Source organism: Nipponia nippon, unplaced genomic scaffold (assembly GCF_047370975.1).
Source record: "Nipponia nippon isolate SJK-2023a ecotype South Korea unplaced genomic scaffold, ASM4737097v1 scaffold_11, whole genome shotgun sequence".
Taxonomy (NCBI): domain Eukaryota; kingdom Metazoa; phylum Chordata; class Aves; order Pelecaniformes; family Threskiornithidae; genus Nipponia; species Nipponia nippon.
In genome coordinates this window covers 14,897,605-14,969,130 of record NW_028262302.1, presented here as the reverse complement: position 1 = coordinate 14,969,130, position 71,526 = coordinate 14,897,605, and the positions used below count along the sequence as shown (strand labels likewise).

Genomic DNA, 71,526 nt, shown 5'->3' with positions numbered 1-71,526 from the left:
AACTTTTCAGATGAGTTAATGTGAAAAGTAAACATTCATTTAGAAAAATTGATTAAATGAAATACCTTAGAGTGTTTGGGGCGGGGGGGGGGGAACTGGATTCAAGTGACAGCTTTACAAGTGGTGCTTGCCAATTCCTGACAGCTCTCATTAGTTAGTGATCTAATACTATTAATATAGCCAGAACTGCCAGGTGCAGACCGGGCTCCTGTGTGCTGGTTGCTTAACAAGGATTGAGCAAAAGATTGCCCAAGTCCCATAAGCCTGAGCCCATTTGGATGTCAAATCATTTGTCATTTTAAAACTGAGAGTTCAGCAGGCTGCGCTGTGTCTGGGGGATAGACAGGCATCCTTCCCACTTAAAACATTAAAAGATTCTGGCTTTATCTGGTGAATGGTGAATATCAGGCATTGTATTTGTGTGCCCCTTGCACAAAAATTCCATGAACATTCAAAACTTTTCTCAGGTTCTGGAAGGAAACCTTCAAATTCAAAAGGCTGCTGCTGTTGTGAGAAGTAAAAAGGTTTTCTCTCTGCTTTAGTCATTGGTTATCCACCCTGGCAAATCTGATAGTACATTTTTCCCTAGCCAGCACTGAATTTTAAGTAAATAAATTCACTTTGTTGTTGGATTATAAAGTGCACGGCACGTTACAGCTGTGGATACATTGAGGGATAAGCTGGTACAGTGATAACCTCCAGTATTAGTTTCACGCAGAGGCCTCTTATGGAGACACTGTTTTGTCCCATGTACAAAACTTAACCAGAGCGATGCTGCTGCACGAGCAGTGGTTATTCTCCTTGTGGAATCCTACCTGCTCCTTGCGAGAGGGAAATAAAATACGGTAAGATGAAAGGAAGAGCCTTGCTTTCCTCTCAATTCTGCTTCAGCATCTTACACCTCAAAGTCGCTCACCACTGGCTGTAGTTACCACCCCACCTTTCTGCCCCGCTTCTCTAGGCATTATTACCATAACAGAGCATGAGTTGTTACTCTGTCTCTCGTTGGTTCTTACCATGGCTGAATAGAAATCCCTATCAATCCCTCTCTTCTTTTTACATTTGCAGTTTTCCCCATATTTATTTGTTCAGCTATTGCACCCAAACCAACTCTTGCCAGGTGTAGTTGCATTGCAGTGATCGAGAAGACAAGGAGAGCTCCTAAAAGATGATAAATACTTGCAGTAACTACATTCCTGATAATTCATGTTGTGAATAACGGAACAAACATCTAAGTTGTTAAAATGTCTCTTGTTAATATGATTTATTTAAAAAGATTCACAATAGGACAGTGCTGTTTGAATTTAAGCCACTAAAGCTAGGGGATTCCTAGTCCGGGTGATGCATTTCCCTTCAGTGTCTTCCTCTTCCAAGTAAAATCCTCTGTATCTGCCTGTCAGCTCGTCTCTGGAAAGAGCCTCTTCAATGGTCCGTTTCCCAAGCACACAGGAGCACGTTAAGGGGAGCTAAGAGAAGCCCTAAGCTTAGCCTTTCTTCCTGTTAATCCGGCGTTAACGCAATAGCTGTTTATATTGATGAAACCTGCCACATTTCCTCCCCTGTAGAGCTAGCATACCTTGCTGCTGAGTGGAGCAAGATGCCGACGGCTGCTCCCGTCACCCTCCCGCTGGCAATAGCTGTGTGTCTGAGCTGGCCTCCGCACTGGTGGCTGCTGGCCTCTGCCGGCACCCACCTCCACCTCACCTGCGGGGAAGAGGGTCAGAACTGGGGGAAGACTTGGGACAGATCAAAACATTAACAGAAGAAGAGAGAGGAGGGGCTTTTCTGGGACAGTTGGGTTTGTTTCAGCTCCGTATCGTGCTCCACTGGTCACAGTTGTAGTATAAGCAGGAAAGTTTCCCGGAGTCTTGCTGATTTCTGCCCCTAAACCAGCTGCAGCATCACCTGGAGGCGCATCAGGCAGAGGGCTCGTCTTCAGCACCTCTGCTGCATGCTACTCACTGCCTCAAAGACACATTCAGCTGCTCTGTCCCTAAACACAGCAGCCTGGCTGTACTGTCTGGTGGCTTTTTCAGCCATACTAAAAGTATCATGCGGCATTAAAGATGTTTCAGGCTGTTGCATGTAGCGGCTTTGACATGCTTTTTAGGTTCCCATCAAAATGTCAGTGCTGTTTCCAGGAGTTTTACTTAGCAAGTGACTCTTCTCTTCTGCATACGCTAGGCATAGCTCAAGGGCAGCTTGTCTGGCCAGATCAAAGGCCTGCCTAGGTCAGTACCCTGTCTCCTGCAGGAGACAGCAGGCCCTGTATTTGAGAGTGTATTGATCTTCTGCAAACATATGTCATCCTTAAGCCTTTTTGTGTCTTCTGAAGCAGTACAGATCCAATCTCAGATAAAATACGATTATTGCCATTGGCTTGGAAAAAAATTTCAAGAATCTGGTGTCTTTCTTAAACACGGTAAAATTCAGGCTAGCCGTAATTGGTGGGTTTGGGGGGTTATTTGGTTTTTGGGGGGTTTTTTTGCCTTCCTCTGTGTTGTGGAGTACGGTGACTTTCTAGATGAAAACATCTAGATGACCCTTACAAAATTCTCTGCTACAGCAGGAACCACCAACACCAAAGATGCCTTTTTTCCTTCGCTCTCTTCTGGTCATGTGTAGTTTTGGTGTCTCATACTGAAGATCTTAAATTTGCTGCAAATATGAGAGTATGGGGTTTGTGGTCTCTGATAAGCAGAGACCATCTTGCTCTTGCAGCCCTGTCTGAATAGAGGCTTACAAAAGCTGTGATTAAGTAGGGGCATATTAATTAGAGAGACAGCAAACACAATATTAAGGCATTTTATGCTTGATTTACCTCTGGAATAACAACTCCGTTTTAATGCATCTTTGTGTTTTCTCTCCAGAGGGAAATATCCAAATGCTTTGAAGCACTTAAAAAGACATTGAGGGAGTTTTGAACGCCTTCTGAGTTGAATTTCATTGAGTAGTTCCCAGAGGGCAAAACTGCAGCACTTTCTTCTTCACAAGTACCAGGAAAAGAGATGGGCAGAATAATTTACCTGTGTTCATCTCTCCTTGGTGTTTAATGACTCAATGATTGTCTGCCTATGGATGCAACAGAGTTTGTGTGTCTTCCGTCTCAGGTATATCTTTACCCACCTGAAGACTCTCAGGGTCTAGAGCACAAGTCTTATGAGGAGCGGCTGAGGGAACTGGGGTTGTTTAGCCTGGAGAAGAGGAGGCTGAGGGGAGACCTTATCACTCTCTACAACTACCTGAAAGGAGGCTGTAGCGAGGTGGGGGTCGGTCTCTTCTCCCAAGTAACAAGTGATAGAACGAGAGGAAACGGCCTCAAGCTGTGCCAGGGGAGGTTTAGGTTGGATATTAGGAAAAACTTCTTCACCGAGAGGGTGGTCAAGCATTGGAACAGGCTGCCCAGGGAGGTGGTTGAGTCTCCATCCCTGGAGGTATTTAAAGAACGGATACATACAGTGCTCGAGGACATGGTTTAGTGGTGGACTTGGCAGTGATAGGCTGACGGTTGGACTCGATGATCTTAAGGGTCTTTTCCAACCTTGACGATTCTATGATTCTATGATTCTAAGTTATTAGCAATTAGCCAACTAATTACTTTCCGGAATGTCTTTATCACAGCAGAGGGCTGCTCCAAGTAGGACATTTTGGTAGTGAGGCAGAAGAGACGCTAGATGGCACAGATGCACTCGCAAAGGAGGAGGAAGGCCGGGCTGGGCTGGGCTGGGCTGGGCTGAGCTGGGCTGAGCTGAGCCTCGGGCATCCTCCCCTCGCCCGCGGGCCAAACCTGGGCCTCTGCAGCGAAAGCACCTGGGTGGGAAACATAAGGGACTGTGACGAGAGTTAATTATGAACCGTCTGTGCAATACACTCTGCTTCATGAGCCTGGGCATGAGGTGTCACTGGCCGAGTTTATATATCTGTAAACGTTCCTCTTTGTGGCTTGTGAGTGAAATTATGAGAATTGGATATTTCTATTGCCCCTTTTATTTGCCCAAACTTACTTTTTTTTGGTAACTCATTTATATCTCAGCAACAGAGAACATGAAGCAGACTAGACTTTAGCCTCACTTAAATCCTCAGCATTTTGCATCCATTTTGTTCTTGTGCACTCACATTGATCTGTGCATGTTTAGTCCCGGAGATGAAGGTGATCACAGTTGTCCTTTAAGTCTACCCTAGCAAGGCAGGGCAAAGGAAGCTGGAAAACTTCTAGACAAAATGGTAGTGTGAAGCAAGTGGATGGATGTGGGTCTTGACAGCGAGGACCGGCATTTGTAATCAGATGAACAAACCCCTGTTACTGTTCCACAGCTGTCCGGACACAGCAGTTCAGGATTGTTTTCTCCATGTGCCTCCTGCCTGAAACAAGGATATTTTAACTCTCCACACTTTTGTTGGTAAATGGCCTCAGCAGACATCTCTTGTGGGTTTCTCTTTAGGGGAAATCTTGCTCAGATGCTTCACTCATTGGTACTTTCACTCTATAGACACCTAAGTGCGGTGGTCACACAGGCTGAGGCCAGGTCTTCATTTATGCTGGTTAGCTGCCTGCAGATCTTGCATGGGGCAGCAGTAGGGCCATGTGAGTTTGGGTGCATGCAATGGGGCTGTTTGCCAAGCACATCTTGGGGGTGGACATCCACAGGCACAACCCAGAGCTGACATTGCTACCCTCTGTTAGGCTTGCCTCAAGAAGCTGAAGCAGCTGGATCCCAGTTTGCTCAAGTTCTGTTGGTGCCTGCAAAAGTACAAACCCAGGGAAAAGCCATAGGGATGGGATCTCCAGCCATGTCCCCATGTCCCTCTGGGGCATTGGGCACAGCCATAAAAGACAGCAGGGGATGCTGCCCACAGCACCTGCCCTCTCCTGGCTTTAGTTTATTGCCCTAAACACCAATGGTAAAAGAAACCCAATCCAGAAGCCAGACTATAAAAAGCATGAAACAAATGGAGCAAGTACAGCGTCTGCTTGCACCTGGCAAATCCTCCCATTTTTCAGCAAACAATGATTTAGGGATTCCCACTTCTTCACTTAGTCTCACAGTGCAATCCTGGAAAGCCTGTTCAAGAGTTGCAAAAATCCTTTTGTGGGATGACTGAGCCAAAGCAAGGTTGCAGAAATATGGGAGTCTACTAGATTCAAATCATGACTGTTACAAATATGGGGGATATTAAATTTAAGAGGAATCTACCAGGCACTTGGTCTTAATTTTTACTTTTGAGCTTCATAGGTTTTTATACAGTCAGTGTTCATACTCAGTTTTATGTACTTCTGTTGCCTGAGAGTAAGTCAGTCAGTACTTTTTTGCTGTCAGTATTCAATGTTCTCAGTAATTTTCCCAGTACTTAGGGCAGAAGCCCTACTTAAAGTTTACAATTCCTCCTCAGGTTCCTATGAAGGAGGGAGAGTATGAAGCAAAAGTAGGCTGGATTTAATTCAATCCATAACATCAAACACTATCCAGATTTAATTCTCTCTAACACTGAGAGCAAGACATTAACTGACTGACAGTCAAGTAACACAAAGATGCTTCTTCAACTAGGAAACCAAACTGAACTACGATTGTGCATGTTTAATCCTATAATGTTGATGGGCCAAGTATCTTGTTTTAATGAGATACGCATGGACCAATTCTGTAGCTGCTGAGGGCATGCAGACGTTTGGCAATAGGCTGATTTGTGAAATGTAGGGATTGCCTTTGTGGATTGCAGCAGCAGACCAGCTTCCATCTCTGACAGCAGTCAGAAGCAGCTGTTGAGAAGGAATATTGAAAAAAACCCAACAACTGGCGGCAGGCAGATGTGGGTTAATCAGTCCTCCATAGAGGTCTCATACTGATCCCAGAAATTAGAGATTGGAGTAATCTTTGAAACACAACATTCTTAGCATCTGGTGTACTTCATGAGAGAGTGATTTTTATCCTATTCTCTTCCCATTCTTTTCCTTCTCTTTCCCTTTTCCCTGGAGAATATGTTTTGGGTGGACGGGATATGGCTGTTCTACACAGAACATGGTACGTGATGGGAAAAATCTCTCTTGAGTATGACGATCTTGCTTCATGAATACAACCTTTTTGTTTTAAAGCAGTTAGGTTTGGAGATAGGTACAGCTTCATCAGATTGCTATCGCACCAGTTGATGCCTTTTTATTAGTGTAAAAATAAAACACAGTCTTCTTGCTGCCTTTTCCATTAAATAGTTAAATTGATAGACACTATTCAAAATTTCGTTTAGGATTTTAATATTCTTGATGGCTTCTTATATTCATATAACAAAATCAGTCTTGCTTAAAAAGTATAAAACTTCAGGTGTTTGACCCCATTGCTCTGAGTGAGCTTCAGATAAAGTTTCAACAGTATAAAACAAGATTTGAATTGCTTAGTTTGAGGCAAATCTGTATTTGTCCCTGTCTTGGATCTTGGGCTTGGTATTCTGTATATTATTGTATGCCTTTGACCTCTCTCCAGGGTAGGGTCCCTGCATGAAGCATGATGCGTGCAGGTAGTAAGCAGAACCAACCAAAAAGTGAGAGATCGTGGGAAATTTTTGGATTTTTTTTAAAAAGCTGGTTTTGATCCAAATGGGGTGGAAACCAACATTTTTCCGAATTTCCAGCAAACCAAAACCTCCGCAGTCCGTGGCATGGCTGTCTGGAACTGATACACTTGTAGTTCCACTGCTAACAGCATCTGTCAGTGCCCCAAGCAGCTGCAGGAGGCTCCCCACGCTGGGGCAGATCCGCTGGCACATCGGGGTCCATCAGCCCCAGAGTGGGTGTCAGGAGCACCTGTGCTGCGGCCGCGACCTGTCAAACTGCCTCAGCTTCAGGAAAAATTTATCGATTAGAACATTGCCTCTATTGCCAGTAAACACATTATTTTGTTCTGCCTTAATCTGGCTGATCTGAGGTTAGCTGATGTTCCTATCCAGGCTTTCTAGTCCTCTAGGAATACAGTCCTTAGAACCATGGTATTTGCTGTTCTCATCGTCTCGCTGCTATTCTCCGGGATATCCAAAAGGCACACCACCTGGCTATTCTGGGCACCTTGGAAGCTGGCGATGCCATCACCTGTATGGAGGAGTCCTCTTCCTGAGACCAGTTTTACTAAGGCAGGCGGGCTTTCGAGGCAGTGGTGTGAACTTACCGTTACTAGCAGTCCGGTTACTGCAAGCGTCTTAACTGCGAAGCTTCTGCAGTTTTTCAGAAAGGTGGATTAGCCTTAGTACCAGTAATATTCTTTTACACTTTTTTCTTTTGTGCTGTTGCTATGACCACTTAATGTCTTTGAACATATAAGATTTTTTTTAACTTGTAGTTGTTATTCAGTTTGTGCAACAGAGTTTAAATATGACCAGAGTCGATTAGCTCTCTAAATCAGCAGCTTTAGGTCAGCACAATTACTTCCACTGTATTAGGCAATAAGTACATTCTGTTGAAATATGGATACCTATGTGATTTAAGAAGTACTTTGTAAGTAACATGCCTGCTTTGTGTTTCTGTATAATGCATTTTTATCCCAATGTATTCCAAGCCACCGATATGTCCTAAACTGAACCATGCAAGCTATTGTTCTTAAGGAAGGGAAGACCACATCTTTTGTCATGGCAATCATCTTGACTTTTGGGGGAAAGAGACAGTTCAAAGCATCCATCCAGCTGTAACCCATCTGGAATGGTATTGATGCCCAATTAAATCCCCATTTCACTGAACTGGTAAAGCTAGCATTCAAATAGTGGTTTCTTAATAGCGTCGTTAAACACTTCTCCGATTCAGAAGTGTATTGATTCCTGTGTATCAACTTGGAACGTAGCTACTGTTCATTGTAAAACATGGTTAATTCTGGAAATAGGCTCAGTAGCAGTGGCATGGAAGGGAACCTACACAACATTAGAGCACCTGAAGAGCAGCACAAAGGAATTCCAGCCACTCCAGCCAGTCAGCTTCATCAGGGGCCCAACTTAAATGCCTTATGGAAACGCACGTAGCACGGGGAATAAACAAGAGGAATTAGAGATGTGTGCATGCCTGCAGGGCTATGATCTTATTGGCATCATGGAGACACGGTGGGATGGCTCCTATGACTGGAGTGTTGGAATGGAAGGGTACAGGCTCTTTAGGAAGGACAGGCAGTGGAGATGAGGAGGGGGTGTCGCCCTCTATGTCAATGACCAGCTGGAGTGCATGGAGCTCTGCCTGGGGATGGATGAAAAGATGACAGAGAGCTTATGGGTCAGGATTAAAGGGAGGGCAGGGACAGGTGACATTATAGTGAGGGTCTGCTACAAGCTACCCAACCAAGAAGACTGAGCGGATGAGACCCTTTATAGACAGATAGGAGCAGCCTTACATTCACAAGCCCTGGTCCTCATGGGGGACTTCAACCACACTGATATCTGTTGGAGGGACAACACAGCAAGAGCATAAGCAATCCAGGAGATTCCTGGAATGCGTTGATGATAATTTCCTTCCCCAAGTGACAGAGGAGCCAACAAGGAGAGGTGCTATGCTGGACCTTTTTCTCACCAACAAGGAGGAACTGGTGGGGAATGTGAAGCTCAAGGGCAGTCTTGGCTGCAGTGACCATGAAAGCAAGCTCACTACCCTAGACTTCAGGAGAGCAGACCTTGGCCTCTTCAGGGATCTGCTTGGTAGAATACCATCGGATAAAGCCCTGGAGGGAAGAGGGGCCCAAGAAAGCTGGTTAATATTCAAGGATCACCTCCTCCAAGCTCAGGAGCAATGCATCCCAACAAAGAGGAAGCCAGGCAAAAATGCCAGGAGGCCTGCATGGATGAACAAGGAGCTCCTCACCAAAGTCAAACACAAAAAGGAAGCCTACAGAGGGTAGAAGCAAGGACAGGTAGCCTGGGAGGAATACAGAGAAATTGTCTGAGCAGCCAGGGATCACCTTAGGAAAGCTAAAGCCCTGATAGAATTAAACCTGGCCAGGGACATCAAAGGCAGCAAGAAAAGCTTCTATAGGTATATTGGTGATAAAAGGAAGACTAGGGAAAATGTGGGCCCTCTCTGGAAGGAAACGGGAGACCTGGTTACCCAGGATGTGGAGAAGGCTGAGGTACTCAATGACTTTTTTGCCTCAGTCTTCAGCAGCAAGTGCTCAAGCCACACCACCCAAGTTGCAGAAGGCAAAGACAGGGACTGGGAGAATGAAGAACCTCCCACTGTAGGAGAAGATCAGGTTTGAGACCATCTAAGGAACCTGAAGGTGCACAAGTCCATGGGACCTGATGAGATCCATCCACAGGTCCTGAGGGAACTGGCGGGTGAAGTTGCTAAGCTACCACCCATCATATTTGAGAAGTTGTGGCAATCTGGTGAAGTTTCCACTGACTGGAAAAGGGGAAACATAACCCATATTTTAAAAAAGGAAAAAAAGGAAGACCTGGGGAACTACAGGCCAGTCAGTCTCATCTCTGTGCCCAGAAAGATCATGGAGCAGATCCTCCTGGAAACTCTGCTAAGGCACATGGAAAATAAGAAGGTGATTGGTGACAGCCAAGGTGGCTTCACTAAGGGCAAATCATGCCTGACAGATTTTCTGGCCTCCTACAATGGGGATACTGCATTGGTGGATAAAGGAAGAGCAACAGATGTCATCTACGTGGACTTGTGCAAAGCATTTCACACTGTCCCGCACAACATCCTTGTCTCTAAATTGGGAGAGACATGGACCACTCAGTGGATAAGGAATTGGCTGGATGGTTGCACGCAAAGAGTTGCAGTCAATGACTTGATGTCCAAGTGGAGACCAGTGACAAGTGGCATTCCTCAGGGGTCAGTATTGGGACTGGCAGCTGTTTAACATCTTTGTTGATGACATGGACAGTGGGACTGAGTGCATCCTCAACAAGTTTGCCAACGATGCCAAGCTGTGTGGTGCAGTCAACATGCTGGAGGGTAGGGATGCCATCCAGAGGGATCTTGACAGGCTGAAGAGGTGGGCCTGTGTGAGCCTCATGAAGTTCAACAAGGCTAAGTGCAAGGTCCTGCACATGGGTTGGGGCAATTCCAAGCACAAATACAGGTTGGGCAGAGAATGGATTGAAAGCAGCCCTGAGGAGAAGGACTTGGGGGTGTTGGTTGATGAGAAGCTCAACATGACCTGGCAATGTGCACTTGCAGCCCAGAAAGCCAATCGTATCCTGGGCTGCATCAAAAGAAGCATGACCAGCAGGTCGAGGGAGGTGATTCTCCCCCTCTACTCTGCTCTTGTGAGATCCTACTTGGAGAGTGTCCAGCTCTCGGGCCCCCAATATAAGAAGGACATGGACCTGTTGGAGCAAGTCCAGAGGAGGGCCACAAAGACGATCAGGGGCCTGGACCACCTCTCCTATGAGAACAGGCTGAAAGAGTTTGGGTTGTTCAGCCTGGAGAAGAGAAGGCTCCAGGGAGACCTTATAGCAGTCTTCTAGTACCTGAAGGGGGCCTACAAGAAAGCTGCAGAGGGACTTTTTACAAGGGCTTGCAGTGATAGGACAAGGCATAATGGGTTTAAAATGAAAGAGAGTAGATTTAGATTAGATACAAGGAAGAAATCCTTCACTATGAGGGTGGTGAGGCACTGGAACAGGTTGCCCAGAGAAGCTGTAGATGCCCCCCTCCCTGGAAGTGTTCAAGGCCAGGCTGGATGGGCCTTTGAGCAACCTGGTCTAGTGGAAGGTGCCCCTGCCCATGGCAGGGGGGGTGGAACCAGATGGTCTTTAAGGTCCCTTCTAACCCAAACCATTCTATGATTCTATGACTAACACAAGCTTTCTACAAATAACCTTGCCATCTTCCTGAGGCCCACACTGAAAACAAACAGCTTTGCCAGAGCACGGAAAAGTCTGATTCTTCTTTTAACTTGTGTGTTTTCACATCATAAAGCAGTCTGGAGATTTCAGGCCTACCAGCTTCTGCTAATAATCCATTAAAGGAGAAACAGCCCCTTCGTGTAGAAAGCAGAAAATGAGCTGTTGCTTGCACAATGTTGTTTCGGGGAATGAAGATCAAAATGTGGCATAATCAGTCAGATAAAACTGAGCTGCCCAAGCTTTGGTTACTGCTTTCTTCCATTGCCTGAGATGTGAAATTTTGATACTGAGAAAGGTCTTTTCTGAGTTCCCAGCAAAGCTGTTCGTTCCCTGTAGAGAGGCCAGTCATAAGTTCAGGATCCAGATGGTCCTGCTCTCCCCATCCCTCTCTCATCTTTCCTCCTTTTTTCTTATCAAGTCAACAACCAAAAGCCTCAGTAGGGTCACCTTTACTTTCTCTCTACAGATTCCGGCTGGCTGCTGGAGAAAAACTATGGCTCTAAAGTGACTGTAACCAATGATAAATCAAGTAGTGTGTCTTCTTTTCAGTTGTGCTGAATGTCCTTTGAATTACTCCAGTGGCAAATGCACCTGCTGTATGTCCTTTCTGAGAGGGGTTTTCCATGATGGGTATAGCTGCAGAACCACCTCTCCCGCTGTGGGATGCCTGGTGGGGAAGGGGAGCAGAGGGCTGGGAGTCTGGTCATCCCTCTTCAGTACAGATGAGCTGGGCTAGGATCCATGGCATGTCCATGCAGCGGGCAACGATGAGCAGCTGAAGGCAGAAGACTCCATGGGAGCTGGAAGAAGATGGTGGGGAACTGCAAGTAAGGAATAGCAGTGCTTGGTTGCTGTTGGCCTGCACACAGAGCTGCTTGGGACTAGTGCAATTTGGTTGCATTTTACACTCTGAACAGGTCAAACAAAGGTGCAAAGAGGAGGAATGAGGCATTTCCAAGTTTTGTCCATATAATTGTCAGGACTTTTGATTTATGCCAGAGGAACCAAGTCCAGCCTGGGCACCATTCTGCCCTCATAGCCCTGTCACGGAAACAAAGACCACAGTAACTCCAAACATTTGCTTTTCTTATAGAAAAGGGACTTAGGGTGGCCTAAAGAAAATAATAAGGAAACAAAAATGATACGCAGCAGTTTAGAGTTTTGGTTGAAATCCTTTGAAGCATTTTGGTAGGAGAGGGGAAGCGAGAGAAATTGTTGCTGCAATGGAAATGTTTCATTTAGTGGAAAATTCTGACTTAATTTCCAAAAACATAAAAGACTGCAGTCAAAGCAGGAGCTGTAATGCCTCTTAAAAGTTGCATTTTACATTTGCAGCTGTCATTCTCATCTCAAGGCTGGGATTCCAAGATGACCCCTCAGCCTTCTCGCCCTGGGAGACCCTGGCCTCACTCCCTGGGGGGAGAGGGAGTGATCCTGGCCTCTACGAAACGTGAAGGATAGAGGGAGCAAAGTGCAACTCTAGTCTAAAGACCCCATGACTTTCATTTTTCAGATATTTACATATCTGTTGTAGTATCTCAAAGGGCAGTTACATTTTCTATCAAAAACCATGTTTTTGAAAAGTCTTGTTTTCATTCAGAAGCAGTTTCAGCATTAGCAGTGCCTATTGGCAGTGGTTCTGTTAACGAGATTCACTCCAGGACTGGTGCACGACAGCCTTCTCTGTGTGACAGGTGCTTTGTCCTTTCATCTGCACGAAGCTGGCTTTGTCCACAGTGATAAACATGGGAGGCGAGACCCATGCAGCAGTCTTGGGCAAGGACACTCGGAGAAAAGAGAGGGCACCAGGAGATGGGCAGAGGCAGCCAGAATGAGTAGGATGTATCCAGTCACCTCTAAATCCTAGTTTTCAAGTCCCAGTGAAGCTGATCACATAAGATACCCATGATACTACCCACGGTAAGTTAAACCTTGTGGAGCTCTGCAGTGCTGGCTGTTCCTTCCGTCGGCAGAGCATGCTGCCCTCAGCTGACTGACCTGGACAGAGTTACTGGGATCATGTTTTCACACACATAAACTGTTCTTCAATCATTTCTCTTAACACATCAGCAACAAAAACACTTGCCTTCCTCAGGCCTTTAAACACATTCTTATTTTCTTCTTTATCTTACTTACAACTTAGTTTGCTGTCGGTTGTTGTTCTGACTTTGTCCTGGGTTGGTTGTACAGTAGTTCGTTGAAAAGGGGATGTCTTTTAAAGGTTTCCAAGCTGTGAACTGAGCTTTGATAATTCCTGTTTATCAAACAGTATCAGCTTCCAAATACTATTGAATTGAGCCTTCAACACCAGAGGAAAATCCATGTCCTTCTCCAAATGTGAACACAGGTGGGGTGGTTTTGGTGGTTTTGGTTTGGGTTTTTTAAATATCTGTACAGCCCACAGGGGTACTGGTTCATTCTGGGTCTTTAACTATACAGCAGCACTATCAGTAGCAACTATAGTATCAGAAAATCATTAGAAAATCTGAAATGTGGAACTTAGCAGAATCTGGGGTGACTGAGTCAGTGAACTGTTACATCACACTTTTCTGAAAGAAGAAGCAATTGCTATTTGTTTTCCAATGGACTGACTGGACATGGGACTGTGGTACCAGCTGGAGAAAAGGTCTTTCTGTCATCCTCTGTGTGATCAGAAGGCAATTTTCATACATAACATCAGTGAGCTGCCCAGTCCTATCCGGCCCACTGTCCCGTGCTTTTGGTGAAGAGCTATCACTACCTAACCCTCACTGGAGAGCATGGGGCGACCAGAGACAAGCCTCTCACCAGCAAGTGCCTACCCAGGTACTTGGCACCATGGGGCCCCATATCCATGTGACTTTCAGGGACAGTCACATTGATATGAAGGTGGGATTATGATGTTTTGGGCAATGGTATTGCGTTGCTCCCTGCTAGCGGCTTTTCAGGTTTAGACGGGTTTTCAAATGCATGTGATGATACAGTGCCTTCTGTGAGAGGAACTGAGAAATGCAGGTTCAAGTCCCCGATGTCCCAAGTCAGCTATTTAGCATTATTTAGCCAAAAAAAAAAAGGCCTGTGAAGTGGGACACAATCCCAGAGCTGGATATTGACTTCCCTTTGCTCAAAAACCCCACACTCACCGTAAGGCATTACCTAAAGATTGCTGCTAGGGGCATTATAGAAAGAGTTCTCTTACCTTCCTGTAGCTTTGGCAGCTGATTTGGGATTCAAGGGATGTGGTGTTTCCACCAAGGAGCCAGGGCCACCAGTGCCCAGCCCTGCATGCAGCCTGCCCCAGAACAGAGCAGCAGCACTGATTTTTTTAAAGCACTGCAGCACAGGGACACAGTGTTCATCTCTTATCAATGGCACCGTGATTAGAAATGAATTTGAGGTTCTTTCCCTGTCCTCAGTTTGAGACATCCAAATTACATCTCATGGCAGTGCCTGTGCAAGAGTGAGGTGGAGGGAGTACCAAGCCCTGCTTCGGCAGCTGCCCAGGGTGCAGCTTGGGATTCACAAGACGAGAAAGGAGCAGGATCTGCAGCACAGTGGTGAGACGTTTTGGAGACCCTGTGTGAATCTGCTCTCCTGAGCTCTGGGCCCAGCTCCACACCTGCCAGACGAGGCACCAGTGCTAGCTCTCACCACTGCTTGCCTACCTGTCCTAAAGGTTAGCATCCTTGGCACCAGGACCACTCCTTGCTGAGTTTGGCAATAAGCACAGGCATGAACAGTACTCAGCTGCTGTCCCACAGGGCTTTTACTAGCTGGATAATTCTTGGTGACTCAAGGAGGGCTGGTCTTGAGGAGTGGTTTGATGCCAGAGCTATTAAAACTGATGCTACCTTTGGACTAAGACAAAAGACAAGGAGTTTCAGGCTAGATCTGAAAGAACTTGATGCTGCCTGCAGTGAGTGCCTCTGGCTTCATCAGCTGGTGAATCACTTAGGAGTGTCTAATTCAGTGACTCTTGGGAAACAAAACTTCAGCAACCAGCTCTCCTATTTAGACCGGTGTGAGGGAGAAGTCAAGGGCTTGGTTCACTGCAGCCTGGTGCAAAGCAGTGTCAGATGCTTCCTTTCCAATTTGGTAGTGTTTTCCAGCAAGCTTGCTCTAGTATAGAGATTTGGCAGACTGCAGGAAAGCTGTGAATGGAACATGCTGTTATAACATTGGAAAACTTAGGCAAGACGTTCACCAGGCATAAGTCAGTAGAGTCCCTGTGTTTTATAGGTAATGAATCACCTCTCGTACAGAGTGACGGACGCTGTGATAACACAGTGCAGCATGTGTGTTACTGACCAGTACCAAAGTACTGCTATGGTATCATGGGATCTGCGATGCTGGGTTCACATCCTGCCCTTTCTTGCTCCTCCATTCCTGCTCACATCCTCTGGCCCTGGAGAGCCTCTGCTCCTGATGCCCTGATGCCTTCTCTTTCTCTTCCACCCCAGAGCTGAAGAGCCCCCCAGGGCTGGATTGCCACTGGGGAGGGAGTGTAGGAAGGAGAATGAGTGAAAGAGAATTGCACCTCACTCTCCTCTTTTGGCTGCTGGTGCTCTCGGAGCTGCCGGGTGGTCTCAGCCCTTGAATAATGGACTGGGGAGGGGGCTGTGTGCACTGAGGGGAGGGGCTGAGGGCCGGACTCAGCGCAGCCTTGTTCGACTCCAGGTTCAGGGGGAATTTCGAGGGACTAGTGTAAACCCCATGGGCAAAGTGAGCTGGATAGAGCGAGGAGCTAGCGTGAGGAGAGCAAGAGGCCAAATGCCTCTGATCCCCACTGGCCTCACACTGAAAAGGCTCTGAAGTATCATGATATGGTTTTGGCACTGTGAGTGATTCCAGTAGCATCACTCATCACTGTTCCCACGGTGATCTGGTATGTAATACTTGGTCCATTTTGTAACGCCTTCTTTCTCCCGGAGAAGGAAATAAAATGAGGGGTTCTGCACTAATTTCAAAATGGATGCCCTGAACCAGGGTGCACCAAAATATACATTGATCCCACTCATTCCCAGCATGACAAATGTAATGTCAATGTTTTTTATTACCAGTGTGTTTCCATTATGCAGCAGTTACACCTATTTTTACCAAGCTTGGATATGTAGGGAAAAGAAATAAAAAAGAGCATTAGAAGAAGAATTAGTTAAGGAAAACCAGCTAGCCTGATGCTGAGTTTTGCAATTTTAATCTGTTGAAGCAGCAGTGCATTAATCTAAAATAGTGCCATGTGGATGCTTTCCACTTTTTCTCACCACATTGTATTATTCCACCACTGCCCACCAGTAGCTTGTTTTGTGTCTTCTTCATAGCGTCTTGCACTGAGTCTGGTCTCCAAAACCAGATTGCAACTTTCCAGATTCATTAGGCTGTGTTGCCAAGTGTATGATAAGAATTTTTTCAGAAGTGAATCCTGGTGATGAAAAGGAGAGGATTCCTCTGCAGGAAACCATTAATTGCCTCAATTTGGCAATGACAGGATTTGACTCTACAGCTCTGCTCTCCTCAGCCTGTGCCCTCACTGTAGTCTCGTCGTGGGGCTGTGTTGCCCCTTGCAGGCATACGCTATAGCCAGGAATGCAGGCACAGTGGATCAGAAAAAGCGAAGAAAGGAGTCTGTTTCTGTACCCCATTAACTAGTCTTGGACAGTACTGGGATTATTTACTGTTATTAACATATCCTACCCTCAGGATTTCCTGCCCTCACTATAAAATGCATATAAATGCAGTCTAGGTCCACGATCTGGGTTTTGAGACCATAAGCTGAACTATTTCCTCCTTCCTCTTTATTTTTGCAAGGTAAAATAATTTGTCTTGTCTCAATAGGGCCCGGATTTCTACTGAAGATTGAGAGAGCTGAGGCAAGGTTCAGAGTTAGACCCAAAGCTGTAACAGCTTGGGAACTGTATTTGGATGCTATTCTTGGTCCTTTCCCTGGCTCCTCCTCTGATCAAGCACTTCTCTGTGTCTCTGTTATCTCTCTGTTAAGACAGGATTATTCTGCTAAACCACTTTAATACAGGGCTTTGGGAGAGGCTGGAGAAAGCCCTTGAAATATTGATGGAAAAAATATTTCATTTCTAGAAATGTCCATATATAGCTAAACTTAGGCAGTCTCCAAGTGGATTTATTTATCCTAGCAGACTGCATGCTCTGTGGCTTTCTCCAACGATACTCTGCTCCTCAGGTTTACATTCCCAGGGGCTGAATCCTGAAAAGATGATCTTTGAAGAACATGTTGTGACATATCTTGGCCAAGAAGTACAAGTCTCCCTGTCCTGGCTTTATATCCTCTCTGTTGTCAGATCGCCTAAAAGGAGCCTAATCCACCGCTGTTAGTGTTACAGACTGGCAGCAAGATGAGACTAGCAATGCTTTTTGCAATGTGCATACCACACATGCATAGGTGCATGTGCTGCTGCTGATATATAGCCCTTTTTAGCACCTTTCCCCCCAGTATTTCACTTGTTCAATGTATCTATTAACTTTCAGAGAAAAAGTGAGAGTTGAAGAAATATTGTTCTTTGTGGGGAAACTGAAGCATGGTGTTATGTGACTTTTTTCCAGTCTCTTCGTAACTCACTGGTAGAGCTGAGGGACAGTTTGGATCTCCTTGTTCCTGGCTGTTTGTGCAAGACACTGCCCGCTGCTGCGATAGTCCTGATCTCGTCGGTAATGCTGCTAGTCTGGGCGGTACTGTGTTTACCAGAGTGCTTTGGTGAGCACTGACCGTGGTTTAGCTGACCATGGGGGTGTGCGTGCTCCCCATGGTGGAGTGCCAGACACATGCCATGCTCAAAATGTGTTTGTCACTTACCTGCCTCGTGCCCAGGCCTGATAGTAATCCCACCTCCTGCTAGGGCCACATACGATGGGGTGGCTGACAGCAGCCTGCCTTGCTCCTGGCTCTGCCCTGGCACAAAAGCCCTGCATGAATTTCTGCCCCTGCAGCGAGTCTAGGATTGCCAAGTTCCCAGAAAAGGCCATTCCTCCCACAGTGACAGAGGAGGGCTCCAGCCCAGCACAAATCCCTCTGGAAGATCCTCTTTTTCTTTTGGGAGCTTCCCAATGACGCTGCTGCTTTTGTCCCTGTCCCTGTTTCCTCCCTGTGACTCTGCCTAGCCCCTGTGCAACCCGCTCACCTGCTGTCTGAAGTGGCCTTTCTCCTGGGTGATGTGTAGCTCCAGCTCTTTGTTTTTTTCCATGAGCTGATGCCCATCGTCTGAAACGGGAAAAGCTCACTCATCAGCATCTGGAAGAAGAAAGCACAAAGCTCACACGCTGTTGTGCTTCTCACTTGCAGAGAGGTGGCCAGCTGTGATGGCTTCCAGTTACCAAATGGCTTTCCAAGTGACTATAAGTGTCTGTCTTTGCAAATTTACCAAGCCTGCTTCTGGGGCTGGGCTGGGGCAAGTGTAGGCTAGGCTGGTCCACAAGCACCAAGGCTCTGCAAGGGGCTGTGCAGCTCTGCCTTTGCTGGCAGGATCACCTTCTTCTCTTACCACCAACGCCAAGGTAAACCTCGAGCAGCTCCGGCATCAGCACTCAGCCGTTGCCGAGCAGAAAGGTCGGCACCAGGATAAGTGCCGCCCGGGCACAGCCCAAGCCCAGCGGGCACCACTTGAGCCTCCTTGGGACCTGGCCTGGAGTATCAGATCCAGGGCGACGATCTGAGGGGACAGGCTTTTGTAGGACTGCTTTCTTTTCTCATTAACGCCATGGTTTCTCAATTAATCCCAATTAAAACAACAAATAAGGATGATATTGATTTAACCAAAAATATCAGGAGTAATCTTTTAACGATAGAAATCAGCTTCAATAGCAACATTTTGTAAACATGGCTCAAAATTAGCCTTCAGTCACCACGTCTGTGTATCGCCGTGGCCTGGATTGCACTTGGCCCCCCTCCAGGAACCCACTTGATATCCATGAGAGACTTCCAACAGGGAGGGAATCCAGGCTGTGCAGTGGTCACTGACACCACTCACTTGACAACAGCGATTTTTTTTCTACCCTGTTCAAATGAGGGGGATATATTTTATATTTATGGTCAGCAATAACTGGAGAAACGTTCCCCTCTTCAGCTGTTATATGTGAGTCTGCGCCCTAAGGATTTCTTGCAAGAAGATGGCATTCAGCACCATGAAGAATTTGATTTTTAGGTGGTGTAACTCTGTTGACCTAAATACCGCCCTATAAACCATAAATAACATGCTTAATAACAGTATGATTTTTGTGGTATCATGTTCCCATAGCAAGGCTTCAAGGTCATGCTGGCTTTTTTTGTAGTCATCTGACAGGATGACTAAATTCTTTATCAAGTTCTGGTTTGTAGCTGAGAGAGTCTCGTGCTTCCTGATGATAGCTCTCACCACAGGGTCCCCACCGTGTTCCAAATAATCGGTAGAAGGGCACAAGGGAAATGGACCACAAGGCAGATATAGGTGCCACCTGCCTTCTGTCACATATACCTTATTGTCCTTTCTTTGCATGGTAGGGGCCAAATCCTGCTAATGTACAGATTTCTTCCTGCAGGATATGTTATTCTGGCTGCTCATGGACCTCTGAGGAAGTGCCTGCACCTTACAAAATCCATGAAGGACCAGGACCTCTGCATAACAGCCTAGTCTCACTGCTGGGGAGTGTGTCTAGCAGCGGGAATCGATTCAAGGTGACTAGTTAGGAGCACTCGTATCTCAGCACTCAGCTTGCTCCCCTCTGCTGCATCTGAAGGTCATCTCAACAATCATGGATTCCAAAAATAGAAATTGGGAGTTCTTTGTGCTTGCCAGTTTTTAAATGTGGGAGGTTTTTTCCCTGCAACTTTGAAGCGACTTGAAACAGACTCCTTAGGAAAAACACACACCATGCCTCCTTCCCCACCCCTGCCTGAACAGTGGAGACTGCTGCTTAATCTTCTGAGTCCAAAGCATCAATAGTCTGAAGTGTGAGAAAATTATGTAAAGTGCCTCTGCTGGTGGATGTCTGACAAAAGGAAACAACCCTGTTTTACTCAGAGAATGTGGAAAGGTAAGAAAACAAGGCAGCTGAAGTGATTTCATGTCGAGGTTTTGTCAGGGAAATGTATTGGACTTCATACCTCTACTACTGAGGGCTTTAAGCTTCTAATCCCAGGGAATGTAATTTCTGGAAAACATGATGATAAGGATGGAAAGGAGGAAAACTCTTCACCAAGTAAGGTGTTGCTCCATGAATAGAGAATGAACACAACCAAAGCCTGTAGTGACTCAACAAGGAAATTAATCCAGTGTGAGGCTTCACACCAATGAGTGAAATGGGTTTTTAAGAGAGCCTGTTTGGTTTGGGGTTTGGATTGTTTTTTGTGAGTTTTTTTTTGTTTTGTTTTGGTGGTTTGTTTGTTTGTTTTTTTAAAGTCTGCATGGGGACTTCTGTGTCCTTTAAACAAGCTATTCCTTCAAACAGACTTGACCTCATAGTGAAAGCAAGCCAGTGACTTTTCATGGCTCAAGGTCTAAATGTTGCCAAGAGATAAACTATTTATAGGCTTAACACCTGACTAGGTGTCAAATAGCTCTTGCTGATAAACCCTTTGGTGCAGAATTATCACTTCAGACTGAGACTGGACTGAAAACCCAAAGACCTGGAATGCTTGAAAGGATTCACGTAGGATTTAAGATGCATTTAAGAAAGTGCGTTTAATGCATCTTCTGTAAGGTATGTGTAACTCACCAGGATTAGAGACTTTGGTAATGACAGACAGGTCCTTTACCTGTATGTAAGCAACACATCAGTGAATTTACTTAAAACAAAATCACCTAAGTGTTTAAATACAGCATTAAAACACAAATGGGTTTATCTACACCAAATGAGCCTTCTGCAAGGTGGGTCTATGTTTAACAGCCTCCACTGGGTGGTGGCCCCCCCTCATAACACAAATATTCCCTTGACCCTAGTATATTTGTTATAAAAGCAAGAGAAAAAAGTATCAAAGCTTGTTGGACTGACTTGCTTGTTTGGAGAAGCTGACAGAGCATAGTTGACCTTAGACATGTGGGGGGGGTCAGGGAGCAGGACTGTATTAACTTTATAGTGTAATAAATGTTTCAACACATCGCAGCCCTCTTGGTTGCCTTGCATGGGGCTACAGGGGTCACAACCAATTTTCTGAAAAACATTGAGCTATAAAACAGTCTGGATCCTCTTCTACTGGAACTCTAATCCTCTAATAAATAAGTGGAGAAAACAGACTGTATCAATCACTCACAAAAGGGTGGAAGTAGAAGTTCAGAGCTGTCTCCCATCCACACTGCTGCCATGCAAACATGTTCTCTGGAGCCATTTTAGGGCAAGGTCCACAGTCACCTGGAGGGAGACAATCCAACCCAGGTCAAAACCTAGGTCCTGGGGGCCAAGGATGTGCCTTTGTGGTCTGAGAAAAGAGCTAAGCAAGGCCAATAGGCTGCAATTTGTCCAGGCAGGTTTCTTCAGGTTGGCTGTACCCAAGTGTTGTATGGTTGTATGGAGCCAGGAGCACAAGAGAGCTAACAGCCAACACTGGAAATGGGAAGCAAGGGGGTCAGGAGGCTCAGGGTGCTTATAGCCACTTTCAGTCCAGTCTGTGCTTGCAGTGATAGTGTGGTGGAGCCATCCAGGCATCACTGCCCTCTTCCTCAGGCACAGCAGCCCTGCTGTCTGCGGTACATGGTTGGAGTCTGCAGGTCTAAGAGCTCCCTGTGCAAGAGGCACACTTTAGACCCCACCTTCAATAGCAAACAAGCTCAGCAAGGCAGAAATGAAACACATACTTTGTGAATCCTTTCAGCAACTTCATGTCATCTTGGCCTAACCCAGTTCCCGAGTGGACAACATCATCAATGAATTGCTGTGATGCTGCTAAGCTGCACTATGCAGTCCTGACTTACTTTCTTCCCAAGCACATTGTATTGGTAAGTTGAAGAAGATTTCTGTCCCTTGTGCTGGTATCATCTGTAGAAGTGTGTGCTCCTAGTTCCCAGCCATAAGGCTGTGCAGATCCCACAGTCAAACTGGGATGCAGCTATTATAGAAGGGATCTGGCTCCCTTGTCCTCTACCTACAGCTTGACAGTGCTGACTGGGCACACAGGCTCAGCCCCAGGAAAGTGGGTCTGACTCGCTCCCTGCTGTTCCTGCCATCAGCTGCCAGCTCCACCACCAGCACCCCTCTCTGCACAGCTGATTGCTGGTGACTGCATTTACCGGACCACAGCTCAGGAGCAAAGGGAGACAGTGACAGTTGCTGTTATTACAGTAAAAGAGCCAGCAGGTGCCTTAGAGTAACACTTACTGTCAGGAAATTTGTCATGGGTTTTCACTAGGAAATCTTCATATACTTTGTATTTAGCAGCTTTCCTCTCTAGCTTTTGCTGCCTGCAAAGAAAATGAAGAAATACACAAGACTATTTTAGAAGGGTTAGTTCAAACAGCGAGAATGAAATATGTTGTTAAAGGGATCCTTTGGTATCAAAGGAGCTTTTCATTGTGCTATGCCACACAAAGAGGATTTCCATGACGTTGGAAGACTATCTAAAAACAACTATCCTTTGAATATGGGAAATCTGGCAGTTCTGACAGTTCAGCCTCCAAATGGCCTCCTGAAATAACAGGAATGCTAATAATCATAATACTTAATAATAGCAAGTATTAACATCATGTAGTACTAGGCATTAATAAGATCTACTCCAAAATACTGTATGCAGTGTCCACAAAAGGCAGACTCGGACCAGACAGGTGCAGGCAGGGAGAGCTGAGCAGAGCAGGGGAACCGAGAGCCTGTCTGGGACACAGGGAACTTGGCTGACTTAATGCTAGTGAGAAAGTATCCCAGAGTGGAAATCAGTGCTTTCTATAAATAGAGCAAGGGCATAACACCAGGGAGAATGAAGAGCCAGTTAAGCTAAAGGACAGAGTTGGCAGCAAAAGAAATAAAGGGCCATGAATCAATTAGAAGAAAATTTGTAATCAAAGGAGAGAGGTCTTAAACAATATATCACTGGGTGTAATGGGAGCTGGGGCTAGAGCCATGTTGGACACCATCTCTTTGCATACTGTTATTGCAAGCTACAGCCTCTTGAAAGCCCTCTGATGCTGGAGGGGCCTAAATCGCTTAGCGCTCTCCCATAGGCATTGAGAGTCTCCTGGGAGCTGCAAGTTCTGTGTCCCCATGCACCTGGCACTGCTCAGGCTGAGCAGCTCCATGCTTTTGCTGAGCCCCGTCAGAAGTGGCTGATCAGCAGCTGATGTCCTGGGGGTTAAACCTGGAGGGCTCCTCACTGTGGGGCTGCAGCAGGCTGTCAGGTCCAAGCCCCTAGCCATATTCATCAAGAGCCACTGTATTTTAAACATGACTAGAGGAGGGGGAGGCAGTGCTCCACTACCCACATTTTTACACAGCTTCTCTATTGACAGCCAGGCTAAATAACAGGGACTAATCCTCCCTGACTGCAGAAGGAACCTGAGCTCCCAAACCTCGAGTGCCCTTTGGCTATAAATCAGGATTTGCATTGCCCAGCTCAGCAGTTCGTGCAGCCCCTTACTGTGTCTAGCCCAGATTTCCTTGCTCATTTTTGATCGGTCTCGTTATATGCTGAATGAAGATTGTACATAATGTTTACTAAAAACAGCAGGGGACAAGACTTAAAGATGCAATGGGTCCCTTTTAGTACCTTGCTCCTATTACCAATACTGTACTATCGTACTAATTTGTTTTATTAAGTGAATAATTGGAACAATGGAGATACATGAAGTTGGATGAGACCACATGCAGACAGAGGCAGCCCTGTGTTACACAGTCTGATACTGTGGCAGGGGGAGCTTAGCCCTTACCTGACTCTTAATTTTTCAAGTTCTGCTACCAGTTTATTTTTCTCTCCCTCTGTCATTTCATTCAACTCTACTTCTGCTTGGTAGTTTGATTGCTCATTTCCTCTTCACACTGTTAGCCTTAAAAAACCATATCAAACTTAAGAGCTTGATTCCTGTTCTGGAACAAAAGAAATGAAATGGTGCATTTAACAGGTGGGTGAGGCACCCCATTCAGGGACTTGGTAAACTACCGGATTATCCAATATCCTGGATAGATTTATTAGCTTCCAGCCGATCAAGTCCCAAACTATTGAAGTGTCCGCACGGGGAATGGAGCATGGGGGAAGACACTCATGTAAGAACTGGTCCCAGTGTCATTGCTGAACCTAACCCAAAGGATTTTACAGCACAAGCAAAGACCTAGGCTTCAGTCTATGCAGGGTGCAGCACTGACTCACGGGTCGTGGTAAAACAGGAAAGTCACTCCTGCCACTGCATGTGGGATGTGCACTGGTGAGAAGGGGAGAGAGACAGCGAGCACACTACTGTCCCTTGGAGAAAGCCTGTCATTTGCAGCTCTTCCCTTGCTCCAATGGACTATGCCTGCTGCTTAAATTTCTTACTGATTGCAACACGTGTGAATGTGCAAACACTCCCCATGAACAGCCAGAAGAGGGTCACCGAGGGATAAAGGAGGACTAAACCCTGACACCAGGGCTCTCTCTCCTAGCACAGAGTGAGAAGGATGCTTACATCTTGTTGCGCTTGGCAGCCAGCTCTGCTCTCTGCTGGGACACAGCTTCCATCCTCACTTTAATTTCTTGCCTCTTGGCAACGAGCTCTGCTGTGACACGATTGATTTCAACCTCTCTCTTTAGAAACAGAGTCTTCTGGAGCATGTTTGCACTGCTTTCCAGCATCTTGCTGGGGGCCTACAAACAGAACTGGCTTTGCAAGTCAGTAAAGGCACACAGCAAATCCCTTTGCGCTTGCGTAAAGCCAAGTCAGAGTACAATAACCCTTTGTCCTAAAGCTGGCCAAACTCTGGAGTTCCACTCCTTCACCCTCGCAGTACAGGCATACACTTTACATGGTGACCCCAAACCAGAACAGGAGTGTGACAGTTTTAAGAAGTTCCCATTTTGTCAAAATAAACCATGAGACTTCCTCAGGCCATGCTAGGAGCCATCATGACCCAGGGTCCCATCCTGCCACAGCCCCCAAGAAGCATAAAGTGGGAAGAGACCCTTCAATCCAGGGCGCAGCTGAGTAGCAGCAAAGGGGTGGGCTGGGCTGTACTTGCACCATTATGACCGGTGAGGCTGGTGGGACACTACGATGTGGGTCTGAGCAGCCCTTGGAGTCTCTGACATCCATGGAACTGGCTGGGTCAAGCTGGAAAATGCCCAGACTGTAGCCAAGACTCACTCAGTGCTGTCTTTTTGCTGGTTTCGGTGCACGTTGATTTAAATGAATAGAAAGTTGTCGCACACTGTCTGGTGTGGGGCAAACTTGCTAAATATGGGTCTAACCTTCAGAAAGATGTAACCTTGTGTGGTGTTTCTAATTGAGTAGAGGGCATCATAGTTATCTCTAGTCATTTCAAAGAGGTGCCAAAGTTAGAAGATTAACCAACTCTGAAGCTAATGAACAAAAATAAGCATCCTGAGAGGTCAGTGCAGTCCATCCAAGCTCTGCAGTGCCCAAGGAGGTACCACCTCTCTCTCTCATGATTCAGAGGGGTGTAAAGTGATAAGAATGTGGAGCATCGCTCAGTGCCTACTGTTATGTGAGATCAACCTGGACAAAGGAGCTGGGCAGGTGCCAAGGCATGTTTCACTTTCTGCACAGAGGAGGGAGTACCTGAGGTAGGACTTGAAACATGCCATGAACCAGACAGGAGTTGTCCATAACTATAGATGCTATTGTTGAAGACTTGGAACTAAGATTTATTTCCTTAACACAGTGTGGTTTTCTTTTTTCATTGCATTCCTTATTTGTTACCTTTGTCTCATAAAGAATAACTGCTTTTAGGTTTCTGTATGTATTAAAATAAAGCATAATTTTTTATGTATGATTTTCTTTGAGGCAAGTCCCCATAGAAAAATATGGCTCAGCTCAAATTTGAATAGACACTTTGAATCTACTGTATGCTTGGCTTCCTGCAGTCATGACACCTCCTCACCTCAGCTGTCAATACACTGTACTAAGGTAATTTTCCTGAAGAACAGAGTGTCATGCGCTCACTTCTCTAGGGGCCCAAACTTGGATCCAAATGACAGCAGACAAATAGCTGGAAACATCTGGGGTGAGCTTGGCTGACACACACGCTGTGCACTGAGAGGGCAGCGGTTTATTTAAGAGTTTGCTTTGATTTAAGGAGAGAATGCAGTTCCCTGAGATTCTCTGACGAAAGGGTAGTCAGGCATTGGAACAGGCTGCCCAGGGAAGTGGTTGAGTCTCCATCCCTGGAGGTATTAAAAGAAGGGTAGACGTGGTGCTCGAGGACACGGTTTAGTGGTGGACTTGGCAGTGCTAGGTTAACGGTTGGACTTGATGATCTTAAGGGTCTTTTCCAACCTTAATGATTCTATGATTCTATGACATACACATGAATAGGCAAAAAGAGATTTTTCCGACCTCACGGGTGATGGGGACGTGAGTAACACCTTTGTCCTCCTCTTCCCGGGGAAAATACACAACAGTCAATCAAATCAACCAAAGCATCACCCAAATCATTAATTTCTTACTTGGTGTTGACTTGTCTGTACATGGTGAAATGGCCTTTAGCTTCAGCAGGCATTTTGCCCTTAGAAAAGATTTCATAGCTGATCTTCTCTATGTAAAGCTGTTAAAGAAGAGAGTCATCCAAGGATATCCAGAAAAAGCTGAATGTCATGCAGGACTGCCAATCTTTCTGGCCTCATGCCCACACTATGAGAGTAAGGAGAGCAAGACCCATCCCTCATCCCTCAAAGAGGGTTGGAGGTGACCATTTCTCCTCCCCTCCCCTGGGGACCAGAGGAAGAGACTGACCATATGTTAGTACTGACGATGCTGTCTATCACCTAGGCCATGCAAGGTACGATTGTAGGTCACCTTGGTTATCTTCATTCCAGACTTGGACTCTCTCTGCTGGCAGGTAACACCATCAATGTGGGACAAGGTGTTTGCACCAGCCAGGAAATTACTCAAATTGACATGTTTTTAAAAAATTAGCATTACTTATTTGCCAGCAAAGACTGGTCAGGCAACAACTTTCATCAGGTTTCTTTTGATAATATTTCTAGTTACTGATTTTCTGTTGTGACGCAATTATTTAATTCTTTGGCCAAGTCATAAGCTCAATGATGCTGATGTAAATTGAAAGGGAATCAGTTGTATTCATTGGTGTTATAATCAGGTAAGTTAGAAGAGCTGAGGGCAGGATGCATCTCCTTGTCTCTAGGAGATTTGTCATCAGCATACTGAATGCAGTGATGGTTTGAAAAGTTCTTTAAAAATTTATGAATTGATGACAGGAGAAGTTTAATATTCTGATTTTTATAAAGCTTGATTGGTTTCAAAAGCAATTACACTACTTGGAAAATTTTATTCTATGAAGCAAGGTAATTTCAGTAATTTTTGTTATTTCAACATTTCTTTTAGGTTCAATATTAAGTTAAACGGAAATGTAACAAGAAATCTGATGCATTTTATTAGATTTTGCTTTTTAAAGAAAGACTACACTGCATGTTTAGAAACAGATCAAGAATTTGCTTCTGGAATCAGACCTTGTATGAGAAATATCAGCTTGCAGTGATGAGATTTATTTCCTAATACATTTCTTAACCCATAATAGTAATGATACGTGGTGCATTGTCGTGGCATACAATCACACAGCTCTGCTCGGTAGTGCATGACAGCAAAGATGGGAAAGGGTTGTGTTGAGACAGAGAAAAGAGTCTCTTTCATTGCTCTGGCATCAGCGCTTTCAATGCCAAAGGGGTTTTGGTCTGAGTGTTTACAGAGATGACTGTACTTTGAAATGTTCTGCGTACAAAATGAATGGGTGTTTTTATGAATATATATATCTATATGGGCAGGGCTCCTTATGAGGACAAAGTGGACTAAATACAGACTGAGGGAATATAAAACAGACCTGTCCAGCTTCTTGACAAGTTGGAGTAAAGATTATACTTCAGTACTGCACTTAGGGGCCAGGCAACAAATACATTGCATCATATTGCACAATGGAGAAAGGTATTCAGGAGGCAGGCGGGTTTTCCAACAGGAAGATTCAACCAAGAAGTTACCCAAATGACAGCCTTTATGTCACACTTCTCTTTTAAGTTTAACGTCAATGTTTAATTCCAAAGCTTTGAAATTTTATAAATCTGTGAGCCCAGATCCTGATAGGCAAGACTGACATATATTTAACAGTATAATTCAGAGTGCGATGGTCTCTTGAATGGATCCTTCTGTATGGATGGGTGCTAAACAGATCCTGAGAATTTTCTTCAGATGAAATGTTTGTCCTGGCACCTCTGCAGAGATTAATTCAGTGGATATGACTGCTGGAGTCTTGGAGAAAGTACCTGGTCTCAGAGGTTTTACAAATTGGAAAATGAGATATGGTCCCAGCTACTAATTTTCCACTGGGCACAGAATAAGCCTGGCAGGTATGGGATGAAAAATGAGGCTTCTGTTCCAGGATTAGTCCCATTCAAAATGTCTTAAGTGATCTTATGCATTTGATTTGTTTATGGTTATAAATTTTGGAAGTCTAGAGTCTTTTATTACTGGGGGTGGAGGTCTTTGAGAGCAAGCTGCAAGAGAATGGCCTTGAAATGTGCAAAACTAATGGGCATGTCTGGTATGTTGCTGATTCTTTTGAAGGGATACTCTATTGGAAAGAAATGCTGCCAACACACATGGGAAGGACTGTGCCCCTCGGATCTTTTGCACCATTTTGAGAAGGCCAATGGGTAAGTCAGCTAGATGTAGGCAGCTAGGCAAATAGGTTTGGGCAGCAATTTCGATAAAGCAGGTCAATGCATGTACGTGTCTGAGCTCTGCGGTATGTAAATAGATACCACAGTGGTGGGCATGTTATAGCTGAGGGATAGATTAGATGGACTTACGCATGAGTAGCAGCTGCACATACTCAGTTTCCCAGATCTGTCCTAGGCTTTTCTGGGGCTGAGTCAACCAGTTGTGCACATATGTGTCATATTATGCATGGCGTTCTGTCTTTTTATTTTTATTGACTCCATATTATCTGTTATAAATTCTGATTTTGCAATGATGAATCATCTCACTGCCTTCTACAATCTCCCTTCCCTATGATGCAAGACAGATTTAAATTCAGTCAGTGCCTACTGACATCATCCCAGTTTGTTTTTATTTTCTGGGATGCCAGCCTTAAATGCATAGCACTAAGTTTACAGATAGAGCTGTTTTACATGTACAGGAAAGTTACTACTCAGTCATTCTTAATTTTTGTCCTAAATTCTTTAGAAACACTGCTGTTTCTGAAAGTCTCCAACCAGCATGGTCCCCATAAAGGTTTCTTCTTTTAGATTCAAGGGTATGGTGGGGTTTGAAATAAAGTCAGCTACCTGTATTCACCCAGCTGGGTCAGCAAAACATTTCTTTTGCTGTTCTGCAGCTGCAGAAAATAGCTCATGTGAGACTGCTGGGGACCCCCAGTTGCTCATGATGAGCTAGGGGCGCAGTAGGTGTCCTTCCTGACACGCAGTGCTCGATGTACTAAGCCACATGCATTTTGATGACTACTCCTGCAAAGCAAGAGAGTGGAGTTGGGGAAGAAAAGTTTTTAACAGCCTGCAACAACACAATCCAATGTCCTTTGTTTTAATTATACCAAACTATGATTTGGAGCAATACAAATTTCAAGATGGCTGCAAATCTCCTGCCCATCTCTGCTGAGCAGGGGGCTGTGGGGAGCTGCGTTCCTGGCCACGGCCGCAGCCCCTGTTCCCCTAGCAGCCTTGGCCATGTCCTGTCAGAGATGGTGGGGCAGAGGATCACAGGCCTCGAGGCTTGCCCTGGCAAATATTTCTTCTGTATGCCACTATGCAGAGATCTGCCAAGTCATTTTACGACCCTTATCTGGCAAATGTCCCTTCCTTGCCACACGTAACACCTTGGGGAAAATTTCAGCCTGAAAGCTTCAACAACAACTGCAAAAAATTCAATATAATCAGTTCCCAGGATACCTCCAAAATACAAATGCTACAAACAGAATTGGAGGGTTAGGGTTAGATTTCTTTGATTTTTCAGAAGCTGCTCAACTTGCTTGATGCTGTCCTTTTTTACACACAATTCCCAGTCCTCTCTTTGCATCTGTGTGTGCATGTATGTACATCTCCTGCAGCGTATGCAGAGATACACAAATTTTATCTTTTTTTGTCTGCCTCCAAACTGCAGTTCTCTCAGCAGTATTTTGTTTGATTTGCACAGCAGAGTGTGTTTTTCCTCTGTGAAATAAGCAGAAGAGGTGCAGAGTCTCATGCTTAGGTCTGGGTTATGCCATTTTAGTTATATGTAATCGTAGCTTTATTTTTATGTAATTTCTTTTGGTTCTCTGCTAATATGTATACTGTTCTGCTAACCTTTATGATGATTTTTTCCTGAGGATGCTTAGCCAGTGCAGAACTCTGACCTGTCCACCCACAATAGTAAAGACATATACTTCCTAAGACAAACTCCTTTTTCGACTTTCTCCAATTTAGCCTAACCATCTGCATAATGCACACCTATTTTTTATATTGATGCTGTGCTCAGAGTGGTGGACTCTGTGCACAAGCACATCATCAGGTTCTTTCCAGGTCTATTTGCAGTTGTGGTTGTCAGCATATTACCCTGAACCATATGGGATCAGCACAGAGCTTTTCACCCATCTCCAAAGAGCCTGAAGTCTTATTTTTTGTTTTTTATCAGACAGAGGATATCACTCGGGAGCTCAAAAAGGAAAAGTGTTAATGTGTCATGAGAACTTCATATGGCAAGCCAGTGTATGCCATTTGCATGTCACATTATTTCACAGATGTGAGAGACAATTTTAAAAATCTCTTGATGGAACATACATGCCTCTCCCTGAAGCGCTTCTTGTGCTCCTCAGCCTGAGCTGCATCTTCTTTGGACACAAGTACAGTTCCACTAAAATAAACAGGGATATACTGATTTCTAGTAGCTAAAGATCTTCTCATTCTTTACATAAATAAATGCAAAAGACTGCATTCCCTGGCCTCATCTGTCAATTTTGCGGCATACACTGAAGAATTTAAGGATAGATGGAAGGCATCTGGAAGTAGAGTTTTAGCTATATGAAGGAATTCTTTATCAGAAGAAAGCTGGAGAAAGCCCGCACCTTCTGCAATGTTTTGCCCAGCTACTCTCTTGCCACACTAATTTGTACTTGTAATGGATATCTCACATAAAGGACTTCACCCTCTTCACCCAAGCACAGCAGATTTCCAGTAAGATATCTGTACATGTGCACATATACATGTGAAGAGAGAGAGAGAGAGTGCTTATTGATGTGTGTGTTTTACATGACAGGAGGGTCAGAAGAGATGATAATAATTTGTCATAAATAATAAAGTACAATTACACTAGGGAAAGAAAAGGTTGGTAATGCCTGCTTGATCTATTCTTTCTTTGCATATTTATGTATGTTATTTTCAGTGTGTTATGAGACCTTAGTGGGTTTTGACTGATTGCTTTGTCCTCACTTACTCCAGCGTGACTCCATCAGCTTCTCTGGTACTGAACCAATATACCTGTGCATAGCGCTAAACGAATATTGGATCCCATGCTTTGTTATACAGATGTGATGCAGAGCAGAAACAAACTGATCCTGAGGCCAAACACGTGGTAGGGCTTGTGGTTACAAAGATCAGTGAAGAGGAGAGCACCCTCCAATTACTCCAGTGGTTTCTGGTAAATCTTTCCTTTTTTTCCGCTTTTTAAAAAAACGTATTTATTAGTAAAATGATTATGAAACACTCCATTCCTATTCACATCCTAAGCAGTGAACTAATAACCAGAGACATTTCATAACACTGGTGAAAATTTAAACTATCAATCACTTTTTTGTGATAGGAGTGTTTTGGGTCTTGCCAGACACGAACGTGCCTAAAGCTCTGCTGGTGCCATGTGCTGCACAGGCTGCCCCGGTGACTGTGCTGGCAAGTTCATCAAGAGCTGCTGCCTGCGAAAGTGAAGTCTTGATGCATGTATGGGGTTTGGGATTTTTTTTTCTTTGACTCTGTTTTAAAGCTAGCCACAGTTTCCTGTGCAACTTGAACTCCATGTTTGCAGCATGCCCCAATGTCATTTCTGTGTGACTCAGTGTGTCAAAAGCTAGGCTGGTGTGTGCAGCCTTGCTTTCCCTCAGTGCCTGGCTCCCAGTGCCAGCATCCATCGGTGACGGAGGTCCCTGCTCCCAGTGTTCAAAGCCACATGTGGGTCTCTGCTTGTACACAGCAAGAGGTTGTCAGAAGTTTGACAACAATAGCACAGAAATGTGCTATTTGCGGCTCTGGGACTCGTTGCTTCAAAATGTCATGGAGATAAAGAATTTAGCAAGATTCAAATTTGGGTTCAGCATTACATGAAAATGGGACTGTTGAGAAGTAAATAATCAGAAAAATATTTTGAAAGGTTGCAAAGTGCCAAGTTTTGAAGATTTAAACCAGTCTTTATGAGCTGGCAGGATGTTTCTAAGGGGAACAGTTTATCCTGCCAGAAGTTTCTTGCAAATACTCCTAAACCACCACTGTCAGAGTCAGCCTATGGAGTCTACTTAAGATGACCACTGGCCTGATTGATTTTTAGGTACCAAACAACAGAAAATAAGATTATGTCAGAGATTAATCCATGATATATAACTGTGACCACAACTAATGTGACAGACGTGATGTACAATCGCAGCAGAGAAAGCAAAATCATTTTCATGAAAAATAGAACGTGCCAACTAAGAAATGACTCAGTCTTTGCAGCATTTCAATAAAAATGCCTTTGACAGTCTGCATGCACCCACCTACACTCATATATAGTGTGAGTAGCTTAAGTTGTCTAAACTTGTCTCACAATCTTGGGTCAAAAGGAAATCACTCATTAAAGGAAAAAATGGTAAACATGATTTAAGCACTTTTGAAAGACGTTGTGCTGGCATGCCCGCATAGCAAAGTGCTTTGGTATCTGGAGAGCAAGCACAAAGTGGATGGATAGATTTCCCTACACTGACATGGTAATGTGCCTCGCTCTGGTCCCAAAAGACTGTCCCACCTGAGGGTGAGAGCTTTTTGGCTGAGGAGACCAGGCAGTACCCACTGTAGCCCACAATGTGATCGATCATCCTGCCCCCACACCCAGACTGAACCCACACATGCTCCCATCAGCTACTGGGCAACTGTCAGGCATCAGCCCCCTCCATTTGGGCTGGACCAGCTTTAGCCTAGTGACCCAGAGCTGTTTGTATCCTGTTTCTAATGCCTTGAAACAAAACCCTCTCCTTGCTCAGCTGCCACAGGAGCGTCAGTTCCCTGCACTCCCCCGGTGCTTGCTCAGCAGCACTGCATGCTGCACTCTCAGTGCACCCTGATAACGAGTTGATTTGCACATTACAGCCCCTGGCCCCTTCGTTTGATGGCCAGCAGCATTCAGCATTTTCCATCTCATCCTGGTGACCCTCCCTCTGCTAGGCTGTAGCTCCAGGGTTACGGGTGGACAGGGACCCTGCGCACCAGCTGGGGACCTACGAGGATGTTTCCGCACCAAGGAGCCACGGAGGCTGCCAGCTCCTCGCACCAGAGGAGAGCTCAGCATTGATGTCCATCACCCACACGTGGCCAGAGCGCCTACAGCCCCACCATCCAAGGCCTGGTGAAAACACCCTAACCTTTCCTTATCAGCAAGGTGGGCCTAGATAAATGCCAAAGGACAGAAGCACGGCAGCAGCTCAAATGGAGAAAATACATCCTGCTTATCATTACAGCTCTCAGTAACATCAAGGCACCTTGGCTGAAGTTCATCACTTTACTCCAGCCTTCATCTGTGCTGTTGTGCTTGTTCTCATCTTAGCCATAAAGGTGTTAACCAGATTTTCCATCTCACTTTGTGGTTTTGACACTTGTATAACAGTTTTTTTCCTGTGCTCAGGTTTTCTCTGGAGCTATAATCTCCAAACACAGCTCAGGAAGCTAATGATGCTTAGTTTGGACATCTGGGTCTCCCTGCCTCAGCCAGATGACTGGTGTCATCTAGCCCTGTTGTAGCTGAGGAAATCATGTATGTAGTAAGCTACTTCTTAACTGTGAAAGAATCTGTCCTCTTCTAGGCTTAGGGTGGGAATTTTAACAGTCATTTAACTCTGCTCTTGAGGGATCAGAGATCTCTCACTTTGGTGGGAAAGAGCTCTACAATTCTTTTCACAATTCCACTCTAATTTACCTATTCACGTCCTTGTTTAAGGTAATCTAGACTGTCATACATAAATTACTATGGGACAGTAATTACTACTTGGTACAAAAAAAAAAGAGAGAACAAATACAGAAAAAGATTCTTTTTCTGTCTTCTTGCTTTTAGTGATGTCTCTTCCCTCAGTATACTTGGGACTCTTGTTACTGCACTGTCTGCTTACCAGCTCAGTAGATAGAGTCCAGAAGCCTGCTGAATTAGGTAAGTGTATGGTTATTTTTAACCGAGTTGAATGTTACATGTTTGTATGGCATGTTGTGCAACAGATATACACCGGTGTCATATGACATTCTGTCCAGACACTTGTCCTAAATTTAGCTCTAAATTTAACCTGAGAGATGTAGGGCAAATAATTAAATGTCAGTCCTGCAAAACAAACCTGTTGAATTGTGATTTGAACTTAAAGGAGGCATAAACCTCTGGTCCTCTCTCATGCATGCTCAAAGCAGTAAGTGCAGGACAACGAAGCTTTCTCAGTGGTAGTATAAAGGAGAATTCATTTGATCAGGGCTTCAGATATTGTATTTATTGCATATGAATTTGACTACACAGCAAAACCAGCACTGGGTAAATAGAGATGATGGTGCAGTATCCTTTAGCACAGTCTATTCTGATTCTTTCGCTGCTCTTGTCTGCACAGCAACCGATGATGTCCCAGGCCTGGCCATCTCATCAGGGGGAGCAGGCCAGAGTAGCATGGCAGGAGTCAATGTGGATGACAGCTAGTCGTCCCGCTTTGCACTTCTGAGCCCCATGGCAGCAAACCCACTTCCAGTTTGGGTAGCCAGAAGCCACCTTCAGCATTCATCCCAAGTCAGGCTGAAGCCCATCTCTCAGGGACCAAAACCACCCATTTCTCCCTGGGGCTGTGCACAGGAGGGTCCTGCTCTGCCTTGCCACTCCGGTAGCACCTGCTAGCCTTAGTTTAACTCCAAGCATATAGAAAGTCGGAATTCCTCAAACTTCATTGTGCTCAAAGTTATGGACATTTCTCAAGCTGCTGAATTTAGGTAGGGGCATCTTTTATTTTTCGAGGACTGTTTTTCTGTGGCAATAGTAAAGCAAAGACAGATCCGTATCTAGAAAGCCTGTTGTTCTCATGTCATTGAGGGAAGGGAAGGAAAGCAATGCAGCAGGTCTTATTGCATACAGCAGGAACAACAGTTAGAAACATATCAGTCTTAAAGGAATTAGAAAGTACCAGAGAAATGATCAAAAGAGACTTTGTTCATAAACTAGACTAAGGGATCGAATGGAGAGGTAAACACCCATTGTGTATTTCCAAAGACTTTTAAAAAAACTGTGGAAAGGTTGTTTCCCGTCAAAATCAATTTCACTTTTCCATCATTGCTGGTTTGGAGTCACCGTTTTTCCCAGGACCTTTGCTATCGACAGCAGCTTGTGTCTCTTGTTGCCATTCTCATCCTCCTGCTCCCCTGCAAGAACCTCAGAGCAATGGGGTTGCAGCAACATCTCTGTAGTTTGTGGATTTTGTAAAGGTCAAGAAAAAGACAAGTCTTTCATTAGAATTCTTACTAACATACATTATAACATAAGATAAATGATATTTGCACAGCAAAGAGTAACTAAAAGATAATGTTTATGCTTTCCCTCTTCCTCCAAGGAACATATATTTGCTTACATAGTCTTCAGGTTGTGTTCGCTTCGTACTAGCATTTCATGTTCCCTCTGACTGATTCCTCTTTCAGTTTGAGTCAGTGGATGTGACCTTATGATGACATTTGCAGAGAGGCAGTGACTGCAGTAGCTGCACACTCTTCCAAAGCTCACTGGCAGGGCAGGTCCGGGCTGAGTCATCAGATACTTGAAATGGGGCTTAGGACCCATACTGAGTGTTCTCCTTTGTGCTCATGTCATATTTCCAGAGGAGTGAGGACTCCGCTTTGTTTGTATCTGAAAGGTAAAAATTTTCTGTGAGGAGCCACTGTGCAGAGGTGGAAGTTGTACACTGAGCTGAAGTCCACCCTGACGCGGGGGTGTGAGTCAGGAGCCCTTAGCGTGGGATAAATTCCTCCAGAAAGGGGAATTATGTTCTGAGTAGAGTGATCTTGAAACACCTACTTTTTTGCAGCACTGAAGTATTTAGGCAGCAGAGTCAGCAAGAAGTAGTGTATATTGTATTCCCTACCCCTGGGCATGTGTGACATCCTGCACCTTTTCCCATACAAGTGCCTCTGGCTCCTTGCCTTTCTCAGGGTATGGGGGCCAAAGCAATCATTAGTTCTTGCAAAGGAAATTGAAACCATCTTCCCCTGTGGGAGTTTCTATCTTCTTGTTTGAATGTGGGTTGTATAGCAGGAGGCACAGGAGGGTTGCTTTTGGTTCTGGTGTTTGCATTTAATCTTTGGGAGTGTCTGATGGAAGCACAGCATGGCAACACTGAATGCAAAGCTCTGCTCACTGGAATATGATTGTGAAAAGTACAGAGATGTGTGCCCTAGGTCTATGCTCTCAGTGAAATATGCCACCCAAAGCATTTTGCTGTCTTTGTACAGTAAAAAAGTTCAGACAAGATATAAGTAACAAGGGAACAGTTCCAGGTAATTGGTGCACAAAGCAGTATGCTGTTCTGTGGCAAAGTATTATGAGGATTTTCTGTCCAGGGACTGTTGCTGTCACAACTAATCAGTATTTTCTTTCTTTCAGAACAGCCACCCATGAGCCAAGTGTTTGGGTGCAGTAGAGGTACTCATTGTTGGTAGTTATAGGCTATGGACAAGAACACACTTGTGCTAATGTCCATTCTCACCCACATTTCATCATGTGATGGCACGTCTGTGGCAGCTCTGCACACAGAATGAGTCTGTAAGAAGCTCATCGGTCGCCCAGGATGCACAAATGAACTTTGTTTCTTCACCAACCTCAGCTGCCTGATTCAGTTTTGTCTTAAAACAAAACAGCACTTAGTATAGCTGCAGGGCTACTCAATTCAACTAATGGAAGTAGAGACTCTGAACAAACCCAAAAATTAAGGAAATGTTAAACGTGCTTTCTTAACCTGACTTCTGCTCGCTATTTCAAGGAAACATGAAGAATAAAGCAAATCTTGCTGTTTATTTCACCATTTGTTATTTTCATGTGGTCGTCCTTCTTTGTCTTCTCTCAGATTCAAATCTCTTTTATTGCACTCTGTTTGTGAGACCCTAGCTGACTCCCCCATCAGCATGAGTTGGCTATTTCCATCATTTTCTATTTAAAGAGAAAGCAAACAGATCTAATATGCAGTGTCTGAGTTTGAAATCTGTCCCAGAAAATGGCGTAAATTTATGTATTTATTTTTGCAGGTGACATTTTGTAATCTCTTGGAATGTCTTGGGGTTAAGCTGAAAATGCAGATCCATAACTGTGAGTGCCCCAGGGGAAATATTAACAAATCTGATGCAATGCTAATAAATCATAATGGTTGTTATTATTATGCTTTGAATGTGTTGTAATAAAGCCACAACTTCATTTTATTGGGGAAAAAAAATCAACCCCCAAATATATGAATTCATTCCTGTATAATAATATTTCTGTAATTAATATTTCAAACTTCTATGAGGTCTTCCTCTGAGGATACCAAAGTATTTCACAGATACTAATTAAATAAGGTCTTATTCGGCAATCTCTATCCATATAAGTAGTCTTGTTGGCTTCCCATCTGCAAGAAATTTTGGACTCTTCTCTAAAGTTAATGCATTTGATTATTTCCACTTCACTAATGTAGAAAATGAGACACAGAGGAATTAAAGGATTTACTCAAGACAAAAAAGAGAGTTAGGGGTATCTGAAAACAGATCTTGTGAAGCAGAGTTTTGCGCTTTTATTGGAAAATGGTGCAGCAGTGTTCATATGAGCTCCAAATACATCAAAGGGGTGCATGGGGCTTTGCAAGGAAACCCAGGAACATGGGAGGGGAGGGAATTGCACTGTGCCTGGTGTGAATGGCATGGGGAAAAACCTGCAACGTTCATAGCTGATGGGACCTTGAGCCCCAGTATCTTTTTTATAATCTAACAATCCATCCTGCAAGACGTAGGCACCCTTGCTTCTGCCAAACATGAATCTGCATCACAAAATCGGCATTTTTCCTTGAGTTCAGTGGGACATTAAGTGGGCCATAAGAGTGACAAGGGTGTGGATCTGATGGGAAGTGTTAAATGTGGGAGATATTCACTCTTGGTTTTAAGCTAAGGCTGGTTACAATCTTAAAGTAATATCAGGAAAAAAAGTGCTGGGTGTTGTTTAAAAGTCATGGAGGGTTGGCTGACATGTTTTCAAGGGCGTAAGAGTTTCACACCCTCTTGGTGACAGCATCCAGGGCTCCCTGGCCTGCCACATTCACAAGCTGAATGTCCTTAACTTTGGACAAAACAACAGCCCTAGCATTAGTTATGATGGGCAGATGGTTTTGCAGGCAGCAGAGAAGGTGGACGTGTCAGCCACTGGCCACCCTGTCATGCTGGAGCAAGTTGGATCGAGGGGCAAGCATGGAGAGGGAATGATGTTGGTCCTGACAGACCCTAAAAGCAAAGCAGGTGAGTTGGAAGGGATTTGTGGATCATCCACCTATTTGTGGATGATATGGTCTTGCTAAATTGATTCCCTTCAAGATTGCTCTTGTTAAGCCTTAGGCAGAGGGTGTTCATGCACTGACAGGGTGAGTACAGCTAGCCTGAGGCTCGACAAGATACTCGGAAAGGACCACAGACCCATTGCAATCTAGGCTTTATTCTCTTTATATGCAATGTTTTACCACGGGAATCAGTGAAGCAGGAGCTGAAGGAAAAAGCATAGGCATCATTTTGATACTGTATTATACTGTTTCCATTCATTCATTGTATTAGCTGGACAAATACATAGAAACCTTCCCAAACTGATTGTTATCCCCATGTTCCAGCTAATCCAACAGTGACAATTCTTCTGTATATGCCTGACTGTTTCCTTCGAGCTCATCCCTGGATCAGTGCTATTTCTTCCTTGGATAGCTTGCCCTCTGCTAGATGTGGGAAAGATGGCTACCATTTCACATTTATGGCCTCAAGGAGTCTGAGAGAGGGTCTGTCGTTCACATTTATGTGGTATGAGAGCAGTTCTTTTCCAGTGGTAAGCTCTTACAAATGCTACTTGGAACAGGTTCACAGCTGCTTTTGTCATCTTTTGGAATCCTGAAGTCTCAAACTTGCAGTCCTAAAAATATACGAACCACTCTAAAACATCAATAAATACCCATGTAATGTTTGCCTGTTTTGTTTAACAAGCAGCAGCTAAAAGAAAAGTAAATTGAGCTCCCTTCTCCCCAAGTAAATAAAACTCTCCAGGACAACATATTTTACTTCAAAATTATAAGGCAATTTTTTTTTCTCTTTAGGTTCCAGAAACATGTCCATATATGGTCTACTTGTCAGGGACAATAAATAATGATGTAATAGAAAGGTCAGTTTTGTGTCATTTAGCTACAGGATGTTTGATGAAGTGAAGTTCTTCAGATAATGCAACAAAGAAGAACTTTAGGATGGGTAAAAGTTTCTGCTGTGCATCTTCAAACAGGAAATCTGAGATTCAGAACAACTTATATTTTGGCTTGTATTCGCTGATCATGGGGTGATCCAGAAATAAACTCCAGGCTTCAAAGCGAGAGCATTTCAAAGCTGTCCTGCAGTTGATCGAAACATCCAGGCAAAGCAGGGAGATGAATACCAGCGAGGATTTTCTGAATTAAGACTTAATCAAGGAGAAAACCCATTTCAACAGTATTATTACCCTTTTATTTCAGAACAAAAAGGTAATGCAAATATGCATGTTTTGAACTTATTTATCATTTTCAATCTGTCAGTTTTCTATGTCTATGCAAATATTTATTCCTATAGCAGTTTGTAACCTAACACCCTAACACAGTCTCGGGAGTTTTTGTGGTTTGCTTTCGGGTTTTTTTTCTTTTTCAAATGAGCCTTAAAACGTTCATTGGTGTCAAGCAGAACTGTAGCTTTGCCATTTCCTTATTTTTCTTTTACTTGCAGGTGATGCTTATATCTTTCTCCCTAAAATAACTTGCTCAGAAATAATTGTCGTTGTTGTGACAACATGCTCCGGTACAACATAGTGTGCAAGGCACAGTGTGAAGGAAATAAAGTGACATCAGCAAATTATTTCTTTCATTTATAAATTTCCATCTAGTATGACACAAAGCTAACATTGCACTGATTGCTGTGTGAATTAATGCTTTCTGAGAAGAAATAAAAGCTTGCAGGTGTATGCATTTCCAGTAAAGTATTTGCACAGAGTCACAATTTGATGGCATCATAACATATGCCAGACTGATAGGTGACCTGTTTTGACAGCTGGGGCTGGACAAGGGGATTTGTTTGCTTGGAGGATTCTTTTGGGAAGCCTGGCTTTGCTCCTTCAGCACTGGGCTAGAACTTGAGCGGTTTGCATAAGCTGTCATTACAAAATATATTTGCCTGTTGCCGCAGCTGGACAGCATGAGGTGTCATTCTTCTACCGTCCCAGCTCTGGCAGGTTTGATGGGCATTGAGATCTTTCTGTTTTTAAAAAATCATTTGCTTCCCAGCAGTAGTTATCCAATATAATATCCTTTGAGAAATGCAAAGATTTATCTGGAAACTGACCTAAAATACAGCAAAAATGTGAGTACTTTAAGTGTTGCAAATTGGTTTAGGTTCCATTGCCAGCAGATGATCTGGCCTGAAAGATGCCTCAGTAAGAGCTAAAGTGGAGGCTTGGTTCACCATGAAGATTTCCAGCCGTGTTTACCTTCCCCCTGTGTGCGCTCCTGCTGCTCTCAGAAGTAAAAAGGCAAACACATGGAAAGGTGAACACGTATCTGCAGAAGCTGGGGCTCAGTCATTCCTTGTAAAAAGCAAAACGAGCAAGCCGCTCCTCTTCTTTCTCTTTTGCAGCTTCCAAAGACTTGGTTTTGGTTTTAGAAATGTGGTTTATCACACCCTGAGCCATAAATACGGAGATCCTGTATTGAGTTACAAGCTCACTGGGGTAAACTCAGTGCAAAGGCAGGCGAAGTCCCTGGCTCTGCTCCCTTAATGACCTTGTCACTCACCTGCCACCCTCCTCTGACAGCAATAAGTAATTCTGCTAATTCTGCTGCCTGGGATCTATTGAAGGAGGACAGGCAGCCTTGCTAAGCTTTTCTTTAAGGAAGTGCTATCAATGGGGACCAGTTGTTTCAGATGCTAATGGTACTGAATAGCACGGTTCTGCATGTTCAAAGCCAGCTGTAATCCTTGTTTATTTATGTTGCATCAGGGATCAGAGGCCCATTCTCCCAAACACTGTATGTTGACAGAGCTTGTAGTCCAAATATAATAGCAACCTAATTGTGTTTGTCTGTGGCTTTTGCCATGATGTGAGTGGTTACTAATAGTCACCCTGGTGAGTCGTACCTTTGGTTTCAAAGATCTGCCAGGTACAGCTGCTCATTAACGCAGGACAGAGCGTCACAGCCTGGCCCCGGCACAAGCATTTCCTTCCTAACCTTACCCTCTGGTCACTGGATGCGGCTAAGTTACCTCTGCATGCCACAGGCCTGATTTCTACATCTAAATAAACAAACTCTCACTGAAATAGGGATGGCAAAATTAAGAATCAGGATCAGGCCCTATGTGGAAATGATGGTAAATTTAGATCCAGAAGATCTTGTCAGACTGAGCTATTAAATGGCAGCACAGGCAGCAGTATCCTAAGACATGTCTCTGCCAAGAGAGATCACTAAGGAAGCCATTCAGACCTGAAGGCAAAGCGATCTCTAAGGAATAATAAGGGCACTATCCCCACAGGTTTAAAAATTGGGTTCTGCTCTTACAGCCCGTGCAATGCCGTGTGCTACCTGTGTGTGAGGATGGGCTCTCGGGCTGCCAGAGGAATGCAGGGGACAGCCAAACATTGAAGCCTCCCCCAAAAACCTGAAGCTAGGGTGAACAGTAAACCCAGCATTTAACTTATAAATCTGATTCCATTACTTTAAACCTACAGTAAGCAGGCTTAGAGCAAGCAAATAGATTCAAGCTGCATTTAGAAGGACCGCTTTGGCTGGATCTTACTTATCCAAACTTATTTAACCATTCCTAGCAACAGATTGGTTTTTTTCACACCTTCGTTACAGAAGCTTATAGCTTTTAATCCATTAGTCTAGTGGGCTTTCATAAGGTTGTAGTAGTTCACCACTGGCCACAGATGGGCTTACCTTAGCCCTGCCGTGTCAGCTGAGCCAGGGTAGGTCCGGGCGGCTGCAGCAGCACCAGGCAATGCCACCGAGCTCAGCTGCAGTGCAAGAAGGTTAAACTGAATCAGGCTGCATTGCATTAGCCTCCAGCTGAGGGCATGCGCTCGGCCTGTTACCGCAGCTCAGCTGGCTCGCTGTGGCTTGTTACAGAAATAACTTGAACCAGTGCCTAAGCTTTGTGGCTCTGCAGCTTCTAACAAAAGCATCTCCAGGTGGAAGGGGAGGGTGGTGGCTCTGCTCTGCTCTGCTTGGGGCCATCGCACAGGGAGCTGTATGGAGCAGGCACGCGTCGTACCTCCTGCCAAACTCAGGCACACCACGCAGGTCAGTCTGAGGTAGGGGAGACAGGCGGAGGGAAGCAAGAATGGCTTGAAGCCCAACTGGAACCATCTCAGCTAGGGGTCAGGACAGCCAAGGCTGTCCTCGGCTATCAGGACCAACCCAAAAGCTCCCGTAGCCCCAGGATGTGACCCTCACACCTTCATTGGGGTTGTGCCAGTTAGATGAGCAGAACTGAAAGCTTCTTCTATTTTGGGCCCCGCGATGTTTCTTCCTGCAGGATGAGTCAGTGGTGGGAGCTGCAGCCAGCACTGTTGTTTCTGCACTCTGTGGGACTCCTGTCAAAATATTTAGATTAGTGAGGATCACCAACATGCAGGAGAGGTTCTCCCTGTCTCTGAGAGTGGGTGGGACCCGGTTAACCCGTACAAAGAATAAGAGGGTGAAATAGGAGTGATCCCCAAACTCAAAATCTTTCTTTTCCCTCCCTGTGCCTCAACAAGGTGTGAAACAAAAGAAGGAGGGAGGGGAAGATGTCCAGAAATGGCCTTTATACCTAGATCCATTGGGGATTTAGTGAGGCACCTAAATTAGCTAGCTCCTCTGTGCCAGAGTGTGGAGTCGCATGTACAGTGGTCTCCTGTAGACTCCTCAAAGCCTGACTGCCCACGAAGAGACTCCAACACCCAGCTCAGAAGCACGGTGAGGCTGGACCCACTGCCTGCTCTGCCTTCCATGCTGTCAGGATGCTGGCGGTGGGGCTGGGGAGGATAAAGAGGAGGGATCTGTGCCCCACACTCCACTGGCACAGGTTGCCCTTGGAGAGGAGCACTTTCATCTCCATTCTTGCCTCCTCCAAAGAGTCATTGTGCACCACCTCCATTAGGAGCTTACAATCAGATCCTGCCCTCTCCATTAACTGCTTAGTTTAGGTCTCTGAGTCACCATCAGGGCCAGGTCCCTACATTTAGGCATTGCAGTGCTGGACGCTGCAGACAAGCCCTCTGACTCCAGCCTGTGGATTTCACACATCTGCAGCGCACCAGTTACTGAGTGAGTACGTAGGCTGACGGACTATGGAAGTGCTGCCCAGCACACTAGGAGTTGAGCAAGCCAAGCAGCAGCAGAAGGTGCTAGGAAAACGAAGCTGTGTCATGGTTCTTGGCCAGGCGCGGGCTGGAGCGCAGCCAAGGACAGGCACTGGAATGGCTGGGGCATGGGGCAGGCAGCAGCTCCGTATGGGAGCTATCAGTGGTTGATGCCTGGGCTTGGTTCCTTGGGACAGTGAGGGTCATAGCAGAGCTGAGGCACACCAGCTCTCACTGGAGAAGGTAACCAACAGCAGCCATGAGAGATCCGGCTGAAAATAAAAAAGAAAACCCAACAAAATTGGGTCGCGTTATTTACAGCAACAGAAGGTTTTATTTTGGCAGTTTTCATGGCTGTAAAATACATCCTTCATTGTTAAAAGTCATAATGTCAATCTGAAATCTGCTGGGCTTCCCTTTACCCTGAACACTTGCCACTTCTTCTGGGGTGTGCTTGGAGTCTGAGGTGGCTGTTGATGGGGGAGCTATCACCATTTCTGAAGTGAAAAGCTTAAATCCAAGATTTTATATTACTTATGGCTTGATTCAAGTTCTTGCAATTTCTTCAAACTGTATTAGTTTCTTTTTATTTTTAAATTATGGTTAAAGAAACAAACATGAGTGTCTTGACATGCATAGATATGGCTCTGTCTCCATTTGGGGAGCTATCATTTGCTCCAGGTCAGGACCATCTCCTGGCCATGCGCACAGCAGTGAGGACTGCTAGAGCCAGGCAATCTCCTGATGCAAGGCTCGCGGCGTGCTGGGCCCCGCTGCCACCGATGCGGGTGCAAGTCCCCAGGCACTCGGTGAGCCGGGGGCAGAGCCCCAGCCTGCTGGAGAGAGCAGCCATGCGGGGAAGGGGAGCTGAAGGCTTTGCTGTCAGAGGGGCCCAGCGTGGCAGGAGGCAGGTCCTGAGCAGCAGGAAGCTGGGTGGCTCTGCCAGGCAGCTTTGTTGGCAACCATGCTGGTGCACTCAGCCAGCCCCTCGCCTCTCCGTACCTGGGGAACGTGCCTCCACAGTACCTTTCTGCTGGCTCCCTGTCCTCCCCTGCCCTGCCCACAGGCAGCTTGTACCTGTTGCTCCTCATACCAGCGTTCTCCATTATTTTGCACAGTTCTCACTCACTGATGTGCTTATAAGAAGCAAACCTATTACCCCTTGGCTGTCATCTTTTTAGAAGAGGTAAGCTTTTCCATCTCCTCCCATGAACTAAACTCTTGAACACCAGTAGCCAGAGTGCTCTCTGGCATCCAGATAAGATCTTGCTAGAGCACAGAACCATACATGGCATTAGTACTTCCCTATCACTGCTGGAAATACTGCAGTATTTTGGATTGTCTTTGCCTTTTTTGAGTCCACGCTGCAGTGATGGTTCACAGTCATTCTGTGATTGCTGAGTGTGCCCTGGTGTTTCCCCCTTCTCTCATTTCCAGCTCTCAACCACCAGTTTTCAGAAGAGAGTCTGACCATAAGTCTTAAAGCTCATGACCTTGAACTTTGTTCTGTGAAAAATGAAAAATCAGAAGTGAAACTGAGCAGTGTCGTGTTGCTCTTCTAGCTGAGAGAACAAAGAAAGTCACTTCAAAGAATAGCTTTGCATGTCGTTTGAGAGATCTCCAGATAAAGTGGAAAAAATTACTCCACGAAGTCTCTTTATACTTCATGGTGGAGAACCTGCCCTTGCAGAAAAACAGCAAACAGGCAAACGTCTTCCCTTAATTTTCTGCAATTAGAGAAAGAAATAAAACAAACAAAAAAACCCCACCAACAAAAAGAGATGTCCATTGGCATTCTCCTAAATAAACTCATTTCAAAGATGTATCTCTCTAATCTTATGGGGATTTCCTTTACCTATTTTTCACTTGAGCTGTGGTAACCAGAATAAGTAGATAAAAACCTGCCTTGCTTGCAGCAGCTCCCTTCCCTTTTTTAAACACCAGCTAAATCAGTTACTTCTATGCGATAGAAAGGAGTTAGTTCATTAAGTTTACATGCAGATTTTAGCTGATAATGTTCTCTCCCTGGTGAAAGATTTCTGAAGGGTTTTCTGGTCAGTCTAATCAAGAGGCAGAGCTGAACAGAAGCACAAGATAGTTGAGTTTCTTTCATTTTCCAGATTTGGATGATCACAATTTCCTTTTACAGGAAAGCAAAAGCAAAATTAAAAAATGGCTACAACAGCAGCAAATACTCAAAGACAAACGATAGGCTGTGAGGAATACAGTCTCTACAGTAGCTTGAGTGAAGACGAGCTTATAAAGATGGCCATCCAGCAGAGCTTGGAAGAGGACCCCGCGGGTCAGCCAGCTGCCCAGAGCCACCAGAAGTCGATGGTGGCAACTCCCGGCGAGGTGGCCACCCCGAGCCGCGCCAGCAGCCACAACCCGCCCTACCGCATCTACCCGTGGCAAAGGTGAGCGAGCGCCTGCCTGAGCCGCGCCGTCCCAACAAACACCCTGCCCGGGAAGCACAAACAGCTTCCCCTGTCTGAACACGTGCTTTCTAATTAGCTTTGCCAAGCGGCTGCTCTGCGAGTCTGTCATTAGTCTGAAAGCCAGAGTCTGCTATAAATCCGATGAGGTCAATAATTCACGCCCTCATGGTGAAATGAGAATTTGCTTGACGTTGTCTGTTTTAAGCAACAAATAAAATAAGAAAAGGGGCACTGCTACAAGCTTTCCTGAACGACAGAAGCCCTGCCGAAGCCAGCAGCTCCTTTCCCCCACGAGGGCACACCGTACACCGAGCTTAGGTTTTGCCAGAGAGGGAGCACAGCATTTGTTATAGGAAAACATAGTAGAAAAGCCAAAAATAAAGGAGTGTAAGCTGGCTACCTTTTAGATACTGGAGTCTTTAAAGGATGTAGTTATTTCAGATCAGAGTCCAACCTCAAGGACACCGCTCTCAGCCAAGAGCAGCTCCCGACACCAAAGCGTGGCGGCATCTCCCCCCTGGCGATGCCGGGCTGTGGGTTACAGACACCTATGGACAGATTCAAACCCAGACATTGTTCTCCTTTCATTTTTTAAAAGGCAGATTTCTCAAGGGGGGAGGGAAGAGGCTACAAAGTCACCCCAAAACCAAGGAAAAATATCCTTTTACACTAATCTTTTTTTAATAATCTGGGAGTAACTGAAGTTTTGGTCCTCCTTCTTTCTCATCATTCCACTGTCCTCTGATGCCTCACTCATTACCACCTGTGATCGTTTGCTTTCCAAGGCTCGGAAACTGGGGACAATTTAATTAGCAGTAAGCATGTTTCATAGCTGCGGAATCAGGATGCTGTACAGCAGGCAGACCTTCTCCCATCAAAGGTCGTGGCTTCTCAGTGGCGTTACCGTGCACTTGCACTGTCAGCTCTGCCACAGGAACCGATGTGGGGGAGAATAAGGGCTTCCCTGGCCATTTGGTCCTGTCCTCCTCAGGGGTCCTTTGACACTTGTTATTTTGGCAAAAGGCAGCATCTGCAGTTCTGTGAATTAACCTGTCGTGCCTTTGCCTCAGCCTAGCAGCTTTTGACCTCCCACTGGAGGGAAAACCTTTGCAGCTTGTAGCTCCAGATCTGTAGCATTGCCAAACTCTTCTGCCACCTGGGACAGCCGAGCTGGAAACAGAGCCAGCACCCAGGGGCCCTGAGTCCTCCTCTGCCCCCGCCTCCGATGTGCTTGCGTGGCACTGTGGAGGTGATGAATGTCACCTCGCCTCGTGCCTGCTTCCTGTGCGGTGGTGGTAGGGTTAACCTCACTCTTGTCTTATATGGTCATTTGAATCCCCTGACGCTTCCTCAGAGGGCCAAAAATAATCTCGAGCAGAGCAAGCAGCTGAATCCAGCGCAGAGCAAGCCGTGGCCATCTGCTTTTATTCAAAGCCCTGACCAGCAGGCTTTCTCGCTCCGTCTCTGTGGATGTGTGTCTCTGTTTCTGCCTCAACATGACCTGTTTCTCCTATTCGGAGTATTTCTCCTTATTTCATTCATGTCATCGCCACTCCAGATTGACGGCCCAGCAGAGAGGCCGTGCTCAGCCATCCAGCTCGGGGGCAGCCTGGGGGGTCAGGCGAAGGTACGACGGCAGCCTGTTCAGCACATCCCAGCCCGTGTAAGTGCCTCCCTCTCCCGCTTTCCCCCGCGGTCAAAACAAGCCTTGCTACCCACTCTCCCCCTGAGAGCGCTCTTCTAGGCAGTTCATCTGGAGGAGTTTATGAACTGCTTAGAGGGGTCTTGCTGATACCTGCACTGCACCCTTGCTGCCTTCCCGCTCTTCCTTCTGACCTCCCAGCTGCCCCGGGCCATGCCCTGGGTCTTGCGGGTGACCCACCTCAAACCTTCCTTGTTCTCTTCTCCCCCTTCGTCCCTTTCCATCCCTCCAGTGCACATGTCCTGGGGACTCCGGGTCATTTGGTAGCTCTGAGGTGACAAGGACAGCAGGGAAGGGATGCCTGCGCTGTGGTTTATTTATATAGGCAGGCTCCCACATCAACACAGTAGATGAGGCAGGCAGGTGCTGGTAGTACTGCATTGATATTAAGTTCAGGGTTCAACAGTGGGGAAGAGTGGGGAAAACAAACATTTTATCGTAGTATATAAACAAGGTGAGAAACTCCAGTCCTTCAAAGTAAATATTTTATAAATGCTCCCAAGATGCCGTGCCTGTTCGCAGCAATAACTGCACTGCCCTGCCACACTGAGGAGGGCTGCTGGGGAGCTGTACCACATCTTACCTGCCCAAGGAGGAAACCAGCTTGACTGACTTTGATCCTCCTGGCCACATTTTGTTGTTGGCAGAGACCGTAAATAAGCTTAGGTGAACAGAGTCATGGATGAGGAAAGCAGACAGGCAAGCTCTGCCCCAGTGCCTGTGTGTAGTGGAAGTGTTTGGACCATGATGGGTTTATTACAGCTCCCTGAGGGGCAGAGTAGATGCAGGCACCTGCCTTTAGCTATCAGATGAAGACAGGAAAGTGTTGTAGGCAGCACTTGTGTGTCCTGCAGAAAACTCTTCCCTGCCTTTTTTACCTACCCAGTTCAAATTCACTTTGTTTTATCCACCTTATAAGTCCCTCCCTGGATGCATGGTTGCAGTGACTACCCCTCCACCACTCTTCTTCTTTTCATCCCTCTCCCAGCTCTACATTTGTCCCTACCTCACGCTGCACCCTGGCTGATCTGGGCTCTATCCCACACTCTCCACTGACATTGCCCTCCCTGACATATGTGAAAATCTCTTTCCGCTGAAACATGAAGCCTCCCTCATACCTGTCACCTGCCAGCTCCCCTTGGCCACACTGAAATCGCATCCTCTCTCTGCACACCTTGCATGCCTCTCTCCTGCTCTGGGTGCGATGACTGGAGGGCAGGCTTTTCTTCTGCATCACGAAGTTCAATAGAGTTCAGTCCACAAGAAGGCTGCGATAAGACTGATAAGCTAGCCCTCCTCTGCTGCCAGGTGAGAGCAGAAATGTGGCTGGGAAGCCACAGAAAAGCATGATGGCACGACTATTTTATAGCCCTGGTCTCCGAGCCAGGCAGGGATGATAGCTGGCTTCACCTGGGGAGATGTTGTTCCTTCATGCTGCCTGCATCTCACCAGGCTGCCAGGAAAAGAAGGAGCTTCTTGAACCCTTCTGTGCTCCACTGCACCTCTTCTGCAGCACTCAGAACTGACCCCACCATACATCTCTTCTGCAATGAGTATTTATTATCTTGGCTAGTGGCCTTTGAAATGCAGTAATTCTTTTGACTCGCCTATAAGGTTAAGATTTCTTCAGATCTTCAGGCTTCCTCCATAGTTCTAATACTTGTTTTTTCTATATCTGATGAAATCCAAGCAGCAGAATGTGTTGGTTTTTTTTTTATAACAGCCAACTATGAGCCAGGCAGAAAACAAGGATTTCACATGGAGATTCGTTAAACTTTCTGTACTGATCTGGAATTCACTTGGCTAAAACATCTACAGCCTGGTCCAGCAAACCCCCTCATCTTAGGAATCATTTAAGGTCAAGGAGCCCAACAGAAGTTTGCTTCATTCAACATCTGAGGGCTTAAGCAGAATAGTAACTGATTCTTCACGGATTTTTAACCCTTCCACAGATCTGCTTTCACTGAGGTCTCAGCTAACGTGATTCACCTTGCATTTGCTGTGTGCCAGCCCCATGCACAGACTCCTGCCGTGGCCCCCCCGGCATGCAGTAACTCATAAAGCGCTGGTAACTCTATCGTGTGCCCAAATCCTGAAGTCGAAGTCGCAGTGAGCAGCCCCGCACGTGTAACATGAACCTTTGCACAGAACAACAGATGGCTTCAGCAGCCTGGTGCCAGAGGCTTTTAAAGACAAAGATCCCCCATCTCCTCTTCTTCTCCCAGCCAAACGTGCCAATTGTTGCTGTTAACTAACTTCAACAAAATGCTCAATTTCAAACACCTATATAAAAATCTATTATCTATACAAAACTAGCAATTTTAGTTTTAGTCCCCAGAGTACTCTAAATAGCAGGGAGATACAGCAGTGTCCCTGGGACCTCAGCCCGGCGGTTAACAGAAGGTCAGTCAATTCCTCCTGGGTGGGCTGTGGCCAGGAGGGCAGTTGCCTGCTCTAGCTGTTATCTCCTCAGGCAAAACGCCTGGCTTTGTGTCCCATATCTCCCCCCATTCCAGCGTTGCTATTTTTGTGGCTCTGCTGTCTTGAGATCACTGCTTCCAGCTCTAGAGAAAGAGCAAGTAGCACTAAGTACTTTTTCACCTGGGAAATGGTGTGTTTTCCCATTCCTTGGTACCGGTGTTGTGTTCACCTGCTTCCACTCCAGGCCCTGAGTTTATCCTCAGAGAAGCAGCTTGGTCACTTTTCTTTCAGTGCTAATATCAGTGTTCATGGCACAGACTGGGTACCTCTAGGCAAGCTGAAATTAATGATGCCTGTGTTTCAGGCTGTTGGTCTGTTCAGTCCCTGCAAGGCAACAAAATCCAGTGCTGCTCCTGTAACCTGCACTAAATGCGGAGGTTTTACCGATGATCTGCTTTGTGAGGCTCCTGTGCTGAGCTGCCCATAGTTTTCTGTCTCTGATCTCACTCTGTTGTGGCATTTTAGACCTTCTGTCATAACCAGAGTTTCTGGTTGTTCCCATCATCACTGCCCTGCATGACCTTTATCACATGCTGTATTCCTACCCTGGCGATGCTAATAGTCTCTCTGAGACACACACCTCCCTCCCCAGTCTCTCCGCCTTCAAGGCTGCAAGATTTTCTCTTTAGACTTAGTTCAAATCACAAACTCTCCTATGTGTTCAACATCCTTTTGTTCTCTGTCTCTGAAAATATAGCCCACGTTCATTTATTGCAAGTCCCCATTAGAACGGGAAAAATGCTTTTTCCTTTGCGGTGTTTGATGTCCTGGAGCTTAGCCATTTGATGGCTGCCTTCTCCCAGCACAGCTCAGCAGGAGCAGGACCAGGCGCTGGGGCTGGAAGGCACAGCACACCACCCTGCACAGAGCCACTGCCTGCCACGGGCAAGGATCCTGCCCGCATTGGCTGCAGGGTACCAGCTCCCTGCCTCTGCTGTCCTGTCGGCAGCCTCAGCTGGGGTGGAAGAAGGGAGGTAGGCCCTGCTACCGGCGCTGCTGATCAGTGGCACGGTGACTGTCAGGCAGCGTCGTGACTCCAGCAGAGCAGGGAGTCTTGCAGCGGCTCTCACTATTGCTCTGCAGAAGGACTGGTGTGCCCAGGTCAGCCCTGCTCTGCAATTGCTCTGACAGAGCTCGGAGAAATGGGTTGCTGCCCGGACTGTGCAGAATGTATGCTTGGCAAAGGGAAGGCTTGTCAGAGCAAAGCTCACTCGTAGGCTGCTCATTGTGTCTCAGTTCTGGGTGGCATGGAGCACACTTCATGCTTTTTGTAGATTTTCACAGTGACCCTCTTCTTGAAAGGTTCAGAATTAGGTAGCATCAAAAAAGACAACTTTCATGTTATTTTTCTTTTTGCTGCTAAACACTGAAATACTGCTTTAACACTTTTCAGTGATTCTACATATTTCAGTGACTTTCTACTCCCAAGAGGCTTTAAAATATTCCCTCCCTTCCAAATATTTTTTAATTCCTGTTACTCCCCGTGCCTAGAAGTTACTTGGTGCTGTGGAGCCTGACAGTGGTTTGCTGGGTTCAAATGGACCATAACATGAACCACGTCACAGCTTGGCACCAGGTCCAAGTTGGGGTTCCAGAGGTCCCTGACTGTTGCAGTTACTTGGGGAACTGCTGACTTGGCTAAGAGGTTTGCAACAGTGGGCTTGTCAACAAAGCTAATGGGTCTCCTCCCAAGCAGGCTTCTAAAGACCAGATTTTCAGAAGTGCCCAGCACCTAACATGTCTTACTGGCACACCAAAGACACGTTTTTGAAGGTCTATAATGTCCAAAGCAGTTATAATTTCTGAACATTTGCGTGCTCAGTGCTGAAATAACAGCTGGGGATCTCTGGGTCATGGTCATGAAGGGCAGCTCAGAATTTCATTTGAGTGGGTGGATATTTTTTTTTTTAATCCTCCCTGGCTGAAGAAAGGAGAGCCCAGACCACCACTGTAATGTTCACATGATCTAACCAGAGCTCTCCCTTCTTCATAACTGGTCCAGCTAACTTCTGAAAACAGGCTTGCATAAGAGAAATAGGAAGTATCTTTAAAATACAAGAACAAGATTTATGGAGAATTCCTGCTTTAGGGCTAAGCCACCTGCAAATCAAAGTTAAAATTTTCTTCAGGGATCAACAGGGACAATTCTCTTCAAAGCCGATCTTGTTTAAGAGGTCTCATATGGAAACATCTTGCCACATGGGAGGGTGGTGTAATTATCACAACCGTGGATGCTCATGGCGGTGTACAGGGCATAGGTAGAGCTAGGCTCCCCCAACTCCAGATATCTAAAATATAAATGTTTTTGTCAGAGATTAGTCACACCTACACTTTCCTTACAGTTCGAGGAAAGAGATCAGCACCTCCAGCCAGTGATTCTTCTGTTGTGAATGACCAAATTAGAGCAGACAAATTTTACCTCCACAGGCCCTGTAGCAAGACACCTTAGGGCCACAAATACCTGTTATATAGGCTGTAGGGGTTCACTATTTTTGCCAAATGATACAGCAATGTTGCTGCAAAAAGCTTCTCGGTAATGAAGGAAGCAGTAATCAAGTTTTAATCTTGTTTTAAAGAGAGCTTGACCCTGTAGTGGCAGCAATCAAGGATGGAGATGAAAAAGCAGTATGTAACATGATGAAATCAGGAAAAGACCTTTCTGAACCTAATAAGGATGGATGGATACCCCTGCATGAAGCTGCGTACTATGGCCAAGTGGGTTGCCTGAGGCTGTTGCAAAAAGGTCAGTGAAGTTAAAACTAAGTCATTACAAAAGGGAGAAGAAGAATATGAATAAACTAAAAAGCAGAAATAGCAGCAGCCCAATCCTTGCTTGGGACTGTGTGTGAATGTTTTTTTCCAACCCCTCTGAGTGTATATTAATTTCACCTTCTCTTTGAGAATAGGTTTCCAGACAGAAGCCTCCAAATGTTAGGATCTTCAGGAGAAAATTAGATCTGGAGAGATCTTCCCAAGCCCTGGATTTCTCACAGTAAAGCCTTGTAGCTGAGCTCTCGGCTGTTGTGAACTGCTCGGCTGCTGCAGCTGACAGCAATTACCCCAGATCCCACTAGCTGGAGGTCCAGCCCAGCACCTCTGTGCTGATTCTTGAAGGGGGTTAACTACTATAGTTTGTTTTCAAACTGCTGCTGAAAAGCAGTTACTCAGCAGCTTTCTGCATCACTACTGAAAATAGCTGAACATTTTAATCTAAGCTGGTGACTGATTTACATAATCTGAGTTATAGTAACTTTAAAGTATATTCTTAACTTACTTTGCTCATGGAAGAGGAAAAGAAAAGAAAAAAACAACAAAAAGTCACCTAAAACTCCAAGGATTTTGCAAGGTGATGGTGCTGCAGATACTTGTGTGCTTACTACATGCCATAATGACTTTGGGCTCACCATTTATTCACAGCATACCCCGGCACAATCGACCAGCGCACACTCAACGAGGAGACGGCTCTCTACCTGGCCACCAGCCGGGGCAACCTGGACTGCCTGCTCACCCTGCTGCAGGCTGGGGCCGAGCCCGACATCTCCAACAAGGCCAGAGAAACACCGCTCTACAAAGGTGAGTGGCTGTGTTTCCAGGGATGCTGAGCACTTCTGGCACCACCAAGGCATTGCTGCAGGTGCTCTTGCGATGTGGGGCTGAAACTCAGCAATTAGCTCCCATTTTGCACCTTCCTCCAGTAGTCCCGTATCTCCTGTGTCTGACCTGCCATGCCACGGCTTCTCTTCTTGTCCACATCAGAGACAGGATTAGTGGCTGCCCTGCGGGGTGCAGGCTGCAGCGTGGTGCTGAGGGTGGGATGAGTGATGCTTAGTGGGGCCCTAAGCACAGGGTGTCTGCACAATGTCCCAAACTTACGGGAAGCAGAAAGCTGGATAGTACAGGAATACGTATGCTTTGCTTTTCTAAACAGTAGGACTTAAGTAGCTGTTAGAGGTGGGAGTACGTACAGTAACTGTAGACATGCCAGATTCATATATTGTGTGGGCCAGGCCAGGCTCTGTGCTATGGGAGATGCATAAAGTTATAAACAATTCAGTGAGGTCGATGAAGTGTTTAACAAGGACATACGAATTTGCTGTTGGTCAGAGAGTACACTTTCTTTAGTAGAACAGCATTACATTCATGATATCACAAAGATTCAGAGAAGGAGATGATCTGTCACACCTTCGTGTCCCTTCCCCTTTTATTGACTGCTCCTGCCATGACTATTTTTAGTGCTCTAAAACATTAAAAAGCAGATATTACTGGTTTCAACAGTAATCTTGCCTCCAACTTTGGATGCCTGACATTAGAGCTGCTCAGTTTAAAATGCCTTAGTTTTAAAATTCTGGCTTATAGTCAGCTAAAGGAAAGCTGTTCAACTGTGCATTAAACACAGCAGTGATAGAGTAGTACTCATAGGAATAATAATAACAATAAAATGAAAGCACCCTTTAGCCAGAGAAAACCTGGCTAACGTAAGTGGTAGTGCTGATGTAAAAATCCTCTGGTCTATCCTCCAGCAAAAAAAGGAGTGAAAAAATTATCATAACAAATTACTCATCCCTAGTATGGAAGCAAAGTAAACTCCGCAGAGGTATGCATAGGTAATTACAGCAGTGCCGAATCAGATAGTTGCTTTCAGTACACGTGAGTGACACCTATGTATGGGAGAGGAAGCCATGGCAATGTCCCAAGGGAAGACTCAAAACAAAAAGTCAGGATCTCTGTGAGAAAAAGACACTATTATTTCAAAGAAAAATACAATTGCTGTGGAATGTGCTGGCCTCTCTTTCTGCACATCGTACAACAAATGCTAATTGGGTGTTGTAAAAGTGGCTGCTTATTCCAGGTACCTTTGGTTTGGGGTCCCACAGTAAAAGTGTGTAGGAAGCCTCATGATTTGGGATTTAAAAAGCAATGGAACAAATCACTAGTATAAAAATCAACAAAATGCTATTAATTATCAAGAAAATACCTTTAGTCCAGGATGGTCCTGAACTATATATTGTTGCAGGCCGAGAGAGTGCTACTGACTCACACCATTATTGTTTTCTAAGGATTCTTTTCTGACCACTGTTGGTTTGAGCTCTTTTTTATTTTCTTGTCTATATAGAGCTTTATCTTCAATCCATGGCAGTAAGATACAGAGTCAGTTTTCACAGAATTTGGAAAGAAAGTGTTCAGATCATGTGATTTCTGTAACATGTTTGTTCTTCATAAATTATGTCCTGCACCTTGTCACTTCCCTGTGTCACTGTGGTGTCCAGTTGGTACAAACGTGCTGGGCTGGATTCCCCTCAGTACCAGGCTTGGCACAAGTCCTGCACAGGACACTTAGCCTCCCCTAGGTCCCGGCTGAAGATTGGCCTCACCGCCACATCCTTTACGAGCCCCAGACAGTGTCATTTGGCAACAGTTCTGGCTCTCATATTGACCTAGATTGATCTTTGCTCTTTCTCACTAGTTGTATTATATTGCCTTATGCTACGTGAAACGGATGCCACAATACCCAGAATCTTTTCAAAAGCCTGTCCTAATCACTTGCCTTTTTTCCAAAACAGCCTGTGAGCGCAAGAATGCAGAGGCCGCAAGACTCCTGGTACAGTACAATGCTGATACCAACCATCGTTGCAATCGAGGATGGACTGCTCTCCATGAGGCTGTCTCCCGAAATGATCTGGAGATTATTGATATCCTTGTGAAAGGGGGTGCCAACATTGAGTCTTCAAACACCTATGGGATCACTTCTTTATTTGTGGCAGCTGAGAGTGGGCAGTTGGAAGCTTTGAGATACCTGGCAAAATGTGGTGAGTACAGTTGTGCCGTTACATGCCTTTACTCATTTCATTCTTAATATTTCAAAGTTTCCATTAATTCTCCCTGGCTCAGTTTTTCCATCTCTGAAGACAAGGACTAGCCTGCAGAGGTGCTGAAACCCTGTTGCTCCAGATGGCTGAATTGTGTAGGGTCTTTCAGAGAGCATGGTCTAGACACATGCGCTTCTTCAGCATTCATTCATGGTCACCTACTTTGGGAAGTAACATGGTGCTCTCTAATTGCATTGCCTGACAGCTTTCAAAACCCATATTGCTGCACACATGTAGCCTCAAATCCAATCAGTCATAAAAGACAACTGTAGGTGGTAATAGATGGCAGAAGTTGAACATTAGCCAACCCCATCTGCTCATGAACATGTGCAGTGATGGGCAAGGTTACCTCTCCTCCAATAATGAATTCTGCTGAAAACAGATGAAGTACTATTGTATAGTTAACAGATTTACACCAAGGAGAAGCAGACTCGCTCTCCCCCATGTGTATGTGTTCAAACATATAAACAGAGTGAATTTGATTCTAGTTTACACTAAACCTACCTTTTACTGCTCCACTCATGTAAAACAGCTTTACAATAAGCATAACATACTTTACTACTACTCGAAGGCATATTTTATTTTCACTGTGGGCTAATATCTTCAATGTAGGTAAGAACTGGGTCCTGCACTTGTGACACAAGAGCTAAACAGAAATGAAGATAAGAAAAACTTCTGAAGCTGTTAGTATGGCTAAGAAAGATATGAGAGTTGGGGGACAAAAAATGTGTTCTGCTGTCCAGCTGGCATTGTCAAGTCAGTTTTATATGACCAGTTAGTCCATCATACTGCCTATGATTTTAGAAACTAAGCCAGAATGCAATTTGTCTTTCAACTTAGATACATATTAGGATTTCCTTAAAGTTCAATTTTGAGAAAAATACACAGGAGAAAATCCAATAAAATTGTCCCATTGTTTCAAGCCCTGAAAAGCTCCTCTGAGAATCCCAGGAATGATATCACTGCATTGTTTACGATGAGCAATGTTCATCATAAAAGGGGTTTCTTTTTCATTTCTTTTTCATTACGAATGTAGTTCTGTGTTATGTTTTGTCACTGCAATTCTCCTGATGTTTCCAGCTACAACATCTTCAAAGGGCCAAACACAACACAGATGTTTCAGTTTGGGATGAGAGCACAGGGAAATGTTCCCTTTGGCAGGGAGTTTTCATGATCAAACGGGAGACTGATTGGCTTCTTTGTTGGGGTTTAGAAGCAAAACTCCAGTGAACTGTCATTCCCATTTAGGATACATATAGAGCAGCCTTCCTGAGGACATCATGCTACAGTATATTACAGTTGAAACCGAGGCTTTCAGACCTTAAATATCTGGTAAAGAAAAAGCTAGATTCCAAATTGTTTGTGGCCAAAAGTATTAGGTCTTTGTTTATTCTTGCATGTTGTTTACTAAGCCAAGCACACACTAGAGCTCAAGAAAAATATGCCCTAAATAATCTAGTAGCTCATTAATAATATTTGTCTTTTTTTGGTAAAACTCACCATTTGTATCCTAACTTGAACCCTTGTGAAATGACGAGATATGGCCTCAGGTGTTGAGTTTTGAAATGAGATATTCATTGACTAAAGCATGCCCAAATAAAAGCTGATTAGAATTGTCGCTCGGTACTATGCAGATGTCATGTTAGAGAGTCCTATTTTAGCCTGGATATGTATTAAAATTAAAATACAGTGTAAATGTATTTAAACTATGAATATATAAAGTATAAATAGTATGTGTATATATAAATAAATTTGTATCATAAATACATAATCATACAATTTTGGAGAGCACCTATTGAGATCACCTGGTCCAAACTCCTGCTCAAGAACTGTGTATATACATAGTGTAAACATATAAATACTAATGGAATTATTGTGTCCAAAGAAAAGGCCATGCTATATAAAGAAGAACACATTTTAAAGGTTTTGCCTTTGAGATACAGCTGAATGGAGCCTGGATTCAGGACTGGCAGCTAAAGGTTACCACCCATGTTAAACTGTCCTTCACAAAATTCAGATCATAGTAAAAACCAGTGGAGATCTATGATATAACTGTATATAACTGATATGACTGTATCACCTTTTCATTTTGCTCTGATATGACCTCATTCACATCTCCTTCCAGCACATTTTGTAGCTCTAGTGTCATGGAGACATGTATGTTCATTCAAAGTATGTTGCTTCCATCTGATTTTAACCTTTTGGTGCTAAAAAGATTTTTTTTCCTTCCTAGGTGCTGATATAAATACTCAAGCCAGTGATAACGCCTCTGCTCTTTATGAAGCCTGTAAAAATGGGCACGTACATATTGTGGAGTTTCTTTTGTCCCAAGGAGCAGATGCTAACAAAGCCAATAAGGATGGCCTGTTACCTCTTCACATAGCAGCAAAAAAAGGGATTTGCGAGTAAGTTTTAGTTCATTTCATAGTTTCATCTTTTAGACAAGAATCCAAAGTCCTTCTATGACCCAGATCTAATTCTGAGCATTGCGAGCAAGGGAGCTGCCAGTTGAGAACTGGGCTTTCCGCTTGCAGAGCTCAGGTTGGAAATTACAAACTGAAGAGTGTGTTTGTGGGTTGGGATGGGATGGGATGGGTTGGGATGGGGTAAGCAGGAATGTGGGGTGCAAGATCACTTTAGCTTTGCCAAGATATCACCCATTACAGCTAAATAACCTCATGTATCTTGGAAGTGGCTTAAACTGAGCTCCACAAAATATGCTTGAGATGGAATGAAAAAGCATCTTTGTGTGTGTGGGGTGGGGATTAGTCCTCAATAGCTATTGCAGTGTAGTTTGCAATCATTTCCCTACATGAGCCCGTTGTGATTCTTCTGCACAAGCAGAACATGCTGCATTCATCTCTGGTGTGTTCAGGTTTTATTAACAATAATTCAAATGCTGACAGCAGGAAGTGGTTAAGTGAATCTCTAGGGCATTAGTGAGATTGTTGCTACAATATGGTGTCCAATTCTGGTACCCTGCCTTTCAGAAACCTTTCAGGAAATTGGAAAGGCTTCAGAAAAGAAGTACAAGAATTACAGTCTGGAAAATATACTTTATTAGTGAGTGATTAAATGACTCTTAAATGTAACAGACAAATGCATAAAAAGATCCAGTGGTTTGATTCTGAAATGAAATGTGTTTGGGATAGAGCTGAACACATTCTTTAAACAGTGAGAAAAGTAACTAATGGAAAAAAATAACAAGGAATTGGGTAGATTTACCAGTCCTCTGAAGTAGAGGTGTTGATAGGAGGGGGAGAAACGCCACAGCCTGCGATAAAGGATATCAATTTAGAAGATGCTGTCTAGGGATGGGATTGTTGCACCGTCATGTAAATAGTGTTTACCTAGCTCTTTCAAGACCTGGGACATTGCAGCATGCTTCTGAGCCTGAACTCCTTAGCATTTACTCCTGATCCTAGGGCAAGTTTTAGCTCCTGCCTTTAACCCCTCGCTGCTGGAAAGGTGAGTGGCCCACAGCTATTTTTGCAAAACACAGTCACATCTTGCAGTGACAGACCCTTTTGGTGACTGTAGTGAACTCTTCTGACTATCACGGTTTCTATCAAAATCCTTTCAGCAATAGCCAAAGGGCAGTATATCCTACTGCAAAGACTGTTTCTGAATAGTAAAGCTATCTTTGCAGACAACTGCTAGAGGGGATTCTTACATATTTTACAATGTCTGAGGAATGAAAACTTTTGACAGCACTACACCTTTCCATAGCATCTTTTATCCTAGCATTTAGGTCTGCTTGGGAATCCCAATTAAGCTTCTCAGATCACTTTGATAGACCTGCATTTTCTGCAGTTGGAGTAGGCCTGCTTCTTTGTGCAAGCTGTGTATTCCAGAGGGTAGCCCAGTGTGAATTTATGTAATGGGTTTATATGCTTACAGCATGTACATGAATACCCTGCACAGACTAATGCAGGCATGATTCAAAATTTTCTCCGGGGTTTGAGTTACAAAGACATTTTCTTGCAAACAAACACATTTTAGATGAGAAATGTGCCAGAGACAGAACCCAGCTCCAGTTGCTCACTTTCAAAAAACTTCATCTGAAAGTACAGTAGGTTGGTCTGAATCCAATTTGTATATAGAGTCTGGACCAGCTCTCTGAATCTTTTCCTCCCCTCTATAGTTCCACACCCCGACCTGAAAAGAAATTTACATGGAAACTCTGCAACCTGAGTCCCTCCCCATGTCATGAAAGCAAGAGCCTGATTCAGACCTCATATCTATTATAACAACCAGCAGCATAAATGAGACCAGAATTCAGCCCAGACTCTGAGTTCCTTCACTTGTGAAAGACTGAGCACAAATTTTTGTGCACAACTGCTGCAAACTAAGTGCAAAAGAAAGAAAGAAGAAAAACGTCTCTTATAAATATTTATCTAAGTGACAAAGCTTTAGCCCAATAGGCTGATCATTCTTAATTCCTCTGGCATTCAGTAAAATAACACCCTTCACGGTGACCTCTCTTTGTATTCCTGCAGATTTAATACGTAATTCTGCAGGAATTCCACGCTTCAACTTTTTGCCAGAGCACGAAGGCTCCCTACCATCAAAAAGCCAAGAATGTGGTCCCAAGGCTCAACTGTCAACTCTTGTTGCTTGGTGTTTGTTTATTTTAAATGACACCTTGTCAATACTGACCTGAAATTCGTAAGGGTCATCTCATCAGCAGTAGGACAATCGCAAGCAGTCATTTAATTCCTTCCCCCTCAGAACTTAGATGCTGAGAAGGGAAGACTTTGTGAAGTGTGGGCAGATTTATTAAGTAAATGCAAGTCAATACACTTGGCACACTCATACTAAGGATGCTCTGCCTCCTTCTCCATATAATTTCTAACAAATAGAAATCACAGAAGCAGGTGTCAGGGATGAGGGGAATTTCGGCACTATTTCAAAACTGTACATGAAGCTCAGCCTTGTGATAGACGTGGGATGTGGTCTGGCTTGTCCTGCCTTGGCTACCTTCACTTGAACTGCCTTTCCCCTCTAGACAGAGAGGAAAGACTGCAGAGGTGGAGGCACCATATTACTGAACCAACCCCCTCTGGAGGAGGAGGAAGAGAGACAGGTTCAAGCTACAAAATTGAACTCTGATACAAATTTGATGCTTCCTGCTTTTCTTCCCAAAATAAATCTGGGGTACAGGGAGCGTACTGAGGTCTAGGACACTGCAATATTTGGATGCAGAGCCTCAGTGTGGCACCCCTGCGGTGAGGTTCAGGTCCCCCTTGCAGACAAAAATGACATGGTGCCTCTTTAACTCAGATGTGAAGAGCTGGCTGAAGCACATATGCTGGAGGGAAAGAACAAAACAGACCCTTAAATCTTCAAAACAGTTGATCATGGGATGACTAATGCTGGCACTTGGCATGGTGTCCTCGCAGTGCTCTGTGCCCTTTTTGTTATTATGGCTCTTACAGAACATTTGCTAATGGTGGGAAGTTGCCAGCTCACCAGCACCCAAACCTCCTGCTCCATGGTGAGCATCACAGTACTGGAAGATTAGTGAGTCTGACCGGAGGAAAAAAAAAATGCGCTTAATTTCCCAAGATATTTACATATTTTAAAAAGACTTTTTGTTTAAAAATGAGATGTAGAAGTAACTTGGAGACATCAGTAGTCCATCATGTAAATAGGAACATAATCCTGTAAAGTGTTATGCATCTTCAACCCTTATTTCAGCTTGTGGGAGCGTTGGAGGCTCAGTCTTTCACAGGATCATTCAGTTCATCACTGACAAAGGTTTTCCTGAGACTAGCGCTTATATTTGGCTTAGTTCATTATGTAAATATATGTTTGAGGGCCCAATGTTGGGACCAGCCATTGCAGTCAAGCTGAAGATATGCAGCATTTTAAAAGAGACACGCTACATGGTAGGAAACTGAGGTTCGCATGTTTGTGTGTTAGAAGAGCTGCTGACTGCTAGATAGAGGAGTCTGCATGGGAGGAAGAAGAGGAGGAGAAGGTGTGCTTAGCTTGCTGGCTCCCACATGTTCCTTTTTTAGATATCCCTCTCTCCACAGGCATTATATAGGGAGCATGAGCATCTCCTGAGACAGCAGGCAGACTCAGGTTGGATGGTCCCTAGTCTTGTTCTGGAAGTAGCTTAAGGTGACTTGTCTGTATTTACAAACTCAACCTAGTACCTTGGCTAAGCCACCCAACCTCATGAGCAGGAAATGAGGGTTTAACCCATGGGGCTGGTCATGTAGCTCCAATGATACCTATGGAGATATAAAAATGATCACGGATTTGCAACTCCAGGGCTCCTGTACATCATATATTTGAATTTCGCATTACATAACGATAGCAGCTTGATTTATGTTGCAGTGTTTAAGGCCACATCACACTTTCCAATAGCAATCTCTGATTACCAGGTTTTAGGCCTTGGCTGTACATTTTTTCTCCCTGGGCTAAAGTATGGAAACCAGCCTGGAAAATATTTTTGTTTCTTTTTCTCCCCTTTCCTAATTGTCTTTTTGGCTCACCATGATCTGGGATGGACGTTGATAGCCCCATGGGTTTGCCACAGCCAAAAGCCACACAGTGAGGGCCTCCAGGACGGGGATCAATCCAGGGTAATAACTGGAAAACAAATATGTACTTTATCCTAGCTCAGTCCTGCAGAAGAAGGTTTGATTTCACCTCCTTTCTGGTCTCAAGCCTCTTGCTGAGACCCAGGAGGCATACTAATGCCTTGTGTTGGTGCCCTTCTCTGCTGAGCAATAAAGCTATCCTGATGGAGGTGGGAAGAGACAGCCTCTCTGCTGGCACCTCAGGCTGGAGGCCGTGCGCCTGCTCCTCCAGTCCTACCCACAGCACGATGATGAAGGTGCAGAATGTCTGGGACATCCCGGCTGGGTATCTGCCATTTGGGCTGTGGCACCTAAGAGAGTTACAACAGGGCAGGTGAGGTGCCAGCATGTTGACTCTTCCAGCTTAACTGCCCCTGTAGCTGCCATTACCTCATAGAAACTGGGTGATAATTTCAAAAAAACTTGTTCTTCCATCAAAGAGGGGGTCACGCAACTCACATTTTTGGCAAGGTAGGAGCACAGGGAGTTGTTGACAGGTTTCATGTTCACACCCTGGTTTCTCTCAGAAAGAGTTGTTCCTGTGCCTGAGTTAGCAGGCTCTCTCTTATGGTTACAACCATACAGCTACAATTTGCTGTATGGTTGTAGATCCCCTAGAGCTTACTGCTGTTGACTCTCCACCTGGCAGGATTGTCTCCATGCTGATCCCTGTGACCAGCCGTACCCGTGTCAAGCGCAGTGGCATCAGCCCCCTGCACTTAGCAGCCGAACGCAACAATGATGACATCTTGGAAGAGCTGATCGATGCTGGCTACGATGTCAACTCCGCCCTCTCCAACGAACGGTCTTGCCTTTACGAGGACAGGCGCACCACGCCCCTCTATTTTGCTGTTTTTAACAACAACATCTATGCCACAGAACTCCTGCTGCAAGCCGGAGCCAACCCCAATGTTGACCTCATCAACCCATTACTCATCTCCATCCGCCATGGCTGCATGAAGACCATGAAACTGCTCCTTGACCATGGAGCAAATATTGATGCCTATATATCAAGCCATCCCACTGCATTTCCAGCTACTATCATGTTTTCAATGAAGTACCTTTCCGTGCTGAAGTACCTCCTCGATCTGGGCTGTGATGCGGGTTCCTGTTTTGAGTGTCAGTATGGAAATGGCCCACACCCTGCATTAAATTACAGACGGGACAGACTTAATGATCCTCAGCTGTCCAAGGAGCCAACCATAGTACAGGTAAGCACTGCCTAATCTACCTACAGTACTTCTGAGGACGTCTCCTACCCATGTATCTTGACAACTTTAATGTATTTTTTCTCCCAACTTTCCTGTGAAAGAAGATGCCTTCATTCCTACTTTATTTACAGAAAAAAGGCTCAGTAAGAGTCTGTGAATGTTCCAAGTCCATGTTCAATGACAGCAGGAGGGCAGACAACAGCCGCTGTGGCCCTAGCTTGAATTTGCAGTGAATTATAGCCATCTTGACAGCCTTGCCATCAGATCTACAATATTCTTTTCCTCTGGACCTGAGGTGCCAGGAGTGAAGCATGTTTTCTTGACAGGCAGTGTCATATGGGCGGTAGCATATGGGCAGTAGCATATGGGCAGTAGAAACCTGCTTGTTTTATTTGCTCTGTAAAATTTGTTTTGTCTGATAGGCAATTTAAGCTCCCAGTTAAATTAAAATTGTCTAGTGCTTCACTTTATGAGCGTAAACTAATGAATGTAAATAGTTGCAATTTCTGAGTCTACTGGATAAGCAGCCCTGCGGAGGGGCATCAACACGCAACACAACAAAGAAATCTCAGCACGGCAGTCTTTCTATTTCACAACGAATCAGGAAAGAAGTAAATCAGCTTCTATCTAGTTTAAGTGTAGCTTTGAGGGATTCAGAAGAAAGCGTCGTTTAGCTCAAAGAGACTGTCTTCTAAAAGACTTTACTCTTCAGTAACATGTCTCAGAAACAAACAGAAAGAAATCTTAGAAAGAGGATTGTAAGAGTCCATTAAAATAGTCTCTTATCCCAAACAGAGCTGTCTTCTTCTTGAGAGTGTTTGTCACAGCAAAATTGCTCCAGGACACCACATTTTTGTCAAAGTAAAAATAATAAAATATATAATCTCTAGTTCTTGAACCATGATATGGTAGCTTGCAGAGTGAACAGAGGGCTGGAATTCCAAGGCAAGGAGAAGCCTTGTCTGTAGCCCTCTACGATATTCTAGCCACTCAAAAATAGTTCTGTTTTTACTTATTTAAGCACATTATTTCCCTCTGGATCTCACCCAGAACTACTTTTAGTGCCTAACAAAATATTGGGTCACTCACAAACAGAGCCATCACCTCAAAGGTCAGACCGCGTGAGGCAGGGGTAGCAAAAGCTGTGTAAAATTGTATCTGTGCCTAGAGAGGGACCGGTGAGGGACAAATGCATACAGAGAAAAAGCGATCCCTTCCCTCTGATATTATCTTAAACTTGCTTGTTACTGCTGGGAATTTGGCTAGTAAAAGTAAGGCTTGTATGGTGCAGCTTCATGATACAGTTGTGATATGGTTTGTATTCTGAAATATAAAGGATCTTATGAAACTATAGCCTTCTCAACACAGAAGATGTGCATTTTATATTTTTTCGTGTAATATTACATAAGGATAATAAATTTGAATGATTAGCCTTTATACAGGAAAGACTATGAGCTACTGGAAGTAGATTTGAAAAATGCATAATTATAAATCATTACTGTTGCTACTAAACTAATGTGTCCTGGAGAAAGTGAATGCAGAAAAATGGTTGCTGTCTCACTCCACATTTCCAGAATTGTAATGTCAAAACCTTGAATGTGGGGAGTGAAGTATCCTACTGCCGCGAGAGGGCATTCAGGGGCCTACCGAGACTGCAGGCAAAGTGTGTCCCAGGCCCACAGTCACTTTGTCCCTGAGTCAATTCCATTGCCTGTAGTTGCAGGTTTGCATTATTTTGCTTCGTCTTGCTGTGCTTCTTTTCCTGCAACATGTTTTGGAACATTTTTATTCCAGAAAACGTTTTTGTAGGCTAAGCTTGTGAATGGGGAAGAGACAAAAAAGCAGGCAAGGTCTCTGGTGGATTCAAGAAGAGGAGAGCAGTAAGATCCAGTGTTTTATTGCCCTACGCATGTGTCCTCATTTAAACTCTGACAAAATGGCATCACTGCTTAGAGGTGGTAGTGCAGATCCCCAGTTTGCATGTCCGATGGGTAGCTGCACGGCAATTGTATATGCACTGGAGAACGACAGCCAGATATACTAAACTGAACTTCCTATAAGCGGTCCAGGTAGGAAACTGTGGGTTGTCTGCTGGGATCCTCCCAACATTACTGTGTCTGATTTTCCTGGGAAACATTACATGGAGATGCTCAGTGAAAAAAACAGTCAGAAGAGTCGTAAACACCTCTGTGAACGCTCTCACCTTGTATAAAATGGCCTTACAATTTTCTGCAGCTTTATTCTTTCCTAGGTGAGCTAATATAATTTTATTTCTTAATAAGAGTATCCACACAAGAGTTTAATGCATTTTGAGTTAGGGTTCATGCATGTATAATCAAATGCGATCTAGTTACAGCAGCTTAAACTGAAAGAGGTTTAAGCTGGTGTATTTTCCTTCCTGTTTGTGGTGGGTTTGGAGGGTGCCTGCAGACAGTCTCAGTGACTAAGCCGATGGATGGTGCTTAAGCCCCCATTATTCAATTGGGTTCGGCCATGCGCCTGAGTTCTTATCCACACAGCATGATTTAATTCATCTTAATTTTCTGACTGCTCACATGCAGATAAGTCCACCGATATCTTCATCATATGCAGCACCCTAACAGCAATAGATGAAGCTGTCTGGTATAATATACATATTTAGATTAAAGTGGGAAGAGAAGTCACTACTTTTTTTGAAATGAGACTGCTTAAAGTTGGGTCCTTAAGTCTGTTCTTCAATATCTCCATAAGCAGCCCTCCATGCAACAGCTCTGAATACTCTGCACTGGGGGGCAACAGATTTGCCTGATCCAGGACTGAGTAAGGAAGATGCTTCTGCTCTGCATTAGGCTCAGTATAGTTCTCCCACAGGCGAGTAAAACTGCCTGGAATTCATCTCTGCAGAGATTTCCCTACACTTGTTTCTAGTGAGGTATTTGGTCCCCAAAAGCTGCAGATACCAGTGGGTTCACCAGAAGCAGGAGGTGGTGTGGTGTGCTCTGCCGAATCTCCCTGTTTCCCTAAGCCTCCTTTGTGCACAGTTGCCCCACAGAGCCCCTCCCAAGAAGGGAAAGGGACCCAGCACGCTCAGTCAGAGTGCTCAGTCAGTCCATGCTCCAGAGCTACGACTCCACCAGGGTTTTGTGTCCTCCTGTGGTTTTAAAGAGGGGATTCTGCCCTCAGTTGCAAAAAAAGAGGCTTTGGTTGAAGTTTTCTGAGAGGAAACTGGTAATTGCTCTCACAGCTGGTAGAAGGGTGGGACCACCAACACAGTCGGGGCTGTTGCTATCGTTGCAGTTTCCATGGGTGCATTCATGTCCCACTGACTGTAGTCAATCTCTTTTTTCCTTGAAGTTTTGTGAAATGGTGTCTACTCCAGAGATAAGTCGCTGGGCCGGGCCGATCATCGATGTTCTCCTGGATTATGTGGGTAATGTGCAGCTCTGTTCCCGGCTCAAGGAGCATATTGACAGCTATGAGGACTGGGCTGTCATTAAAGAAAAAGCAGGTATGGTCAGCCAGGAGAGAATCTGGCACAAATAGTCCCACTATTGGATTCAAAACCTCAGTCACCATCTCCTCTTAGTATTCATCCCTTAAACTGGATAGGATTTCCCTGCTGAGACTGAATTACATTTTGGACCAGGTATGAGGCACTAGAAATTGCTGGGGTGTCACTGACTCTGTGATGTTAAACGTACAGCAGCTGTGGATCTGACCCACTGGGAATGAGCACTGCCAGTGCAGGAAAACCCGTCTGGCTGCACCTGGGGTGCAGTCAGATCAGGGCAGGCGGGCAGCGTGACCACAGCAGCCCAGCAGGCACCAGTGGCCTTTAAGCCTTTACTAATATTCTGCTCTCCTAAACATCCTTTCCCTCAGGATCCAGTCTTTCATAGACATTATCAGAATTAGTTTTCTGGCACCAAGCTAAATTTGGTACATATTACATTTATTTTCAGTGGGAAGACTAAGTACTGTGAAGCAGCTTGTTTAAATCCTCCTTGAAAGCCCATTGCTAAGGCTGAGATGGGATACAGCACCCCATCCTCCAGCCCCGCTTCCTTCCCTATACGTCATGCCTCAGAATAGATGAGCTGCCACCAATGCCGGACGCATCATCCCTCCATTACAGAAAAGCCCCTTTTTTCATTCCTCCTTCTCCCATTTTCCTCTTGTCACTGGCCTGGCCAAGCTGAGCTGTCCCTCTCAAGTACAATCCTGTTCTGCTCATGTTTCTGACCTGCCTGTCTTTCAGAGCCTCCACGACCTCTTTCCCATCTTTGCCGCATCAAGGTACGAAGCCTGGTTGGAAAAAAACGCATTAAACTTCTTGACACCTTGCCTCTCCCGGACAGACTGATTCGATACTTGCAGCATGATTACACACAGTGAGCCCAGGCACACTGGACGGGCAGCGGCTTCCCAGCACGGCATGTAGCGTCATCGGCACAGCGAGGGCGCACATCGTGCACGGTGGGGAGGAACTGCTGCTGGCTTGGTCAAGCACCCTCCAATGACTAATCTAAGAGAAATATGCTTCTGAAGCATGAATGAGAAGAAAAGGGAAGAGACAGAGCTAAACATAGGACTGTTAGGTTTTCCAAGAGAAAACAGATATGATTCACCTCAGAGCTTGGTCTGCAAAGAACAAAAAATGAAAGCCAACACTGAAAAATGAATAGTGCTGAAGCAAGTACCAGTGAGGAATTGAAAGATATCCTGGGGTTGTGGTGGAGCTTAGCATCCTTGCTGTGATCACAATTCAGAAATTATCAAGAGTCAACATATTTGGGAAAACAATCACATTTCCTTCACTGACTGAGATTTTTATTCTAGTTTCTATTCTACTTTTGGGATTTCTGCTAAGTGTGATGGTTGCTAATTTCTGATAACTTGACACCATCTTGCTAACACTTTTGCATTCATTTTTTGGACCTTTCTTACCGAGTACTTGATTTCTGAACATTCAAAGCTCAGAACTTTTTCATAGACTAAAATCCAGAAATGCTGATTCCTTTAAAATTCAAGGGAAGGTTTATTTAAAAAGGATGTAAGAATTGTATTTGCACATAGTAAATACAGTTCATGTTGTATTACATTTGCAATAAGAAGTAGGTGAAATTCTGCTTGAGAGAATTTCCTAGACTGGGAATTTGAAAGCAACTCTGAGCTCTTTTGGTTTTGTTTTTTTTTTTTTTTTCCTCTGTAAATTAGTAGTAGCTGCACTATAACCACTAGCATTACTCTGTCATGAAGCTGGTGTCAGAACAGAATAAAGCCCTAGATGGGCATGAACAGAAAGTGATGTGGAGGAGAGAAGCGGGGTACGTAGGGAGAGAGGCAACACTACTAAACCAACTTTACCTGTTGCTCCACTAGAAGATCTTGTCCCTACAAAACCCAGCCTCTCTTACCTCCTTGGATCTCTGTGGCTGTAACAATACAGTCACTGGAAGAAAAGAGGGATTATTTCAAAATTATGAAAGTCAGACTTTGAGATTTAGGAAAACGAATACCCAGAATTAGGCTTACAAATCCTTATTCAGGTGCCTAAACAATGCCAAGTGTTGCACCAGGTGTAGTTCCACTTAAGCCAATGGGACCACATTTGGTGTCAGATATTACTGAGGCATAATAAAAAAGTCTTAGGATTTAGCCTTGAATTTCCTGACTTCGGAAGTTTGAAGCATCTATTAGCTCCCTTTGACACTGATGAAAGTTATTATCTCAGCTTCTTTGAAAATTAGGTCACCTATTTACAGCTCAGATCCACAACTGATTTATGGCAGCTTAACAAGTTACCATCTATCAGCTGAACCACTGTAATTGTCCGTGAAATTCTTTTATTGAAGTTTTTAACAAGTCACATTCCCTCACAGCTGGGGAGGCCGAGGAGCCCATGAACCGTTATTGGCAGTGACTACAGCTCAGTTGACAGGTGTGACTTGCTGAATCACTGATTTGATGAGAGCCTCATTCCTGACTAGGCACCTAAGTAAGGATGGAAGAGCCTAAATTTGGAACTATGTCTTTGCAGATCTTATGCTAGAAGCACACGCATTCTTACCTTAGGCAACAAAGAAGCTGTGCACTATGGTTTGTTTGGATTCCCTGCCAGAGACCTGACAGATCTGGTTTTGTTTGTTGGCCTGCATACCATCCATGGAATCAGATAGAAATGTAAGTAGGGAAAATGCATTGCACCGAGTTTTATTTGTGTGGAGTTTTATACCTTAACACAGTACTAAAAGTGTGTTGCACACATACAAGTCTGGCTGGGCACAGAAGTTCAGATTTTGTGATGGTTTTGTGTGAAATGTGTTCAGCACTTGTGGGACAGAATGTGAGCAGAAGAAGAATTGGTTACAGCGACGGGCACTCTGTCCATAGCTGTCCCCTTCCCAAATGCAAAGAAGTTGAACAACCAACAGAGTTTCAGTTCACACTGAACAGTGATCTTCTTGCAAATCTTTGGAAAGTCAGGTGAGATTCCTCCACTGCTGAAATTTCATCCAGTGACTTCCATTACTACCAGTTTAGGATCTACCCCCTTGTCTCCTGCAATGATGTGAACAGGGAATTGCTTCAGGTTGGAAAAATACTGGGTGGAGGGAAAGGGATGGGGAACAGGAAATCTTTAGACCAGTTTTGCCGATGAAGGCCCTGTATTGGTAAGCAATAGCTTGAGAGATGCCCTGTATTGGTAAGCAATAGCTTGAGAGATACCCTGTATTGGTAAGCAATAGCTTGAGAGATAGAAAATCACCTGTGGAGTTCATGCATCTCTCCCTTTATGAGGCTGAGCAGCAAAGCTCACTCACAATGTGAGCTTACTCGCATTGATATAAATCAGAAGAAAATTCCTTGAAATTAAATGAGTGTAGCAGAGTCATAGAGAGTGACAGATACAGACACGGCTTGGTGGAGACCATTTACTTAAGCGCTTGCTTGGTGTGCAATGACAGCCCAGGAGACCGCTGGCTGGTGGAAGGATTCACAATCACCAACTGCATGTATAACCACAGAGGTGGGATTTCATAAGCTATCCCAAACTGGGAATTTCCCCCAAGCCAACATTGTTACATCCGCAAAAGTCTCACGAGTAGCAATTTCTTTTTATGTTCTTGGAGAAGTTGAAACTGGGTTTGAGTGGAGCAAATATAGAAAGTCCATTTCTTCTTTCAACCGAGAGACCTTCATCTCTGTTGGGAGACCCATGTCCTGGTTGCTGTGAACCATCTGTCCTGAGCAGGAGAGTCGCTGAGCTGGAGAGCACTGGTCTGATGGGAACCTACCATAACTGCGGGAAGGATAAGGGCACACCGTGTACAGAAGCTGCGGAGAGAAGACTCTGTTAGAGGGGGAATGTGGTAATTACAATGTTATTAAGTCCTTTCTGCTTGATCCTTACACGCTCAGTTTATATTTATTTGCACTGAAATGGAGCCCACTACCTCTCCACTCCAGCCATTGACACAATATTTTGTGCGCAATACTGAATCTGCAC

The 71,526-nt window shown here is 44.8% G+C and overlaps 1 protein-coding gene across 10 annotated transcripts; it reads left to right on the top strand.

Moving 5' to 3' along the window:
• Positions 1-19,174: 19,174 nt before the first annotated feature.
• On the top strand, positions 19,175-70,293 carry ASB2 (ankyrin repeat and SOCS box containing 2). Of its 10 annotated transcripts, none has more exons than XM_087747595.1 (17): positions 19,175-19,247; positions 19,339-19,833; positions 21,608-21,731; positions 28,506-28,594; positions 31,376-31,574; positions 33,798-33,926; positions 34,224-34,316; positions 36,783-39,900; positions 45,895-46,162; positions 47,742-47,846; positions 52,943-53,109; positions 53,784-53,939; positions 55,928-56,173; positions 58,467-58,638; positions 63,476-64,037; positions 67,371-67,524; positions 68,275-70,293. In XM_087747595.1, exons 9-17 carry the CDS (start codon positions 45,918-45,920, stop codon positions 68,409-68,411), a joined length of 1,944 nt encoding a protein of 647 aa, XP_087603721.1. In that variant the 5' UTR covers positions 19,175-19,247; positions 19,339-19,833; positions 21,608-21,731; positions 28,506-28,594; positions 31,376-31,574; positions 33,798-33,926; positions 34,224-34,316; positions 36,783-39,900; positions 45,895-45,917; the 3' UTR covers positions 68,412-70,293. The 10 variants fall into 10 exon arrangements, with proteins under 10 accessions (XP_087603721.1, XP_087603729.1, XP_087603720.1 ...); XM_087747594.1 differs by having other exon boundaries at positions 19,201-19,833; positions 36,783-37,481; positions 39,666-39,900; XM_087747598.1 differs by having other exon boundaries at positions 19,201-19,833; positions 31,463-31,574.
• Positions 70,294-71,526: the final 1,233 nt, after the last annotated feature.

Excerpts from the sequence above, each read along its gene's own strand:
- ASB2 (XM_087747595.1), top strand. The coding sequence starts at position 45,918 with ATGGCTACAACAGCAGCAAATACTCAAAGACAAACGATAGGCTGTGAG. Across the intron at positions 56,174-58,466 it reads GAGATACCTGGCAAAATGTG|GTGCTGATATAAATACTCAA; the intron begins GTGAGTACAGTT and ends TTTCCTTCCTAG. Across the intron at positions 58,639-63,475 it reads GCAAAAAAAGGGATTTGCGA|GATTGTCTCCATGCTGATCC; the intron begins GTAAGTTTTAGT and ends TCCACCTGGCAG.